The sequence below is a fragment of the Camellia sinensis genome, unplaced genomic scaffold, assembly GCF_055761805.1.
Source record: "Camellia sinensis isolate YWXY unplaced genomic scaffold, ASM5576180v1 Unanchor11, whole genome shotgun sequence".
NCBI lineage: Eukaryota > Viridiplantae > Streptophyta > Magnoliopsida > Ericales > Theaceae > Camellia > Camellia sinensis.
This window is the reverse complement of record NW_028128989.1, coordinates 6,725,276-6,797,364: the sequence shown is the minus strand read 5'-3', so window position 1 is coordinate 6,797,364 and position 72,089 is coordinate 6,725,276. Positions and strand designations below refer to the sequence as shown.

The 72,089-nt window shown below is 39.1% G+C and overlaps 3 protein-coding genes and 1 pseudogene across 7 annotated transcripts in view; 2 read left to right on the top strand and 2 right to left on the bottom strand.

Annotated features, from left to right (window-relative positions):
* LOC114284466 (8-hydroxygeraniol oxidoreductase) overlaps positions 1-1,475 on the top strand; it is a 17,315-nt gene extending 15,840 nt beyond the window's left edge. For both annotated transcript variants that reach the window (XM_028227360.2, XM_082911374.1), the window contains exon 7: positions 1,126-1,475. In XM_028227360.2, the coding sequence (XP_028083161.2) occupies positions 1,126-1,236 (111 nt within the window). In that variant the 3' untranslated portion in view covers positions 1,237-1,475. The remainder of the gene's footprint in view (positions 1-1,125) is intronic.
* An 8,004-nt stretch (positions 1,476-9,479) lies between these two features.
* On the top strand, positions 9,480-14,675 carry LOC114284467 (CYP enzymes assisting alcohol dehydrogenase). Its single transcript, XM_082911373.1, is given in 4 exon segments — positions 9,480-9,913; positions 9,988-10,227; positions 10,448-10,606; positions 14,392-14,675. Coding segments are annotated over 4 exon segments (876 nt in total). The 5' UTR covers positions 9,480-9,550; the 3' UTR covers positions 14,506-14,675.
* A 3,732-nt stretch (positions 14,676-18,407) lies between these two features.
* LOC145814516 (ankyrin repeat domain-containing protein 2A pseudogene) lies at positions 18,408-20,323 on the bottom strand (annotated as a pseudogene). The gene has a single exon (XR_014357861.1). The product of XR_014357861.1 is annotated as an ankyrin repeat domain-containing protein 2A pseudogene (transcript).
* A 790-nt stretch (positions 20,324-21,113) lies between these two features.
* LOC114284470 (uncharacterized) lies at positions 21,114-53,764 on the bottom strand. 3 transcript variants are annotated; one of them, XM_028227364.2, is made up of 5 exons: positions 53,239-53,764; positions 52,041-52,176; positions 35,887-35,977; positions 21,720-21,800; positions 21,114-21,631 (listed from the first exon to the last, which is right to left on the bottom strand). In XM_028227364.2, exons 1-5 carry the CDS (start codon positions 53,369-53,371, stop codon positions 21,497-21,499), a joined length of 576 nt encoding a protein of 191 aa, XP_028083165.2. In that variant the 5' UTR covers positions 53,372-53,764; the 3' UTR covers positions 21,114-21,496. The 3 variants fall into 3 exon arrangements, with proteins under 3 accessions (XP_028083165.2, XP_082767497.1, XP_082767496.1); XM_082911371.1 differs by lacking the exon at positions 21,720-21,800 and having other exon boundaries at positions 53,239-53,393; XM_082911370.1 differs by lacking the exons at positions 21,114-21,631; positions 21,720-21,800 and adding an exon at positions 21,987-25,037 and having other exon boundaries at positions 53,239-53,393.
* Between the last annotated feature and the right edge of the window lie 18,325 nt (positions 53,765-72,089).

Below are 72,089 nucleotides of genomic sequence, written 5' to 3'. Positions count from 1 at the left end.
AGGATTCAACAATCACCCCAAACAGATGCAGCACCGCGTACAGTTTGTACAGCAAACCAAGCTGTGTTATCAATGTTTCAGTATATAGACACAAAATGCAAGATGAAGACTGTATGAAGCAGCAATTGGAGAAGACTGAAAAGGAAACGGAAAAACTATCTTTTGTTTTGGAATGGGGGTTTGATATATATAGGCAGAGAAGTGCCTTTTCTGGAACAGAAGACCGTTGTGAAGAACAGTCACCAGATCGGAGACGCGACTAGTCGGAGAATGAGAAGAGTTGCAACCGAAAAAATTTAAATTTCAGATTTTGAATTTTCCCGCAGAAAATTATTCAAAATAATTTTGGAGCAAAAAACAAGGACAGGTTTGACCCATACCCACACCCGTGCCTGCCCCGACCGGACGGCGGCGGCGCCGTGCGTGTGTGGTGATGGTTTTGGGTTTATCCATAACTCCTCCTCCTACAAAACTTGGGTACCCCTTGGGGCCCAACCCAAGGTCTCCAACTTAGAGCTTATATACTCATAGAAACTCTTCCATGTTTCCTATGTGGGACAAGGTTTTAGATACCAACTCATGGGAACCACGCCAAACATTTTTATGTTCATAAGGCTCACTTTGGTATCAATTTCTCATTCACTCGAAAATGGTTTTGACCACCCAAGTGTCTATTCTTGTTCACCACATGGCAAGGAACATGTTGCCACTCGGACCCACCAAAACCGAGGTGTGGGTCCTACATTAATGATAGCTCAAAACTACCAAAAATTAATGGTGATAAACCATTTTTCTCTAACAACAATACCTACCTTACTCTCCAAACTGCATATGGGATAACTACCTTATATGCTCCTTTGCTCAAGTTATCAACGAGCCTTAGAGTGAAAAATAATAATACTAATAATTAAGCTCAAAATATTTAAAATTTAATTATTTTTCCATTGAGAATTCTCAGCGAAACAAACTACTTGAATAACATTGACACAAGAATTTTATTACTAGTAATGAGATTCTCATTTCTTTCAATATTCCTGTCATTCAAGCATAGCCTAAAATAAAATTTATTGATGATTGGTACAAGCCACAAGGAAAGACCTAACAAAGTGTTGCAAATTTCTACAGGAACTCAAGCTGGATGAGCTTTTGACTCACCAAATTTCACTTGATGAAATAAACAAAGCATTTCACCTAATGAAGCAGCCAGACTGTGTAAAGGTTCTCATCAAGTTTTGAGCTCTCTCCCATAAATGTTACACCGTATGTGTATTAATAAGAATATGTTTATTAGGTTTTCTTTTCTTACTTTCTTTCTTTTATTTTTTTCCTTTTGTGTATTGTATTAATAATCAGACTATAACAAGCATGTTTGGGTCGGGTTTTTATTTATTTTTTTATTATTGTTCTTTTTTGTATCATAGAGAAAACATTTCTAGAATGATATATATTATATAATACGGCCTCGTTTGGGAACATACTATTTTAGTAACTTTTTAGCTTTTTGGCTAAAATATAAGTTTAAAAAACTATATGTTTAGGGTGATTTTTTGGCTTTTTACGAAAAGATGTGTAAAAAATAGAGAGAAAAGAGAATCTTTGATTTTTTGGTATAGATTATAAGCTTTTTGACTTTTTTAGTAGCTTTTTGCTAAAATGTTAACTTGCGAAATGAGTCCTTAAATAAATAAAAAAAACACTCATTAAAGAACTCATTAAAGTGAAGGTCCACATTATTGCTTTTTTTTATATATATATTTATATTTTTTTAAGTGAAGGTCTACATTAAGACACAAGATTCTATATTAAATTCTTTTATGAATTTTATATTTGTTTATCATTATTTTTTTTGAAATTATGAAAATAATAATGGGTGCTTATTTGGGGAAGCATTTTTGTGCTTGTATTTGTATTGTAAGAACTAGAAAGTAAAATTGTCCATTTTATTTGTCTAATTGGATAATTGAGATCCGTGCGTAGCTTGAATAAAAAACTAGATGGCTGAGATCCGTGTGTAGGGGTGTAATTTTGACCCGTGGCCTGCAGGCTGCCCGAAGCCCACCGGCGGCCTGAGGTGGGCCCGGCCCGTTTAGGCCCAAGCCCAGACCAAGGCCTTGGGCCAGGGCCTGGACCTGGACCATCGTTTTGAAGCCAAGCCAAGCCCGGCCGTTGGGTCTGCTCAAGGCTCGCCCAAAAACGCAACCCGAGGCCTGGCTCGCCCATCCCACCCGATGCCCAGTATTATTTTTAATGAAAAATAATAAAATTTTGGTGAAAAAAAAAAAAATTTGTTTAGGCCCGCCTAAGCCGCCCAAAGCTCGAGTCCAAGCCCAAGTCCAGAGGCCTGGCCCATTGGCCCGCTCAAAGCCCGAATACCCCTGGACATGGACTTGGGCCTAGTTTTCTAGCCCGTGAATCGGGCGGCCCGATCTGATTTTTTGGCAGGAGTCCGCATGGCCCGACATGGGTCGGGCCTAGCCCGAGCCCGACATGGGCCAAGTCGGGCCAAAATTACATCTTTATCCGTGTTTAGCTTGAATAAAAGTACAACATACTTTTTCATCATCTTGGTTATTTATACTAAAATTAATACATACCATATGTCGTCAATAATAATAATAATAAATTTTAATGATCAGGTGTTCGGGTCAGTTTATGCGCATCTTGATTAATTTCGAAACCCATGCAAAACAGAGTCCGCTAGCGTGGCCCTAAGGGGTTGATAACACCTAATGAGAGTTAAATCTAAGATATGGAGAAAGCACACCCTTAAACCTCAAACTACACCCACTAGGCCAACTCCTTAAGGTTGCCAACAATAATAATAATAAGGGAATGACTTGTTTCCAGTTGAAATTTCAACTGAATCAGACAATTGAGATCCCGTAAGAATCATTGAACGAAAGATTCTGACCAATAAAAGTGATTAAACGGAAGATTCTTACCGGTAAGTGTTTTTAAAAAAATTCAATTAGGCCATATTTTCATAGACACTTATTGATAAGAAACTTCAGTTTAATGACTCTTACCGATAAATTTTTTTAACTATTTAGATCAGTTAAAAATTTAACTGAAACAAGTCAAATCTTAATAATAATATGTGGATGCCGTGGTTTTGATTTCATTTTCATCGTCTTCTTGTTTATACCTAGGGGCATAAAAATGGCCTGTGGACGGCCTGAAGCCCGCTTGCGGCCCGGGGTGGACCTGGCCCATTTAGGCCCGGGCCCAAGCCTATCCCGAGGCCTTGGACCTAGACCTAGGCCATCGTTTTGAAGCCCAGCTTGGCCTATTTGGCCCAAGCCATGGCTCGGCTCATTGGCCTGCTCAAGACTCATTCAGAAGCCCGGCCCGCCCAAGGCCTAGTGTTATTTTTAAGGGAAAAAAATAAAATTTTGGTGGAAAAAATAAAAAAAAAATTAAAAATTTGTTGAGGCCCAAGCCCAGCGGCCCGCCCAAAGCCCGAATACCCCTGGGCTTGGGCCTAATTTTCTAGCCCATGGGCTAGCCCGATTTTTGGTAGGAGCCTGCAAGGCCCGACACGGACAGGACTAGGCCGGGCTGGGCGAAAATTACACCCCTCCTAGTCTACTCCCACCTTAATGGACATTATATACAAGGAATCTTCTATGATTCACACCTTTTCTTAGGAATTTATCATACATAAGTTATGATAATTTGTGATGTTAATATCATAAGTATCATAACTAAATTAAACACAAAATAGAGATTATAATCAAATATCATTTGAGGCATAATTAAAAAAAATTGCAATTATATAACTAAAATAATAATCATAATAAGTCATAATTAATACTATAATAAATTATTACCAAGTCATAACAAACAGTTAACTGACTATAACCAACGAACATAAAAGTCATAACAACAAATACGATACACTTTTTTTTTTTAAGTGTGTATTATAAAATTTTTCTATATATATAGGGTAAATTATACTGACACTCCCTGAGGTTTCTATTTAGGTTTATAATCTCATTACAAATTACCTCCTAAATTGCTGATATCATACTCTAAAATTTTCTAAATGATCATTTTGCTCTTTTTCCTACCATTTCTTCTTCTTATCATCATGACTACATTCTATAACTTTTCATCATTAAATTCTACCTAAACATATTCTTATTGAGTGATGATATACAAACATAAATTTTATATAAAATTTTCAAATACAATGATATAACTTAATGGTGACCTTTCACTTTAAAACAAAATATCCATAAACATAATTTATATTTATACTATCACAACATTTTTATGATATTTTTTGTATAAATTTTTATATATGAATAGAATTTTTTTTTTTTTATTTCCACCATCATTTTTCTTTCCCGTGTATTCACCCACATTTATTGCAATATTACCAAACACTGTCATTCACGTTTATTACAGTACTACTGATTTTTTATATTTTTGTATTTTTATATTTTTTTTGTATTTTGTAAATTTAAAAAAAAATTACAAAATATTATACTTCTTAAGTATACTTAGATCAGGTGTATCTAAAAAATAAAAATAAAAAAATTGCTTAAAATATTTTAAAAAAATGAAAAATTAAAAAAAATTAATTTTTTGTGTGAGTTAAACCAAAGAAAATAATTATTATTTCTTTTGAAATGACATAAATAAAATAGCAGTGTTATTTTATTATTTTATATATATAAAGGTTAAGAGCTAAATATGTCATTTTAATCTGACAGGAGAGTAAGTGTAATTTTTTAAATGTGAGAAAAAGATTTATATTAAATAGACCTCAGGGGATATTAGTGTAATTTACCTATATATATATATATATATGTTATACACACATGTTAGGTGCACATTGTACATCATGTACCTAATACAATATAGTGATTGTGGGCTACCATTTCCCTACTCTACTAATTAATTACAAGTTGCCCCTAGCTATTGCCAAGTTATTGTGTCAATTTTGCTCGTGTACAAAGGGAATTTGTCTAACTTATTGATGGGTAATTATTTAGTTGTTCAAAATAATTGTGACATTGTTTACATACGCCATGTTTGGTTTATATTTGTGAAATAATTTTAAAAAATAATTTTTTAGAAAGAGTTTATAAAATTAAAATTTTGTTTGATTGTATGTTTTGAAAATAATTTTAGAATTTGGGATGACTTATTTTTTATTTTTTTTTGTAGTTTAATAAATAAAAAATACTTCATATCACTAATTCAATACCACTAATGACATGCCATCATGTGAACCCCACTATTGATATAATAATTTGGCCTTTGTTTTTTTGTTTTTTTTCTTGCACTTGCCAGCTCATTAGTAGTGCTTTTAGAGCTACTGATTTAGTGCTCTAAATCAAAACTGTTAATAAATAGGTGTAAAAGAAAAAGTAATTGATTGATGAGTAAGATGTGAGAGAAGAACAAAGGAAAGGGAAAAAACAATTGATTGATATGTGTAGTAGAGAGAAAAGTGATTTAAAAAAAAAATTAAAAAAAATTTCAACCAAACAAATTTAAAAAAAAAAATTCTGAAAAATTGTCTCTCAAAGACAAACCAAACAAGATAGTGTTTCAAATTAATGACGCAATGAAAAATTTTACCGACTAAATAAATTGGCTCATCTTTGTTAATAGTTGAAAAACAAAATTATTTATGTTTGGTTCACTAGAATAGAGTAGAATGTAATGATTATTTGATCAAAATATTCATTCTCATGTTTGTTTGACTACAAAAAAATAAATTAGAAATGGAATCATTATTCACCATTGTAAGGTAATGATCATTTCATAGAGCAGTTTAAGAAATGATCATTCCGTTCCATTTTATCTCATTCCAGTGAACAAAATAAAACATTAGTTTGTATTGCAATTTTTCATTGTTAAGATTGTCATGCAGACAATGTTATATGGTACTTGAAAATATCTAATAATTTTATCATATAGAGTTATATAAATACAATAATATAAAGATTTTTTCATACCAAAAGGTATTTATCATTCATGGTAAGGGTGGGCGTCATATCCTATTGGGTCGTCTTCGTGCCATGTCATCTCGGGTTCGTGTCAGAATGACTTCAACACTAACCCAACCCATTTATCATTTCGTGCTATCGTACCGTATCATTTTTTATCCATGCCCGGTTCGTATCGTGTTAATGTGCCATGTCAAAAAATTTCACTATTAATGAAAAATATCAAATGTATTAAAAAAAATTAAATTTTTTTTCACAAGTTAAATTTAATAAAACTAATCTCTATTAAATGCAATTATTTATAAAAATATTTGATTTCAACTTAATTTTATTTTCTTAATTTATAAAAATTATATTTTATTATTATATTTTTTTACTAGATTTACTCAAATAATAGACAAAAAATACATTAAGTTCAATTAAAAGCAAAAAAACACATAAATTAAATTTAAAATCATATTTTACATATTTTTAATAAACTGGATATAATTATGTAAGAGATTAAAAAATGTCATGATACTCTTTAGTAAAAATAATATTAAATTATGTAACTAAGTTTTCATTATAGAGTTATCTATGTCAATTTCGTGTTATATAAATTTAACACTAATCTGACATGTTTAATATTCGTATTATCGGATCGTGTCATATATGTATTCCTGTCAAGAAATGATGAATTATAATCCACTAACTTCGTGTACTGTTCGAGTCGTATTATCATGTCGTGTTACAAATTCTATCCTTAATTCATGGTGAGATTCATTAAACTAATACAATTAAATTAATTATTACATTTCTTGTATGTCTAGTTTGATATAACTGTCACAATATTTATAAATTATATACTTATTTATTTTTTTACCTATTTGATGGACTATTATTGTCCGCGAGATTCTTGGGGAAATCTTGGTAGCGTATGCAAAATGATAAAATCATGATCCTTCTGTTTTTTTTTTTTAAATCATTTTATCATTTGTTTTTAAAAACTTACAGTACTCGCATGATTTTCTGCTTTGTTTCGTGTCATTTCAATACCTTTTTCCATACCAATAATTTTTTTTAAAATAATTTATATATAAACAATCCTTCAAGTTACCAAAGTACTTCCAATTATTCTGAAGACGTTCCAAGAAAAATAATAACATAAATTTTGTTTCATTTGGGTGAATAGAGCCTCTAGTTTTTGGATAAATATATAGACTTATTTTAAAATTTTGGTTAAAAATCATTTTTTAATCTATTTTGAGTCACATCACCTTTTTACTTTTTTAAACCTTTTTTTTTAATTTAAAAAAATCAAAAAATCAATTTTTAACTTACTTCTCAAAACAAGCCATAATTTACTAAAAATGTAGGCACACACAAACAAATCATGAGAAATAATTTCACAATTAGATCTAAAAGGGTTATTGTAACAATTAAAATAAAAAAAAATGTTTAAGACACCTAATTTATTATCTCTAAAAATCATTTCTAATGACGTGTCTAACAAGTGTCAAATTTTAATTTATCAAACATTTCATCATGTGAAATTTAGCTTCAATACCACGTCATTAGGCGTCATTTAGAAGTAATAAATTAGAGGGATATAGTATTGTTAATTAAAATAAGGATAATTAAATGAGTAATGTCGGAAAGAAAAAAAAAGTGTGTCATATACTTTATATAATAGTATAGATAGATATACAAAAAAATATTATGCTTACACAAAATTTATACCCAAAAAAAAAAAAAAAATCACAAGAATAATGTAACAATATTATTCTTGTAAATAAAAATGAAACAAATGTTTACATTCAACCACATTATTCTACATAAAAAAATAAAATAAAACAAGTCTAAATTTTAGGTTTATATCATTATATATATATATGCAATACATGCAGAGAACACATAGTTCTCCTCCAGAGCCGAACTCTGAAACCCACAGTGAGGGACAACGAGGACGACCTCCAAGTTTGTCGGTCCTTGACCATTTTCCATTGATGTCGAAAGCCAACTCACAAGAAGTCATAACTTGCAAAGGTAAGCAACCTCCTTCCTTCCTTCGTCTGTATGTCTTTTAACTTGGTTTCTCTCTCAACAACACACATACAAATATCTACCTACTAGCTAAAAGCCTAATTCATAACATTCAGGTTCAAGTCCACCACAATATCTGCGACCTCTCTCTCTCTCTCTCTCTCTCTCTCTCACAAACACAGATTTAATGGATTCTAATCCGTGAACATAATCTTGAAGTTCCATCGCCACAACTTCTCTCTGTATCCGACGGATCATATCTAGTATTTTTAGTATTATATATATATATATATATATGTATATATTATCATATAAATATCATGCAATCTACATATTAATACTTTTTTAACATTTTCTTTTGGTATTGTATATATATATGTGTGTGTGTGTGTGTGAGTGTGTGTGTGTGTGGGGCAGCGGTGGTGTGTTGGGCAGCGGGAGAGGCAGTGAAGGTGGAAGAGATACACGTGGATCCCCCTAAATCATATGAAGTTAGATTTAAAATGAATCCGGATCTTCGGTAGCATTTTCCAGTCGCCATTTCCTGTAGCCCCCCAAAACGACGTCGTTTTGGGGGGTTTTTTTATTTTTTTTTCTTTTCTTTTTCTTCTTTCTCTTCCATCTGTGTTTGGTAGAAACCAGAGGGGGTACAAACCAGAGGGGGAGGGGAGAGGAAGGGAGAAGAGAGAGAGGAAGGGAGAAGAGAGAGAGAGTGAAAGCAGACAGAGAGAGGGACAGAAATGGAAGCTCGAGGGGGAGAAGAGAGAGAGGAAGGGAGAAGAGAGAGAGACTGAAAGCAGAGAGAGAGAGTGACAGAAATGGCGAGAAGCTCCTCGCCGGCCTCGCTGGCCGTGACCCTCCTCTTCGCCGAGAAGCTTCTCGCCGGCCGTGACCCTCCTCATCGCCGAGAAGCTCCTCGCTGGCCGTGACCCCGAGAAGCTCCTTTCCTCTCTCTCTCTCTTCTTCCCCTCCCCTCCCCTCCACTCCCTTCTGGTTTTTACCGGCTGTGACCCCGAGAAGCTTTCCTCTCTCTCTCTCTTCTTCCCCTCCCCTCCCCTCCCCCTCTGGTTTCTACCAAACGCCATGAATGGCTGACGGAAGAGAAAGAAGAAAAAGAAAAGAAAAAAAAAGAAAAAAAACCCCCCAAAACGACGTCGTTTTGGGGGGCTACAGGAAATGGCGACGGGAAAATGCTACCGAGGATCCGGATTCATTTAAAATGCTATGTGCCAGTCTCTGCCACACCGATATCCTATGCTGCAATGGCTTTCCAGTCGTTAGTACACACTACCACTTCCTTCTAATTAATGCTCTGTAAATTTTCCACACATTTCCCCATTATCTTGGCTGATCATCCCATTTTCCCTTTCCTTTTCCAGCCTTTGTTCCCTCGAGTTCTCGGACATGAGGGTGTTGGGTAAACCCTCTCTCTCTCTCTCTCTAAAGAAATTACAACTATTGACATGTAGTAGTAGTAGTAGTGATGGTGGTATGTGAACTATTAAATTTGAATGCACGCATTATAGTAGAGAGCATTGGGGAAGGAGTGAGAGGTAAAAGGAGATATGGTGGTCCCCACATTCGTAGCGGAGTGTGGAAAATGCAAGAATTGTAGGTCGGGAAAGACAAACTTATGCCTGACCTACCCTCTATCAGCGTCTTTCACTGGACTGTTTCCTGATGGCAGCTCAAGGATGTCCACCAATGGAGGTCAACGACTCTACCACTTCCTGAGCTGCTCCACGTGGTCTGAGTACACTGTCATTAATATCCACTACATTGTCAAGATTGGTCCGAGGATAGCTCTGCCACACGCTAGCTTCATTTCCTGCAGCTTTTCAACTGGATTTGGAGCAGCATGGAAAGAAGCCAAGGTTGAAAAGGGTTCTACTGTCGCTGTTTTGGGTCTTGGCGCTGTTGGACTCGGAGTACGCTACCTACCTCTCAACTATATATATATATATATATCTAAATGAGTCTAATTTGGAAAACTGTGAGCCAGGTGATAGCAGGGGCTCAGACGCAAGGAGCGGGCAGAATAATTGGAGTGGACACAAACAAGAAAAAATGCGAAAAGGGAGTGGCCTTTGGAATGACTGATTTCATAAATCCCAGTGAGCATTCAAAAAAATCTATTTCAGAACTGGTTACAGAGTAGACAGGAGGATTGGGTGTGGACTACTGTTTCGAGTGCACTGGAGTTGGAGCCTTGGTCAATGAGACCATCAAATCCATAAAACCAGTATTATTATATAAAATCCCTACACATATTCATATTCGTAAACACAAACACATACTAATATCTATACATATATAACGCACAAATTATCTCAACAATTTTGAGCTTACTAGTTAATGATAAAAGTTTTCAACTGTTTTCAAGCCTTCCTTTCAATGATTGTTCAGCTTAATTCTTTTTTCTTTTTTTGTTTGATGGTGGTGGTGGCTGTGTACGAGATCAGGGGGTGGGGATAGCAATATTACTTGGGGCAGGAACTCATAAAAGTGCAGAAATCAACTTCATGCCCCTCCTTTCGGGCAGGGCAATGAAGTATTCTGTTTTTGGTGGGATAAAAGTTCAGTCCGATCTCCCTGTAATAGTTGACAAATGCATAAACAAGGTATGTACGTATGTAATACATTCCTGTTTAGTGTTTATGTTAAAACCTATCACCTACTTCACCCACTTAAACCTACTCCACTAAACCTAACCCACTACACCACTACCACCTCCACTTCACCTACTCCTTACCTACTACACACTCACCCTCTTCTATATATAGGAATCATGAATCATTGTAATAAATCAATAAACATCAATCAATAATACATAAATTATTATATGGTATCAGAGCAAGGTTAAGACCTTAGTATTTCTCGCTTCACCGGCGGGCGGCAACCTCGCCTTGGCCGCCCGCCGGACCTCAACCTATTCCGCTTATTTTCTACACATACCTTGACTTCTTCAACATTTTCTTACACCCCTCCTCCGCTATGTCGGCGGCGGCACCCGCATCATCGTCTAGCCTCTATCGCCGTTCACCTCGCCTCTCACATATCCGTGGTTGTACTCTTACTCGTCGTCGTCGTTGGCATTTCTGGCGCTGCTTTTCTGCTCGTCACTGCTGTTTTTTTTCCCGATTTGCTCTCTCTCTCTTAGCCATGGATTTGGGTGTGGGGTATAGAGCTGTGGCTCTGTTGTTGGTAGCCATGTTTGCTGGCTTGAAGGTTTCAATGGCAGCAGTGTGCAAGGTTGGGGACTCCGCTGGTTGAACCATCATTGGGAATATTGATTACAAGGCCTGGGCTGCTTCCAAGACGTTTCATGTTGGAGATGTCATCATTTTCGAATACAATTTTCAATGTCACGTGTTGCAAGTGCCCCACAAAGAATACCAAGCCTGCAGAAGTGTAAGACAGTAACATGCATCTTCACATACAGCTTGGGTAATGTGTAACTATCAAAAGCACAAGCTTCTTGGACATCCCTCTCTCTCTCTCTCCATGGACCCAACATCGTCATCATGCACCCACTCTATCTCCCTCTCTCTCATCTTTTCCCACTTTCAAACCCACTTTAATCATATCTCTCCTTTCTCTTAATTTATTTCATCCACGTTCTTTCACCCTTTTCTTTTATTTTAATATATATATATATATATATTTTATTATAATATATTTTCCCTATCCCTTGTTAGTAAGCATCACCCGTTTTCCATTCTCTTATTATTATTTATTTTATATTCCACCAAAAAAAAATAAAAAATCACACTGCTGTTTTTCTTATCACCCATCCACAAATATTTTTCTCTATTTTCTTTATCCATTATTTTATTTTATTTTATTTTTCTTATTAAACAAAACAACACCACAAAATAACACCAACAACATTCCACAACTTTGTCATTTTATTCATATCAGGGGATCAACCCCGATCACACTTTTACATCAACAAAAAAAAAAAAAAAAAAAAAACCCACACAAACAAAAACAAAACTACCACACCCACAGTGGGATTTTTCTTCTCTACTCAGCCGCCGGTCTTTTCTTCTTGCCTCCGTCCTGGGTGGTCCTTGACGGTGTTGCCTCCGTGCTTCCTAGACCACCAAGCAAGTTGCCTCCTCCCTGCTCCTCCACTACAGCATACGGTGGACCTCCAAATCGGAACATCACGGTGGCCTTCCGCTTCAGCTCCTTATTTTCCGCCTTTAGCACACTTAACTCTGCTCGCGCATCCTTATACATGCGTTGGAGCAGAGCCAGTTGGGCGTTTAACTGCTGCACCTCATTTGTCCTACTCTGCAGCCGGTTCGACAAATTTGTAACCGCAGTCATGGTTTCCACACATGACTTCAATGTATACTGATTGGCCTCCACATCCGACTGCACTGCCATTCTTTGCTCCACCGACCGCATCGGAAAGTTCAACGGAGCAAAACCAGAGGTGTTTGGTTGAGGTTCACGGGCCTCCGCACCAGTTATCTCTCTTGTTGACTCGTTGAGATCGGGAAAGAGAGTGAGTAGACCACGGGATGAAGAGGCCATATTCTGGGTAGCTGAACGGGAAGAAGAGGCCATGTTTTTTGGGTTGCTGAGTGTTTCAGCGAAATAGCAATTTCAGACTGATAATGTTCGGAAGGGGAGTGTTTCAAGATTTGCAGCTCTTAGAGGCAATCTCTCAGAAAAACGAATATTTCTCTCAGAAAATGAACAGTTTTTCAGAAGTTTTTTCCCAGGTTTTTTTGTCTTCGCTTCTGCCTCAAGCACAGCCTCCGCATTGGTTTATATCGACACTGACGACGCGGCCGACACGCCACTCTGTCGCTCACGTGCCTCGCCGCGTCTCCGGCTCACCTTTTGATGGCTCGACGTTTTCTGTCGGGCACGACTTTTGATGAAGTGGGCGCGCCTTTTGAGGGCGCAACTTTTGATGGCACGTCTTTTTATGGATTGGGCACGCATTTTGATGGCACGTCTTTTTATGGATTGGGCACGCCTTTTGATGACACGCCTTTTGAAAGATTGGGCACACCTTTTGAGGGTGCGACTTTTTAGGGGTCCGACAAGACTCTGTAAACTGTCCCGACATTGATTCCGGTTAGCTCCTTCATGGGTCCGACAAGACTCTGTAAACTGTCTCGACATTGATTCCGATTAGCTCCTTTATGGGTCCGACAAGACTCTGTAAACTGTCCCGACATTAATTCCGGTTAGCTCCTTTATGGGTCCGACAAGACTCTGTAAACTGTCCCGACATTGATTCCGGTTAGCTCCTTTATGGGTCCGACAAGACTCTGTAAACTGTCCCGACATTGATTCCGGTTAGTTTCTACAAGGGTCCAGCAAAACTCTGTAAACTGTCACAACAACTGTCACAACATTGTCTGCTACAACAGTCCGACATGACCCCATAAACTGTCTTCTACATCGGTCTGACACCACCATACAGTGTCCTCTACAACGTTATGACACCCCCATACAGTGTCCTCTACAACGTTATGACACCCCCATACCGTGTCCTCTACAACGTTATGACACCACCATCCAATGTCTTCACCAATGGTCTGACACGACCATACAGTGTCACATATCCTCTTTTATTTTTATGTATTTTCTTGTTTTGTAACTCTCTCCAAACTCAAGTTGGTTAGTTCCTATCCCCCTTGAGTTTGCGGGGGGCTGTTAAAACCTATCACCTACTTCACCCACTTAAACCTACTCCACTAAACCTAACCCACTACACCACTACCACCTCACCTACTCCACTAAACCTAACCCACTACACCACTACCACCTCCACTTCACCTACTCCTTACCTACTACACACTCACCCTCTTCTATATATAGGAATCATGAATCATTGTAATAAATCAATAAACATCAATCAATAATACATAAATTATTACAGTTTATTACCAGTGTTGTGTCACTTACATATTGAACAAGTCTTTAATTTGCCAAGTAACTCAAATTACTATAATTCACTGGTTGATCCAGATATACAGGTTTGTTGAATCTAACTGAATGCTAACTTTATCAGTTAATGAAAAAAATTGACACTTTGTTTAGATACACAAGAGGACGAGTAAAGGAAAATATAGTAGAATATGAGGGGAAGGAACAGAAGGAGAAGGGAAGAGAGTGAAGATGTCTCTCTTCTTGTTTGGTTAGACAACAACTAACCATGGAAAAGAAAGAGTGATCTTCACTTCCTCTTGATTATTAGAGAAAAAAGGTGCTCACATTGTGAGTCCACTTTCCTCTCACAACCCATATTCCCTTCTTGAAAACAATCCAAACATGCCAGGGTTCAAATTCTATAGCTATCAAAAATAATTTTTCAATGACCTATTGAGAAGAGAAAAAAAAAAACTGAATGTTTTTTCGTTTTGTTTTTTCCTTGCAGGAAATCGATAATATGGATGAGCTCTTGACTCATGAAGTTCAACTGGAAGATATAAGCAGCGTATTTGAGGTGTTGAAGAAACCAGACGGTGTTAAAGTTCTGATCAACTTTTAATTAATCTCAGCCAGAACTCCTAGTATGTGTGTCAGCTACAGTAATAAGCTTGACCACTATATATGTATGTAGTCAGCAGCACCTTTGGATTGACTACTTTTATGCAGCAGCTGCCTAAATTCGAATATGCTAAAGATTCCATATTAAATATATACTATATTGTTTTTTTTCCGCATCATTTATTACAAGTTTTCAAAATAATGGAATTTCAGCATCATGTGATCACTCAATTTTATTGTTCTTTCAACATGCAAAATTTCTAATATTTTCAAAGCACAAGCAATTCAATCTATCCTGTATCCAAAGCTCCAGTTCAACTTTAGTTTTTTCGTCAAGATAAAATAAAATATAATCACTTTAACTTTGCCCAGGTATTTCAATTGCATATTCATTAGATAGACTCACTCGTAGGTCTGTCATCAGGTACTCTCTCATACACAGATTCACTTGTAGGTTTTGTTGTCTTTATCGTTCTAAAAAAAGAGCTAAACAGCAATTTACCAAACAAAAAGCTTTGCTTCCCTCAAAAAGAAATCAGATTTAGTGAAAAACCATCCAAACTTTTTCAGAAGTACATAAAAAAGATAGCGCTGGTGAACAAATTGAAAGGAGAGACGATGATGACCATGACCATGATCATGATGATGGATGGAGGATAAAGATACGGACAATAACTCCCACCACATGACCATCTCGTAGGGAATAGGGATGCAGATACTTCCAAGTTCCAAAAGCGATCACAGAATCACACCATGACACCACCTTTAACGTGGGATTCTTTTCAAATGTCTGAATTTATGATCGCATGTGCATTTTAGAATCACTGGATTCCAAGAAGAAAAAAATCAAAATTTCCAATGCCCATGTTTGCTTGCCTATCAAATCTTGGAGAGAGAACATATTGGCATAAAAGCACTTGGAAGAGTACAAACCAAAACATGTGTCAAATGAAAAGCCAAATAATTCCAATTCAAGACAGGAATGGAGAGTAGAGTTGAGCCCAAGGATAATAATTGGAGTGTTGAGAAAAAAGAAAGGCAAAGATGTAGAGCAGGCTAGCTCTATTGAAGAGAGGAGTGTGATTTTCATCCACAACTTAGTTTAAGGTACTATTCTTGTGTGTGCCAAAGGAAGAAAATGTTTTAAAAGATGATTCAAATAGCAAGATAAGAACAACTTGTCTTCCCAAGAAAACCAAGTGGGAAAGGGGGTGTGTCCTCTTTTCCAAAGGAGCCAAATGAGGTGTGTCCTTTCAAATAAGAATGTGGCCATAGGGCAGTTGGGGAGCACGCCCTCCACTAGAAATTAAAACCAAAACAAGCTCAAGCCGCAACCACAAACTTCCTAGGACAAGGTGATGTGTAGTTTTCCTCTAGTCTAGTGTTGTTTGAGTGGTGGTATTATCTTTGGTTTTGTTGCCTTTAGTGTTTCCTCTTGGTGTGTGAGGATTTTTGTTCTCCTTTGGCCACCCTTAGTTGCACAAAACGGGAGTGAGAGCGAGAGCGAGGAAGCATGAGCCAATAGAAGTTTCTTAGGTTGGGAGCGCCTCGGGGAGCAGGAATATATATATATATATATATTTTAATACATATTAGAAGTTTTTTTATAAATATTTTTATTTTAATACACATTAATTGTTTTATTTATTTATTATATTTTTTAAATGATGTACTATTGTTTATTTTTTTTAATTTTATTTTACGTATGTGTTCGTGTTTTTTTTATTAATACGTATAATATATACTCATATATATATATATATATATATTACTTATATTATATAGATCGTGATAAGGCCAGAGAGAGAGAGAGAGAAGGCAAAGACGAAGGCAATCGCAAGCAGATCGAAGGCGAGAGCGAAGGTCAACGTCAATGTCGAAGGCAAAGGCGAAGGCGAAGGCGAAGGCTAAGGCTAAGGCTAGGGCTAGGGCTAGAGCAAAGGTCGACATCGAAGGCTAGGGCTAGGGCTAGGGCTAGAACGAAGGTCGAAGTCGATGGCGAGACCAGGTTTCTCTCTCTCTTGGACTGAATCACGTTTTCTCGCTCCACAGAAACGCGATTCTTACACGTTTCTTTCTAGGAAACGCGGAATCGCGATTGTAAAATTTGATGTATAGAGAAATAGAGAGAATGAATTATGTATTATTGATTGATGTAATGTTCTATTACAAATGGTTCCTTATATAGATGTAGGTGTAGTGGATGGTGGTAGTGGTGTAGTGGGTTAGGTTTAGTGGAGTAGGTGAGGTGGTAGTGGTGTAGTGGGTTAGGTTTAGTGGAGTAGGTGAGGTGGTAGTGGTGGTAGGTGATGGTAAATTCTAACAGCCCCCCGCAAACTCAAGGAGGATAGAAACTAACCAACTTGAGTTTGGAGAGAGGAACAAAACAAGAAAATACATAAAAATAAAAAAAGATAGGAGACACTGTATGGTCGTGTCAGACCATTGGTGAAGACACTGAAAGGTGGTGTCATAACGTTGTAGAGGACACTGTATGGGGGTGTCATAACGTTGTAGAGGACACTGTATGGTGGTGTCATAACGGTGTAGAAGACACTGGATGGCGGTGTCAGACCGATGTAGAAGACAGTTTATGGGGTCATGTCGGACCGTTGGAGCAGACACTGTTGTGACAGTTGTTGTGACAGTTTACGGAGTCTTGCTGGACCCTTGTAGAAACTAACCGGAATCAATGTCGGGACAGTTTACAGAGTCTTGTCGGACCCTTGTAGAAAACTAACCGGAATCAATGTCGGGACAGTTTACAGAGTCTTGTCGGACCCTTGTAGAAACTAACCGGAATCAATGTCGGGACAGTTTACAGAGTCTTGTCGGACCCTTAAAAAATACACTGTATGATGGTGTATATAGGCTGCCCAAATATATATATATATATATGGATATATATAGGGAGCCCTCAAAAGTCGCGCCCTCAAAAGGCGCGCCCACTTCATCAAAAGGCGTGCCTGACAGAAAGCGTCGAGTCATCAAAAGGTGAGCCGGAGACGCGGCGAGGCACGTGAGCGACAGAGTGGCGTGTCGGCCTCGGCTATTTAACCAAGGTTGAGGCGGAGGCTGTGCAAACCAGTCTGAAACCGCCGAAAATCCTTTGAAAAAACTCTTCCGTTTCTGAGAAAGAGATTCTGGAACACTCTGTTGTCATTCTGTAACAATCTGTAAATACTCTGTATCCAACCCTTCTCGGAAACACTCAGCAACCCAAAAAACATGGCCTCTTCTTCCCGTTCAGCTACCCAGAACATGGCCTCATCTTCCCGTGGTCTGCTCACTCTCTTTCCCGACCTCAACGAGTCAACAAGAGAGATAACTGGTGCGGTGGCACTGGAACCTCAACCAAGCGCCCCGGAGTTTGCTCCGTTAAACTTTCCTATGCGGTCGGTGGAGCAAAGAATGGCAGTGCAGTCGGATGTGGAGGCCAATCAGTATACATTGAAGTCATGTGTGGAAACCATGACTGCGGTTACAAATCTGTCTAACCGGCTGCAGAGTAGGACAAATGAGGTGCAGCAGTTAAACGCCCAACTGGCTCTGCTCCAACGCATGTATAAGGATGCGCGAGCAGAGATAAGTGTGCTAAAGGCGGAAAACAAAGAGCTGAAACGGAAGGCCACCGTGATGTTCCGATTTGGAGGGCCGCCATATGCTGCAGTGGAGGAGCAGGGAGTAGTGATCGTGCCCAGTGGAGTGGGAAACACGGAGGCAACACCGTCAAGGGCCGCCCAGGCCGGAGGCAAGAAGAAAAGACCGGCGGCAGAGTAGAGAAGAAAAATCCCACCTGTGAATGTGGTTTTTTTTTTTTTTTTTTTTTTTTTTGTATGTGGAAACATGGTGATCGGGGTGAGCCCTGACATGAATAAAATGAGTTTGGTGTGCAGATCTTCCTTTGTTTTTTTTTTTTTTTTTTTTTTTTTTTGAAAGTAAAAAAAAAATAAAAAAGAAATGGGAGATTTAAAGTTGTGGGCGGGTGTGTTGGTTGCTTTTCAAAAGATGGAGTAAAAAAGTTGAGTGGGGAACATGAGTGTGTGGAAAGAATGAAAAAAGAAAAAAGGATGGGTTGGATTTGTACAAAATAATAATAAAATAAATGAGTGGAGAAGGTGGGAAAAGGGAAGAGAAAAAGAAAGAAAGCTTGGCAACATCAATGGGAGTTTTTCCATCCATATTCTGAAGAGCGACAGCGGCACCATTTTCCAGTAGAAGTGCTACACACTCCTTCCTGCCATAACCAGCTGCATAGTGCAGGGCAGTGTTTTTATTCTTATCCAACGCATCCACCATTGCTCCAGCCTCAAGAAGGATTTGAGCACACTTCACCTCGCCATATCCACAAGCAAAATGCAATGCTGTCCTTCCCTCTGAATCTTCTTCATCTTTATCAGCACCAGAGGCCAGTGCATTCTTCAAGCCCTCCACATCACCAACACTAGCAGTGTGATGAACAATGGATTCATCCTCAATTCCTGGCTCTTCTATTTCATCTGGCCCAGCATTTTCAGCAGAGGTAGCAGGTTCCCCTGCAACAGCAAGACCCATTGCTTCACCTAGCTTCTGTAGAACATCTTTATCATTCCAGTACCTCATCATTGCAGCTGGACCTTCTGTCTCTATCTCTTCTAAAATAGGCTTCAAAGCAGGATCTTCTTTGATGAGCGCCATTCGTTCATCAAGCTGGTCTTTGTGTGAAGGATTAGCCAGGTTCTCAAACACGGTGGACATGGACGGATCCTGCATCAACGCATTACCAAGGCGCTCAGCCATTGTCATAAATTGGGGGTTTTGCATAACCTGTTGCATTGTGGAGTAGTACTGTTGCGAATCAAATTGAGGGATGCCATCTTCAGCTGGCGCACCATGAAAAGTCTTTTGGAGCTGCTCTGCCATCTGGTTAAATGAAGGGTCTTGTGCTATCTGTTCGGCTAATTCCTTAATGCTTGGGTCATTGAGTAGGCCCGTCATAGCTGAGAAATCGAAAGGACTTGCAGAAAATCCAGCTCCTGTAGGAGTTGGTCCTTGTCCTGATTGTGTGTCCATAGAGGATGATTCAGATTTTGGACTTTTGTTCTCTGCCGTACCAATCTTTTCATCTGCACTGCAAGATGCAGGAGGATCCTTCTGCAGGTCCTTTAACTCCTTATGAATCCTCTTTGAAGCCATAACAAACTCTTTTCACAAGGACAAGACTCTCACTATTGAAGGAAGAGGGTCGCGAGAGAAGGTGTTAAGGCTCCGAGCTATGCGATTCTCAGTATCTGCAAGTCTCGTCGCCGGAGGAGTAGCCGTAGGCGTATCACGCACTGCTGTAGCGCCACTGGAACGATTAAAAATTTTGCTTCAGGTACAAAACCCACATAACATAAAGTACAACAGTGGGGGTAGATGAAGGGACTGCAGCGACGGGTTAAGGTCAACAGTGGGGGTAGATGAAGACGACCGAGACGGTGGTGTATGGGAGGACAACAGTGAGAGGATGGGCAGTGGTGGTGGACTCGAATAAATTTCAAGGTATGTGTAGAAAATTCTAGCGGATTAGGTTGAGGTCCGGCGGACGGCTAAGGTGAGGTTGCCGCCCGCCGGTGAAGCGAAAAATACTAGGTGCTAAACCTGCTCTGATACCATGTAAAATTTGATGTATAGAGAAATAGAGAGAATGAATTATGTATTATTGATTGATGTAATGTTCTATTACAAATGGTTCCTTATATAGATGTAGGTGTAGTGGATGGTGGTAGTGGTGTAGTGGGTTAGGTTTAGTGGAGTAGGTGAGGTGGTAGTGGTGTAGTGGGTTAGGTTTAGTGGAGTAGGTGAGGTGGTAGTGGTGGTAGGTGATGGTAAATTCTAACAGCGATTCATACTCAAAATCGCCACCTGGCTGCACGATTCCTGCAACTAACGGCCTATCCTCTTGGGATTGTGGGTGCCTTTCTTTTTAGGCTCGGTCAATTTTAGTGTTGCCTCTTTGTGAGGTTGTGGCCTTTTGGCCATGTCCTTGTATGTCCTTTTCGGACTTAAGTCCTGAGTTTTGTTGTATATCGTCTCTCTTTTTTGGTAATAAAATGCTTACTCACCACAAAAAAAAAAAAAAAAAAAAAAAAAAAAAAAAGAACCTTCAATTAGCAATCAATGCCACATAGACTTTTAGCTGTACAGACAAATTTCTGGGATAAATAGAGAACTGTGGAGCCAGGGGAGCACAAAAGGTTGTGGTGTCAAGAATGTTGTGGGCAGACAGTTAGCATATAAGAGGATCTAAGGGAGGATGTTCCTATTATGCAATCCTAAATTGTTTGCAAATTCCAACTAAAATTTAATTCCATTTGGAACTCCACACTTCTCTCCATCGCAATCATCTTGACATGTTGCCTAATGTCTCCAATGCCTGTTAGGAAAAGGTTCCCTGCCATCTTCATTGGCCCCTCAACCCACTTTTGGACATGACTAAATGAAATAAGCCCCTTCAAAAAATGTCCATGAAGCAATTACATTTACAACTATGAAAAAGATCAATAAAGCCAATAAACACGGTTTCCAATCTGTGAAAAGCAGCAAGAAGATGCAAAGCTATTTCTCAAAGTTTCTGAAACTAGCCTCTAGAAGAAAATGGTAACCAATCTCCCACTTTGTATTATACCTTAAACAATACTTCGCAGCTTCAAATATGCAGAGTTTCAATATCTTAAAATTTAAGAAGAAACCAACACAACTTAAAGCAAACATATTGTTATTGACCTAGGTCATAAGAATCATACCCAGTGCACACAAGGTTCCTCTTAGAGCAGGGTCTGGGAGAGGTAGTAAGTAGGCAGCCTTGCCTTCATTTGTTTATGAAGAGGCTGATTCCTATGACTTGAACCAGCTCCTCACGTACATATATTTATGAAATTTTCAATGAATTTTGCCTCACCCAAGTACGTATTCAACTAGTTGAAATGAACCTTGGTTTTTTATTATCACGCAACAAACAAAAGCAGATCTTACATGGTAGCTTCTTCTGGGTCACTTGCAATTGGCACAGCAGGCATATTATTGCCACCTCTCAACCGTGAAGACACGTTGTCGATGGCAGAATTGAGTTGGCTAATCTTTGCATTCAAGGTCTGCCTGGTTTTCTGCATTTCAGGAAAAAATAAATTATAGCAATGTAATCCATATTTCAATCAGGAGAACTTTAGTGCACAGCCAATAGCAATTAATCACCTCTAAACCTTCATCATAATATATTGGTCGCCTGGCTCTCCGGAAACCATATTCATCTTCATTTAGCAATGATCTTCTGATCTAAAAATACAGTTTGGGGGGGTGGGGGGGTGTGTTGGAGCAAACCATAAGTCCAATTAAAGCATAAACCACAAATCACAATCCCAAATGAAAATAGAGCATAGACCTAAACACTTTAGATGCAGAACTAGAGAGAGAGATGAAGTTTCACATTTTAGTCCAATAATTATGAAAGGAACTTTAGACAGTATGTAATTCTTCTGTATATTCAACTGTATCGTAATACAAAGGATACATCTGATTATATAGTACTCCTCACCCTAAGATTAAAAAGGAAACGAAAATATTCACCCAATCTCTCACAATCTCTCAGAATATATACAGAATACACTACCACATATACACAATATTCTCACACCTCTGCTCAAACGCAAGGTGTTGTAGCAGAAAACAATGAGAGTTTGCTAAGAAGAAATTGAAACTATGCAGTGGTGTGAGTCTTAGTAAAGAAGTCAGCAAGTTGCAGAGCTAAAAAGAAGAAAGAAAGCGAGATAGACCTAGACTGCAGATGCTAACAGACAAAGTGACAATCAATCTCAATGCAATCTAAATAACACTGTGGTTGTCATAATAGAGGTCAGTCAGAGAAGACAGATGCCTAAGTCAGAAAGAAGACAACGAAGCCAAACAGCTTCAGCAGTAGCATGAGCCATAGCACAGTACTCAGCATCGGCAGTAGACCGAGCAATAGCAGTTTGTTTCTTACTTTTTCAAGAGATCAAGGAATCGCCATGAAACATACAAAAGTCAGAAGTGGACTTACGATCGGTAGCATCACCAGCCCAATTAGCATCAGCATAGGCCACTAACTCCAAGGGAGAAGTAGAAGATAACAGCATGCCTTGAAAGATAGTATCGCGAAGATAGTGAAGAATCCGAATCAAAGCAACCCAATGTGTAGAGCGAGGAGCATAGGCAAGATCAAGGCGTGTAACCATCAAATAGACTACGCAACCCACAATTTCGGGATATGAAGTAAAATCATCCAGAAGGAAGCCATTAGTAGTATTGAGCTTCACATTAAGCTCAATGGGAGAATCAGAAATCTTAGTGTCAGTAAGACCGGCACAATAAATAACCACATTGGCATACTTGGCTTGAGACAGAAAGTAACCCTTGGGAGAAGAAACCACCTCAATATCAAGAAAATACCGCAAGAGTCCTAGATCCTTCATTTCGAAAGTGCGGAAAATATGCTACTTGACCTTAGAGATAGCAGAAGAGTCAAAGTCAGTGATGATCATATAATCCACATACAGTAATAAAGTAACAAAACCAATAGAGGTATAGAGGAGAAACAAGGCAGAGTCGAACCCAAGCTCAATAACAGCTGTCTGAAAGCGATCATACCAAGTACGAGAAGATTGCTTCAAACCATACAAAGCACGCCAAAGACGACAAACCTGTCCAGAAGAATGATGAAGGCCCGGGAGAGGACGCATGTATACCTCCTCAGTGAGATGGCCATTAAGAAAAGCATTCTTAACATCCATCTGATAAAGAGGCCAATGACGAACAGCAGTAACAGAAATCAAAATACGGACAGTAGTCATATTGGCAATAGGTACAAAGGTCTCCTCATAATCAATACCATACTCCTGTGAAAAACCTTTGGCAACTAGGCAAGCTTCGTAGCACTCAAGGGAACCATCAGAATGAGTCTTGACTTTTAAGACCCATTTGCAACCAATCATATTCTTGCCAGCAGACAAAAAAACCAGTTCCCAAGTACTTGTCTTCTGCAAGGCAGACAACTCATCCTCCATAGTTTGAATCCAATTAAGATCCAAACAAGCCTTCTTGTAAGACTGTGGTTCTGAAAAAGAATAAATAATTGACAAAAATGTACAATATGAAGGAGGAAAACATGTGTTAGAAAAACCAAGTTTGACAAACTGTTTACGGATGCGAAGAGGATACTTACGGAGAGCAAGATCAGAGTCGTCAGAAACAGGAAGAGCAACAGTAAAAGGAGAAACAACTGGTAGAGAAAGAGCCTTGTGACAAGAATAGATTAACGGAAAAAAAGAAGGAGCAGACGGGAGAGAAGAGGGAGAGGAAGAAACAGACTCATAGGGTACATTGGAGAGGGACTCAGTACAGGGGTGTTAGGAGGAGAAGAAGGAACAAACTCATGGAAAACAGGAGAGATGTACTCATCAGGAGGGACCTCAGAAGGAAACGGATCAATGTGAACCAAATCCTCTTTAGAAATTGGAGCAGTGAGAGGCAGAAGCTAAAAGTAAGCGATACATTCCAGAAAGGCAACATGACGGGAGACATAAAGGCGACGGGAAACAAAATCGTAACAGCGATAACCTTTCTGAATAAGACTATAACCCAAAAAGACACACAGGACAAACTGGGCACTAAGTTTTGTCCTATCTTTGGGAGGAAGAAAGACAAAACGCGCAGACCCAAAAACACGAAGGAGAGAATAACTAAGAAGATGAGAAAACAAAGCCTCATAAGGAGAACGACTAAATAGTAGAGGGATAGTTATACCACTGAAAAGAAAAGTAGCTATAAGAACGGCCTAAAAAAGAGTTGGAACAGAGGCAGAAAGAAGGAGAGATATAGATGTCTTAAGAAGATGACGGTGTTTAAGCTTCGCACGACTATTTTGGACGGGTGTATCAGCACATGAGGTTTGGTGAATGGTACCCAAATTTGCTAGATACTCACAAAACTCAGTTTTAAAATATTCCCCTACCTAGGTCAAACCGTAATAATTTAATGGTAGACCCAAACTGTGTAGTGATCATAGACTGAAAGGTACAGTATATTTGGTAGAAGTCAGATTTATGAACTATAAGATAAACCCAAGTATAGCGGGTGCAATCATCCACAAAAGACACATAGTATGCAGATTCCTTTTTAGAGAGAATATGAGAGGGTCCCCAAACATCCATATACACGAGAAAAAGGAAAAACAGAAATAGAAATACTTTTATTAAATGGTAAAGTTGACATTTTGGCAAGTTTACACCCTCGACATTCATCAATGATACTAGGAGAAACTTTACAAAATAATCCTGACTGAGTCAAAGACCGTAAGCAGTCAACAGAAAAATGACCTAGGCGAGAATGCCATAAATAAAATTGACTTGACTGAGAATCTAACTGAAATGAGGAAAGTACAACTGGAGCGGTGGATAAAAGAAGATGCAAGCTTTCTGCCACATAGAGATTTCCAACTCTACGGTCGGTCCCAATCTGCTTCTTGGACAACCGATCCTACACATAACAAACAAAAGAGGAAAAGACAACATCAAAACCAGAAACATCAAGTTGGTTTATAGATAATAAGCTGACAGATAGCTAAGGAACATAAAAAACAGAGAGAATAATAACAGCAGACATGGTAGAAGGTAAGACAGACCCAATAAACACAGCAGACATACTAGACCCATTAGCAGTATTAATAATAATAGGAACAGGAGGAAGACTACAGTTTTGAAGTAAAGAAATGTGAGGAGTCATATGATAAGAGACACCAGAATCAAAAAGCCAAATGGAATAAGGGATATCGGAGGAAGACCCAAGCAAACCTGAATGAAGAGGGGTAAAAGCGGAGGCAAATGGTGATGGTTAAAAGGTGGACAGGATCTGCTGAAGTTAAGCAATCTAAGCACTCAAGAAAGCCAAGTCAGGATCGGGAGGAGCAGATGTTGTATAAGCAGTAAGAGGGTAGAAAGTACTCGGAGCAGGACGGCGAAACTTTGTCTGAGGTGGTTGATAAGACGAAGCAGGCTGACGTCCTTTCTTGGGACAATTATGCTTCCAATGGCCCCTCTAATGGCAGAAAGCACACTCATTTGAAACTAGGAGCCCTTTCTTGGGCTTTGCAGTGGCCTGAACCAGATAAGAAGGTGGGGTCGATAATAATGGAGGTTGAGCAAGAGCTAGGAAGATAGATGGAGACGGAGTCTGACTGGCCATCTTGAGACGGGTTTCCTCGGAGAGAAACTCACGAACAATGGCATCCACACAGGAAAGAGGAGACCGGTGAAGGATGCCACCATGGATAAACTCATGCTGGGAGAAGAGAGCCATTAAGAACTACACTAAACGACCCTACTCCCAAAACTCAATATAAGCATCTAGAATCTTGAGGCTGGAAAGTTCCATAAGAGTCAACTGATCCCAAAACCTGTCATCTCAATATAGAAATCCTGAATAGAAAGATCCCGCTATCCAACTTATACCGCTTGGCAAAGTTGGATAACTGATAAACACTCTGTAAGTAATCCCACACTTCTTTGGCAGTGCTGTATTTAGAGAACATCACCCCGATACGGTCATCAACGGAGTTATGGAACCAAGTCAAAATTTGGGCATTATTACAATCCCAAGTGTCACAGGAAGTCAGATATCCTTCTTGTTTTGGATCCGATGGACGAGGAAAAGAACCAGAAACATATCCCTATTTTTTCGATTGAGAAGAAAATTTTTCATAACACTAGACCAATAAGCATAGTTGTTACCTGTAAGTTTGCATTTAATAACCTGAATTTTATCTTCTGACATTGTAATGAACTAAAAAGAAAAGAGAAAGGAACTGATGGGCAAAGTGTAATAACCCAATAAATCTAAGGGGTCAAGCTATAATAACCCAAAGCTACCACAGATGGGTCAAATACTGGTGGACTGAGATCAGATACAACATGAAGAGAGAGAGTGCTTCGTGATCAGAGAATAGAGACAAAAGACGAAGGGATTCGATCGATACAGCTAGAAAGAGAACCAAAAGTCGAGCAAGGATCCAAAGCAAGGCAGAGGTCGCGAGAGAGACGAAAGACGAAGAGATTCGATCGACACAGCTAGAAAGAGAACCAAAAGTCGAGCAAGGATCCAAAGCAAGGCAGAGGTCGCGAGAGAGAGAGAGAGAGATCCCTCAAACCAAGACTAGAGTCCTGACTTCAGACCAGGCACTAGAAGTCTATCGTGACTTCAGAGAAGACCAAAGAAGTCTGTCGCAACTTCGGAGAAGAACAGAGAAGGCTGTCACGACTTCGGAGAAGCCCAGAGAGGCCTTCGTGACTTCAGACAAGGCTAGAGAAGACTTCAAACAACAAGCGTGAACGAAAGAAAAAAACTTCGAATGATCAAGGCCAGACCTAGGGTTTCGAACGTGGCTCTGATACCATGTAAGTTTTCTATATATTCAATTGTATCGTAATGCAAATGATACATCTGATTATATAGTACTCCTAACTATAAGACTAAAAAAGAAACAAAAATATTCACTCAATCTCTCACAATCTATTAGAATATATACACAATACACTACCACATATACATATATACACAATATTCTCACACAGCAATGATGAAAAATATTCAAAGAAAATAGTCATTTGGAAACTAGGGGATACAAATATTGTAAAATGGATTTTGAAGTACAATAGTCAAAATCAAAGAAGCACGGACATGGATGAGGAAACACGGACATGGGACACTGTAATTTCAAAAAAAAATGACACACAGTGGAGTCACGACAATAAAATATATGTTCATATATTGTTATTTGCTATGTAGATTAATATTACACATAAACAATCAAAATTAACAAAAACTAACACTAATTCAATATTTTAAAAAAATGACTTTTAAATTAACACTTATATCTTTTTAATGGATGATTTATGGATTATTTACACAGAGACCCCTAAACTATTGAGAAGTATCATTCTAACCACTAAACTATTGGCGCGTTTCACTTTGACCTCTTCTCTTCCATTGTTGCACCGTGAGTTAAACCAAACTTTTGATATTTTTAGATGCAAATACCCTTTAGCACTATATATATTTATAATTCCATTATTATTGTTTTTTAAATATAAGCATTCATCTATTATTATTGTTTTTTAAATATTCTTTGTAAACATATTTTTGTAGAAAGAATATTTTTTAAAAAAAAATAATAAAACAAAAAAAACTCATATTATATATACGTATTAGTTAGTTTAATGAATGCTTACTTTGAAGTTCATGCATCCCAAAAATCTCCTAAGAATATTCTCTATGAATATAGTTCTCAAAGGAGCTCTCATGCCACAGCAGCAGTACACATCACCAAAATTTTGTGGTTGTTGGCTATTGAATGTGATTTCCTTCTTGTTTGAGCTTGTGTTACTACTGGATGTCATTTTTATAGTGTTTGGTGAATTATGGAGAGGAAGAGGTTTAGGGAGAGGGACTAGAGTAAAATTAAGAGTAAGTGTTGTTAGGTGTGTTAACTGCGACAAGGTTGCTTAACAACTCCACCAATTCCAAGCCCGAGGTTGTTAGGTAGCCGACAGTCAACACGTAAAAAAGCCACTCGGATTCCTTATGAAAATGAATCCTACTTTGAATCGATTAAATGCTAGATCGTTCCCCTTAAGTGACGCATTGCACTTGCCTCCGAGTGTTTCGAAAAGTGAGCAAAGGGCGCCGCATCAACGCCTGAATGCAGTAAAAAATGGACAAAGATTTCTGCATTTTTCTGGACGAGCGAGGATAAAGAAACTAGTCAAAGACTATATATTTAAGATAGCCACATGGAATGTAGGAACTTTAACTGGAAAGGCTATGGAATTGGTAGATGTCGTGATTAATAGGAGAGTTAGTATAACTTGCATACAAGAAACTAAGTGGACGGGTGAGAAAACTAGGGAAATAGAAAATAACGGTTTTAAACTATATTATAATGGCAAGGATAGACACAGGAATGCGGTAGGAATAATAGTTGTCAAGGATCTTGTAGAATATGTAGTTGCGGTCATTAGAAAAGATGATAGGATTACGTTAGTTAAACTAGTTATTGGAGAGAATAGAGTGAACATAATTAGTGCATACGCCCCCCAAGTAGGATTAGATGATCAGACTAACAGTGATTTTTGGGACCAAATGGATGAGGCATTACAGGAGATACCCGTTTGAGAGAAGAGAACCTAGTTATAGGTGATGATTTCAACGACTATGTAGAAATAGATAAACTAGGTTATGAGAGATTGCATGGTGGGTATGGTTTTAGTGATAGAAATGAGACTGGAGAGAGTATTTTAGATTTTGCGTTGGCTTCTGACCTAGTGGCAGCCAATACTATGTATAAGAAGAAAGAAGAGTATTTGATAACCTTTAAGAGCGGGTCAATTAGAAGCCAAATAGATTACTTTTTAATAAGAAAAGTGAATCGTCTAAAATGCAGCGACTATAAGGTAATTCATGGAGAGAACCTGAGACTCAATATAGGATTTTGGTACTAGATTTATGCTTTAAAGGGCAATACCAAGCTAAGAAGGATAGTGGACGTTCTAGGACGAGATGGTGTGACCTAAAAGGAGATAAACTAAAAATATTTAATAATAGAATGGATAAAGAAGATACTTGGGATTTGGAAGATGGTACTAACACTATGTGAAACTCGATGGCCAATTGTATAAGGAAAATCTCAAGGGAAGTTCTTGGAGAGTCGAAAAGAAATAGACCCAACACTTGAGAAATTTAGTGGTGGAGAGAGGAGGTCCAAGCGGTAGTAAAGATGAAAAAAACAATGCTTTAAAAAATAGCAGAATGATAAAACTGAGGAAAAAATTAAGACATATAGATTGGCTAATAAGGAGATCAAAAAGTAGTGAGAGACTAAATTGAAAGTCTATGATGACCTATACACTAGACTAGATAGTTAGCAGAGAAAGAAGGAGATATACAAACTCGCTAAGATAAGAGAGAGGAAAACAAGGGATTTTAATCAGGTTAAGTGCATCAAGAATGAAGACTCTAAAGTGTTAGTGAAGAATAAAGAGATTAAGGAAAGATGGAAGAACTATTTTGTGAAGTTGTTAAATGAGGAACATAGAGATAGGTCAAAAGGGGAGGAAGTAGGCAGTAATAAGAAAAAATCAGGACTACAGGTTCTATCATAGGATTAGGAACTTTGAAGTGGAGATTGCATTTAAGAAGATAAAATCAAATAAGACTTTAGGACCCAATGATATTCCCGTTAAAACTTGGAAATGTTTAGGTAACAAAGGGGTTGCTCAGTTGACTAGGCTATTTAGCAAGATTTTGTTGACTACGAAAATGCCAGAGGAGTGGAGGAAGAGTATTTTAGTGCCAATCGATAAGAATAAAGGAGATGTCTAGAATCGCAACAACTATAGAGGAATCAAGCTAATGCGTTATATAATAAAAGTGTGGGAGAGAGTGATAAAACGTCAATTGCGAGATATAACAGAGGTGTTAAGAGAATCAATTTGGGTTTATGCCTGATAGGTCAACAATGGAAGCGATCTATTTTTTAGGAGAGTAATAGAAAAGTATAGAGAAAAAAAAAAAAAAAAAGACATTCATATGATTTTTATCAATCTTAAGAAAACATATGATAGAGTGTCTTAAGAAAACATAGATATAATCTGATAGATGTTAAAAAAGAAAGAGGTGACAAAAGGTTACGTCGATATAATTAGGGATATGTATGAAGGTGTGGTGACCATTATTAGATCACCTACTGGAGGGACAGGTGAATTTTCAATTACTGTAGGGTTACACCAAGGATCAACCTTAAGTCCTTAACTTTTTTACTTTAGTTAAGGATGAATTGACAAGAAATATTCAAGATGATGTGCCATGGTATATGTTTCTTACAGATGATATTGTGTTAGTGAATGAGACTAGAGAAAACACTTGGAGAGAAGCATTTGAATCTAAAGAATTTAGGATAAGCAGAACTAAGACAGAGTACATGGAGTTAGTAACAGTAACAATGGAAGCAGAGAAGAAGTAAAAATTGAGAACCAAGAACTACCGAAGAGTGAACATTTCGTTATTTAGGATTGATTATCACAATGGCTAGAGAGATTGGAGTGGATGTGGTCCATAAAATTAAAGGAAGATGGCTTAAGTGGAGGAGTACGTCTGGGGTACTATGCGATAAACGAGTACCCACGAGACTAAAAAGGAAGTTCTATAGAACAGCAATTAGGCCAAGGATATTGTATGAGACGGAATGTTGGGCAACAAAGATAGGATGAGTGTTGCTGAGATGAAGATGTTAAAGTTGATGTGTAACAAGACTAGAAAAGACAAAATTAGGAATAAGTATATTCGAGAATGGGTAAGAGTAGTACCGGTAGAAGATAAGTTGACAAAGAATAGATTGAGATGGTTTGGTCATATACAACGGAGACTAACAGAGACAGTAGTGAAAAGATGCAATACAGTGACACTAGATGGAAATGTTAGAGGAAGGGACAGACCTAGATTGACGTGGCTAGTGTAGTTAATAGAGATATGAATCTCCTTAATTTGACTAACGAAATGGTCTTGGATAGAGTCGAGCCGACCCCATTTGATGGGACTTAAGACTTAGTTTGGTTTGATTTGGTTTTGTTGTTGGGTGTGTTATATAGAGTGTTAAAGGGTATTTTCATCTCAAAAATGTAAAAGCTTGGTTTAACTCACAGTACAGTAACAGAAAGGGTCAAAGTGAAACACGCCAATAGTTTAGAGAATCTATTTGTATGCTTTTATAGTTTAGGGGGTCAAAGTAATACTTCTCAATAGTTTAGAGGGTCCATTTGTACATTTTCATAGTTTAGGAAGTCAAAATGACATTTCTCAATAGTTTAAATGGTCTACGTGTAAGTAACCCATCATCTATTAAGTATTTAAATTTAAGCAAAAAGTAATAAACATTCAACATCCAACATCCATCAAAAACATCCATCAAAAGCACTAAAGAAAATTGGGGAAAAAATAGTTGGTGTGTCCCCAGAAAATAAATTAATTAAATAAAGGGACACGCCACGTGGCACATCCCATATGTGTCCCAGCATCCGATATCAATACAGCACTTGTTTTGAAGTGTTGTGCTTCATAGGTCAAAATGCTTCAAGGCGCAAATAAAAAATTAATCATCACCAACATGATTTCAAAGCAATTGAGTATTATATGTGAGAAGTGTTGGAAAATGGCTACCCAACAATCACTCAAACAATTTTGGAAGACAATTGGAGAAGGAAATTATAAAAATTGATGTATTATTGATTGATTGTTGATTGATATATTGATACATATTCTGTCTATTACAAATGGTTCCTTATATAGATGTAGGTGAAGTGGATGGTGTGTAGTGGATGGTGATAGTGGTGTAGTGGGTTAGGTTTAGTGGAGTAGGTGAGGTGGTAGTGGTGTAGTGGGTTAGGTTTAGTGGAGTAGGTGAGGTGATAGTGGTGGTAGGTGATGGTAAATTCTAACAGCCCCCCGCAAACTCAAGGAGGATAGAAACTAACCAACTTGAGTTTGAAAATACATAAAAATAAAAAAGGATAGGAGACACTGTATGGTCGTGTCAGACCGTTGGTGAAGACACTGAAAGGTGGTGTCATAACGTTGTAGAGGACACTGTATGGGGGTATCATAACTTTGTAGAGGACACTGTATGGGGGTGTCATAACGTTGTAGAGGACACTGTATGGTGGTGTCAGACCGATGTAGAAGACAGTTTATGGGGTCATGTCGGACCGGTGTAGAAGACAGTTTACGGGGTCATGTCGGACCGTTGTAGCAGACAGTTTACGGGGTCATGTCGGACCGTTGTAGCAGACACTATTGTGACAGTTGTGGTGACAGTTTACGGAGTCTTGCTGGACCCTTGTAGAAACTAACCGGAATCAATGTCGGGACAGTTTACAGAGTCTTGTCGAACCCATGAAGGAGCTAACCGGAATCAATGTCGGGACAGTTTACAGAGTCTTGTCGGACCCTTGTAGAAACTAACCGGAATCTATGTCGGGACAGTTTACAGAGTCTTGTCGGACCTTTGTAGAAACTAACCGGAATCTATGTCGGGACAGTTTATAGGGTCATGTCGGACCGTTGTAGCAGTTGCACCCTCAAAAGGTGTGCCCAATTTTTCAAAAGGCGTGCCATCAAAAGGCGTGCCCACTTTATCAAACGATGTGCCATGAAAAGGCGTGCCAGTTTGTCGGGCGTCAAGAGGCGCGCGATGCGCGTGGCTGCCTCGACTATAAGACAGAGGCTGAGGCTGAGGCAAAAACACCTGTGAGAGATATTCTGAGAGAGATTTCTGAGAGAGATTCTGTATAACACTCTGTTGCCCAAAAAATGGCTTCATCGTCTTCCCGCGGGCTGCTCACCCTCTTTCCCGACCTCAACGAGTCAACGAGAGAGAGAACTGGTGCGGTGGCACTGGAAACTCAACCAAGCGCCCCGGAGTTTGCTCCGTTGAACTTTCCGATGCGGTCGGTGGAGCAAAGAATGGCAGGGCAGTCGGATGTGGAGGCCAATCAGTATACTTTGAAGGCATGTGTGGAAAGCATGACGGCGGTCACAAACTTGTCGAACCGGCTGCAGAGTAGGACAAATGAGGTGCAGCATTTAAACTCCCAGCTGGCTCTGCTCCAACGCATGTATAAGGATGCGCGAGCAGAGATAAGCGTGCTAAGGGCAGAAAACAAGGAGCTGAAGCGGAAGGCCACCGTGATGTTCCGATTTGGAGGGCCGCCATATGCTGCAGTGGAGGAGTATGGGGGAGTGAATGTGCTCGGCGGTGTGGAAAACACGGAGGCAGCACCGTCAAGGGCCGCCCAGGACGGAGGCAAGAAGAAAAGACCGGCGGCAGAGTAGAGAAGGGATGTCGGTGTGTGGCCGTCTGCAGAAAAGAAAACAAAGCCGTTGATGTGTATTTTTATTTTTATTTGTTTGGGTTTTTTTTTTTTTTTTTTTTTTTTTTTTTGGTGTAAAATTGTGATCGGGGTGGATCCCTGAGATGAATAAAAATGGGTGGTTGTGCAAAGTGGTAAATTGTTTGTTTTTTTTTTTTGTTTTGTTTTTTTTTTTTTTTTTGTTTTGTGAAAAGAAGGGAATCGAAAAAAAAAATAATAAATAAATAAAGAAATAAATAAGGGGATGATGAATATATAATGATGAATAAAAATAAAAAAATGTGGGAGTGGGAACAGACTGTGAATGGGTTCTGAATCAGGGGGATGAAAAAGCAAAAAAAAAATATATATATATATATATAATAATAATAATAATAATAATAATAATAATAATAAAAAGAATAATTCACGTGGCTTGCTTGGTGTGGGGTTTTGGCGTGTTTTTACAAAAAAAGGAGATCATGTGGGTGATGATGGATACGGGTAGAGATGTAATATGAAAAGAAAGAAATATAGTAAAATAAAAGAAAGTGGAAAATAAAGAAAAGAAAAGAAAGGAGAGCATGTGGGTGATGACTAGTGTCTGTGGAGAGAGAAGGTCAGTGGGAAAGTAAAAGAATTAGGGAGATAATGAAAAGGGGTCTAGGGGATAGACCACGGAGTTGGATGGAGAAACTGTGTGTGAGTCTGTGAAACTGTGTGTGAGTATGGCAATGGGGTGTGTGTGTGGAGAACCAACCCGAGAGAGAGAAAAAGGTTTTGGAAGAAGACATTGAGGTACTGTTGCTGGGATTTGAAGAGGCTGAGGAGGTCGTTTGGGTCGAAGAGGGTTTCTGTGGAAGAGGGGAGTGAGCTCCCTCGGCTGTACGAGGTCGTCGGTCTCCGACACCGTCTTCAGCAGCGGCGGCGTGGGATTCAAGCGGCGGCGAAGGAGTCGCCGGGGTTCCAGGGCAGCCCAGGAAAACCCACTGGACCGCGGGAAGGTGAAGGAGTCTCCGGGGCTCCGGATCTGAATTTGCCGGAAATGGAGTTCATCAAATGGAGGTCTGTGGGTAGTGGTTGTCGCCGGATTTGGAGAGCTTCCATCAACATGGAGAGAGAGCAGGTTGAGAGAGCTAAACCTCCCACCACAAATGATCAAGGTATGTGTTTGTGATATGTGTTGAAAAACTCCCGCGGGCAGCGAAGGCAAGGTTGCCGGCCGGCTGCCCGCCGGAACGAAAGGAGGATAGGCCTAAATCTTATAACTCTGATACCATATAAAAATTGATGTATTATTGATTGATTGTTGATTGATATATTGATACATATTCTGTCTATTACAAATGGTTCCTTATATAGATGTAGGTGTAGTGGATGGTGTGTAGTGGATGGTGATAGTGGTGTAGTGGGTTAGGTTTAGTGGAGTAGGTGAGGTGGTAGTGGTGTAGTGGGTTAGGTTTAGTGGAGTAGGTGAGGTGGTAGTGGTGGTAGGTAATGGTAAATTCTAACAGAAATCTTTTAATTCATATTACACACATACTTCAAATAACTAGATTACAAATATATATATATATATATATGAAGTTCTAAAACAACTCTTTAGATTCTAACATTAACACTATTCAACACAATATTAAGAGTCATTTCCTCCACCAGACTATGTAACCACAAAAACATGAACATATCACAAAATACCACTAAAGTTTCTTGACACACAACTACATGCATGAACTTATATAGTAACTCCAAAATTACTAAAAACAAGTTTTTTTCCTACAAGAAGACATTGATCACTGGAAGAGATGCAAAGAATAGAGGAATGATCTAGATTCATTTATCTGATTTTCTTGACAAGGAAATTGAAGCCAGGATACAAATGTGAAAACTAATCACTCCTAAATCCTCATCCAATATGCAAAACCAGGCGAGTCTACTTTTAAGAGATCATAAAGTACAGAATTGCAACAATTATTCCCCTGATCTCTCAACAGATGTGTCTTGGAATAAAAACACAAAAACCCCTCATACTTTGATTTCTATATGCAAAAATCCTAGTACTACAGGGTGGGTCTGAGACAACAAAGAGAAAGGGGGGTTGTTCACTATCCAAAACTGAACCTAATACTCCCAAACATATAATAGTACATGTAGGTGTGTATACTGTCAACTCAAGTTACCTGTATTCAGAATAAAGGCATGTGGCAACTAATTCTCAACATGAACAATCTTTCACTTTCTTTTTTTTTTTTTCGGAATAAATAGAACATTCTTTCACATAATTGACAAGGGAAAAAACGGTGTCGTTCTTGTAGAGTCACAAATTGAACTCTCACACCTGTAGACTATTACTTTATTACATAGGAATAGCTGGGTGCTAATTGGTGGAGATAACAGATTAAAGCTTAATGGAAGCTAAGCTATATAATCACCTGGGGAGCAAAAATATATGCTAGAGTTCCAAACAATGCACTTCCCACAAGGAAACCTGCAACAAAGTCACCTCCTCCACCTCTACGATCACTGCATACAACAAAAGAAATGATAGCCAAAAAATAAAAATAAAAATAAAAAAAGTTGTACTTTGAGTAGACATAGAGCAGTATAATTATCACAAATAAAATTCTTAACGTGAGACGCTAATCAAGAAATAAGGAAACAGTAATATAAATTTGCAAAATGAAAACACCACCTTCTACCTAGAAGGCTAGAAGACAAGGCCCACCAGTATATATCTCATCTCATCTAAGCAGCAGGAATACAGACACAAGACATATACAAAAAGCAAATTAATCAAGCTATGCAAAAGAGAAGAGAGCAAAAGAAGTTGTTTCTATCATTCTAGATAAGAAGTTTTGAATGATTGCTTAATCATTGTTAAGATTGTTGAGCCACTCATGCAATTCTTGCATATTGTTGATGGAGATGAAAGCCTTCTATGAGATATGCTTATGAGGTCATGCGGGGCACACATAGCTATTAAGAATGTTTTCAAGAAGAAAAAAAGAGATTATATAAGCCTTATACAACTACCATTAAAGAGCATTGGGATAAGCAATTACACAGAAACATCCATGCTGCACGCAGCTTATTGGTTGAATCTGCCTTTTGAAATAATTAAAACTACATTAGTAAAGTGGAATTAGTGGATAAGCAACAACCGTAGTCAACATATAGAATCCCAAGGAATATCAATATTGCAACTCATATTTGACTACCAAATACAGCAAGCTGCAAATATGAGGGTCTCTATCTGCCCGTGGTTAGAATAAGGAAATTATATTCAAATATTTTATTCTGATTTGTTTTTATTCCTTGATTGATGTAATGGGCTGTCATGAGCTGGCCCGTAATTCATGCCTTATGGCACTCTTGTAATTATGTTTTATTCTCAATATAAAAGGGATGAGATCTCACTCATTCCCTATCTCTTTCTCTTCTCTAAACTTACACTTTCTTTTCTCTAAACTTACGTGGTATCAGAGCCACAATAGGAGGAACCTAACACCAATCACAGCCACTTTACTTCCACCGAAGGACTGCCTAGGCCACCCAAACCCTCGCATGGGACAGCCGACCCCTACCCAAGCCAACTGAAGAAAGCTCTTGGTCATTCAGCCCTAACCCAGTTAAGCCGAAGGTCAGTCGGCTCTCTACCATGGCAGCTGAAGCCTTCTCTGTCCTCCTCTAGGCCTGTTGGCAGCCCTAGCCTGTCCTTTATAGGTCTGTCGACAATCCTGGAGGCTCCGTAGACCACTTCCAATCAACTCCTAGTTCAGTCCATTGGCTTCTTTGTCTCCTGGTTGGTTGACTGGTGTCTAACAAATGGGTTACGCTCTTGTCGTGGCATATACATCTATAAAACCTTCTTCTCTCTTTTCTTTAAAAAAAAAAAAAAAAAAATTCTATGAGTTCTCAATTTGTTATGCTTTCATAGTGGTAGTTGTGTCTTTCCTTCCAGTATTATCTTCCAGGTTTGTGATTGCCACTGTGTTTGAGAGTTACATAGGAGAGTATCCATGGCAGATTTCCTTAGTGAGTCCACTACTTCTCAGCCACCTAAGAGCGAAAGTTCCAATATACCTCCTACTATGACTGATAACCTCAACCCTGGCCTAAAAATCACCACCTTTTTATTCGATGGTCAGAATTATCTAGCCTGGTCGCAGAGTTTGACTATTTTTTTGAAGAGCAAAGGAAAGATGGACTATGTTGATGGAAGGATACAGGCACCCAGTACCACGGATCCTAGTTATGATCAGTGAGAGATCACCAACTCTCTGATCATGGGATGGTTGATACATTCTATGGTACCACAGACTGGAGAGGGCTATTTGTCTATGGACACTGCTCAGGATATTTGGGAGGCTGCAGCTACTACTTACTCCAAGAAAGGAAACTTCTCACAGGTTTTCGAGTTACGTTGCTACATTAAAAAGTCGGTACAAGGTGAGATGACTATCCTCCAATATTTTACCTTCTTTAGCAATAAGTGAAAGCGACTTGATCACCTTCAGGATTACAAGCCTATCTGTCCCACTGATTCTGCCGGTTACCCGAAATTTGTGGCACAAGAGTGGATCTTCAAGTTCTTAGAAGGCTTCAATGTGGAGTATGATTCAGTTCGAAGCAGAGTACTTGACATGGACGTGCTTCTTTCTCTCCAGGAAGCCTATGTTTTTGTGCAGAATGAGGAGTCACTGCTATGCGATGCTTCCTTCTGCCACTACTGATCGCTCGGCCTTGGTTTTTGCACCCCCTCGTGATGGAGAGCGTGTGACTCGTGGCTCTCGACCTTTCTCTGAGACAGATAATCTTTTCTGTGACTACTACCGTAGACCTCGACACACATGAGAGACTTGTTAGAAGCTCCGTGGGACTCCTTTTGGTGGCTAAGGAGACCATCCTGGTACTCGAGGGGGTAGGTATGGTCAGTCTAGAGGCCGTGGGGCCAATGCTCGGGCACATCTTTCAAACACGGTTGAGCCACCATCTTCATCTCTAGTTGTCTCACCTACTGCTAATATTTCGGGGTTATCTGCCTCAGATTTTGAGATAGCTTGCTAGGCCGTCAAGCCTCCACTTCCACCACAGTTGTATCCTCTTCTTCCTTTACCAATTCAGGTAAGTTGGCTTCCTCATGTGCATTGCTATCTCATACGACTGTGCCATGGATTATTAATTTTGGTGCTTCCGACTATATGTCTAGTTCATCTCATTTGTTCTCAGAGTATAACCCCTCCTTAGGTTAGAAAAAAATGCATATTGCTGATGGTACCATTTCGTCTATGTCAAGAAAAGGTTTAATTCATGCCACCTCATCCCTTCTTTTATTCTCTGTCCTCCATGTTCCCAATTTTAGTGTTAATCTTTTATCTTTGAGTCGTATTACTCGTAATCCGAATTGTAGTGTAACGTTTTTTTCCTGATTATTGTCCTTTTTAGGACCTTATCACGAGGAAGAAGATTTGCAGTGGCAGAGCGAAACATGGTTTCTACATTCTGGATCAGACAAATAAGTTGGCTCATTCACCTATTCAGTTACCATCCACCAAGGAAGACCTTTAGCTGTGGCACCGTCGTTTAGGACATCCTTCCTTTTTACTACTTAAGCATTTATTTTCTTTTGTTTTTGAGAAAAATAATTTGCCTGGTTTTCAGTGCGACTCTTGTCAATTTGGAAAACAACACAGAGCTTCTTTTGCTCTTTCTATTAATAAAAGTTCAATTCCATTTGCTTTGATTCATTCTAATGTATAGGGTCCTTTACGTTTTGTGTCTTTAAAAGGTTAAAAATGGCTTGCTACTTTCATAGATGATTGTTCTAGAGCCACTTGGGTATATCTAATGAAAGATAAAAGTGAGATGTTTTCTACATTTCAAAACTTTCATAAAATGGTGCGCACTCAGTTTGGAGCGGTTGTCAAAATTTTGCATTCTGATAATGGAGGAAAATATATTGACTTTGGTCTTGCCAGTTATTTCACCACTCATGGTATTATTCATCAAACTTCATGCACTAATACCCCTCAATAAAATGGTGTTGCCGAACGAAAAAATCACCATCTTCTTGATGTGGCCCGTTATCTATCTTTTGAAATGCGTGTTCCTCGATCTTATTGGGGGGAAGCGGTCTCATTGCGGCTTATTTGATTAATCGTCTTCCTGTCCAAGTCCTTCAAATACAAACCCCTCTTCAAGTTTTGTTCTGGTCCACCTCTTCTGGGTTCTCCATTCCACCTAAGACCTTTGGCTGTGTTTGTTTTGCCCATAATCATTCACCCCACCGTGGTAAATTGGATCCTCAGTCTCTTAAGTGTGTTTTTCTGGATTATTCTGCCACTCAAAAGGGTTACAAGTGTTATTATCCTCCTACTCGCAAATGGTTCGTCTCCGTAGATGTCACCTTCTTTGAGTCTCAGTCTTACTTTCTAACCTCCCTAGTGTCACAATCATCCCTTTAAGGGGAGCTTTGGTGTGAAGAGATTCCTGTTTCACTACCGCCAGTGGTTGAATAGATAAAGGATGATGAGCCTGCAGTTGTTGTGGAAAAGGAAGCAAACTAAGTTTATGTCAAGGGCAAGAATAGAAAGAAAGTCACCTAGATGCAAGAGACTACTTCCTCACCCTTCTCTCCTAAGAGTCTAGGTAATTCTAATGCTTCTATTCCTGAGTTTTTAGATCTTGATATTCTCATTGCTAATAGGACGGGGGTTAGGTCATGTACTCAACATCCTATTACTAATCATGTCTCTTATTCTAATCTGTCTCCCTCATTTAAAGCCTTTCTATCAAAGATTTCTTCTGTTAGTCTGCCTAACAACTTGGCATGGAGGAGATGAGAGCTCTCAGTAAGAATGGCACTTGGAAGTTAGTGAAGTTACTTAAAGGAAAAAATCCAATTGGGTGTAAGTAGGTGCACACTGTAAAACACTAAGCAGACGGTTTCATAGAATGGTACAAAGCAAAACTGATTGCTAAGAGCTTCACTCTGACTTATGAGGTAGATTACCAAGAGACATTTGCACCGGTTGCTAAGATAAACTCTATGAGAATGCTACTCTCTCTTACAGCAAATTTGGATTGACCACTTCATCAGTTTGATGTGAAAAATGCCTTCCTTCATAGAGACCTAGAAGAAGAGGTATATATGGATATTCCTCCTGGTTTTGAGGATGCTAAGTCCAAAGGTAAAGTGTGCAAGCTCCGGAAATCACTTTATGGGCTAAAGCAATCTCTTAGGGCTTGGTTTTAAAGGTTTGCTCAAGCTATGCAGAGATATGGGTTCAAGCAAAGTCAAGCTGATCATATCTTATTTGTGAAACACTCCCCTTGTGGTAAGACCACAACTCTTATTGTTTATATTGATAATATTGTTCTGACATGGGATGATGTTGAAGAGATCCCTCAGTTGAAGGAATACTTAGCCAAGGAGTTTGAAATCAAAGATTTGGGTAATTTGAAGTATTTCTTGGGCATTGAAGTAACTCGGTCCAAGGTTGGCATCTTCATATGCCAAAGGAAGTATGTACTTAACTTGCTAAAAGAAACTGTGATGTTTGGAGGTAGACCATGTAATACACCTTTAGAACCGGGCCAAAAACTGAGGATCAAGAGGGAGAGCCAGTGGAGATACCAGAGGCTAGTGGGCAAACTCATATACTTATCTCACTTGCGTCTAGACATTGCCATTGTAGTAAGCATGGTTAGCCAGTTTATGCATGCTCCTAGAACTTCCAACTTAGAGACAGTTATGAGAATTCTGAGGTACCTAAAGACTTCTGCTGCAAAGGGTCTCTATTTCTCGAAACATGGATATCTCGGTATGAAGGCATTTACTAATGCGGATTGGACTGGATCAGTTACTGACAGACGATCAACCTCTGGATATTGCACATTTGTTGGAAGCAACCTCATCACATGGCAAAGTAAGAAACAGAATGTGGTTGCTAGATCTAGTGCTAAGGCAGAATTCAGAGCTATGACACAGGGTGTATGTGAGTTGCTATGGATTAGACTATTGTTGGAAGACTTAGCAATCCATCAGACTGATTCCATGAGATTGTACTGTGATAACAAAGTAGTGTAGACGTCCCCGAACGTCTCGGGAAAATCCCATTTTGTTCATTGGGCTCATTACAGTTCGGACTCGATGTCACGGTTATGAATCTAATCTCGCAAAATGCAACGCAAGATCGATAAATCACCAAAGAGTCCAAATCCGGCAAATCATTTTGAAAAACTGATTTTAGAAAGAAGTGCCAAACATGGACTACTTTGCCGGATACTGAGTCGCCACCTAAATATTTTATTTTGGGAATATTTAAAAAACTCTGACTCGTGCCTAAGGCCACATGTCCGTCATCACCAAAGTTGTCTCGGCTCGGGAACTTGGGTACGATTGGGGAAGGTCATTTTATGAGCACCCCCGCTCGCCCGATCAAAGATCGGCCACTACTAAGCATGATGTCTTGTTTTTGAAAACACATGTGCTCTTATTTCGGTTATTAACCTAGAATTACTATGTGATGCGCACAGCATACAAGTATAGACTAGATTGCCTAAGTTGAAACAAAGCATCGCATATCCGTTTGTTTTGAAAATGGATTAACTTAGAAAATATGAGGAAGAAGGAATATATTTCTGTTATATTCAAAACTTCTTATCTTACAAGACCAAATGACACTCCTTATATAGGAGATATTACAAACATCATCATAACCCATTATATGCCACTTACATATTATATATTACCACTATCTACCACTATCATATTATATACATGCCACTATCTACCACCAACACCACTATCATATTCTATACATTAACACAATTTCCAGCACTCCCCCTCAAGCTGGTTTGAAGATATCTTCCATAGCCAGCTTGCTAGTCAGCTTATCAAATTGCTTCTTGTGTAGTCCCTTCGTTAGCACATCAGCTAATTGTTCACCTGTTGGAAGGTAGGTCATACAGATTATGCCAGCAATGATTTTCTCTTTGATGAAATGTTTATCCACTTCTATATGTTTTGTGCGATCATGTAGAACTGGATTATGAGCTATAGATATAGCTGCTTTGTTGTCACAATAGACCTTCATAGGTGTCGGGTGAGAAAGCTTTAATTCTTCAAGAATTCTTTTAATCCACATTACTTCACAGATTCCATGGGCAACAGCTCTGAACTCTGCTTCTGCACTACTTCTAGCTACCACATTCTGTTTTTTACTCCGCCATGTAACTAGGTTCCCACCTACAAAGGAGCAGTATCCGGATGTTGATCTCCTGTCTGTAACACTTCCTGCCCAGTCTGCATCTGTGTATACTTCAACTTGAAGATGTCCATGTTTCTTGAACAGTAAGCCTCTCCCTGGAGTTCCTTTCAAATATCTTAAGATCTTATAAACGGCCTCAAAGTGCTCTGCCCCTGGTGAGTGCATGAACTGACTTACCATGCTGACTGCAAAGGCAATATCAGGCCGCGTATGAGACAAGTAAATCAATTTCCCTACAAGTCGCTGATATTGTTCCCTCTCTTTGACTTCTTCAGCCTTAGCAGCTTGTAACTTCAAGTTAGGCTCGATCGGAGTCTCCACCATCTTACAACCAAGCATACCTGTTTCTCCAAGGAGATCAAGAACATATTTTCTCTGATTAACGAATATACCTTCCTTGGATCTTGCAAATTCCATTCCGAGGAAATACTTGAGGGCTCCCAGATCCTTAATGTGAAATTCTTTTGCGAGTTTCTCTTTGAGGGCTGCTAACTCTGCTTCATCATTACCAGTTAAAATGATGTCATCAACATAAACAATCAAAATTGCAATTTTACTGTTTTTTGAATGTTTATAAAATATTGTGTGATCTGCTTGACTCTGCGAGAAACCACAACTGATAACTGCCTTCCCAAAGCGTTCAAACCACGCTCTTGGTGATTGTTTGAGTCCGTATATTGACTTGTTCAATCTGCATACTCTGTCGTTTCCAAGTCTCTGCTCAAATCCCGGTGGTAGGCTCATGAACACCTCCTCCTCAAGATCACCATTGAGAAATGCATTTTTAATGTCAAGTTGATGTAGAGGCCAATCTGAATTTACTGCAAGAGATAACAGTACTTTGATGGAATTTATTTTAGCAACAGGAGCAAACGTCTCCTGATAGTCGATTCCATAAGTTTGAGTGAAGCCTTTAGCCACCAGTCTCGCCTTGTATCTCTCAACGCTTCCATCTGCGTTACATTTTATCGTAAACACCCATTTACACCCAACTGTTTTCTTGTCTTTGGGTAGATCAACTATCTCCCAAGTACCACTTCTCCTTAAAGCATTCATCTCCTCCATGACTGCTAATTTCCAATTCGGATCATCCAATGCTTCCTGTATATTCCTTGGAACAAACAAGTGTGAAATCCTAGATGTGAAAGCTCTATGGTTTTTAGACAGTCTTTGATAGGAGAGGTAATTTGCAATAGGATGTTTAATGCAATTTCGGACACCTTTCCTAATTGCTATAGGAACATCAAGGTCGGAAATAGAAGGAATAGGATTACCTAAAATTTCGATGCCAGAACTCGGGTGGACATTCGGGTCATTAGGATGGACATTCGGGTCATTATTCCTCAGATGAAATCGTTTCCTAGTATAAACCTGAAGCTCAGGATTTAGATCATTTTGTAGTACTTCTCCCCCTAAACAAGAATCTTCTTGACTAGGCACCATAGAACTTGGTTCTCCTAAGTGATCATTATCAGACAGATGTGGTTTTTGTGTAGGATAAATGACATTGGGGAGCGGGATAGAAATATCCCAAAAACGGTCTTCTACTCCACTTGTCTCCCCCTGAAGAGAAGTGTTGGGGAAATAGGATTTTGTTTCCACAAATGACACATCCATACTCACATGAAATTTCTTGTTTTGAGGATCGAAACACTTATACCCCTTTTTGTTTGAGGAATAACCCAAAAAAACACATTTTATAGCACGGGGGTCAAGTTTTGAACGAAATTGACTGGGAACATGAACATAGGCAGTACATCCAAAAACTTTGGCGGGTAAATCAGAAAACAACCTCGTGTCAGGAAAAAAAGTTTTGAGACAATCAAAAGGTGTTTTGTATGTTAACACCTTTGTAGGCATCCTGTTTATCAAATAAGAGGCTGTTAAAATTGCTTCACCCCATAAATATTTAGGAACATGCATGTAAAACATTATAGCACGTGCTACTTCAAGTAGATGTTTATTTTTTCGTTCTGCAATGCCATTTTGTTGAGGGGTATCCCGACATGTAGATTGATGAAAAATTCCTTTTTTTTCCAAAAACTCACCCAACTGCTCATTGAAATATTCTGTTCCATTATCAGAATGTAAAATACCGATTTTGGTTTGAAATTGGTTTTCAATCATATTGTAAAAATTTGTGAATAAATTTTTCACGTCAGATTTTTTATTCATCAAATAAATCCAACATAAGCGGGTATGGTCATCAATAAATGTAACAAACCATCTTTTACCAGAAAGAGTAGTGATTTTAGAAGGGCCCCAAACATCTCTATGAATCAAATAAAAAGGTTTTGAAGCTTGGTAAGGTTTTGGCAAATAAGTAGAGCGATGAAATTTTGCAAAAATGCAACTTTCACAATGAAAAGAAGAACAATCAATCCCTTTAAATAATTCTGGAAATAAATGTTTCAGATAAAGAAAACTAGGATGTCCTAGCCTATAGTGCCATAGCATTATTTTTTCTCGAACAGAGATTGAACTAGTACTATTAAAGCTCTGAGCTTTTTTATTACTAACAGGTACTTCATCAAAGTAGTAAAGACCTTCAAGCATCCTAGCACGCCCAATCATCATCCCCGAGTTCTGGTCCTGAAATTCACAATGGGATTCAAAAAATGTAACACGACAATTAGAATCCTTAGATAGTTTACTGACAGACAAAAGGTTACAGGCTAAGTTGGGGACGTGAAGAACAGCATTGAGATTAATTTTCTCAGTTAGTTTAATAAATCCTTTTCCTGCAATAGGTGAAAAACTACCATCGGCTATTCTGATTTTGTCATGACCAGAACAAGGGAAATAGGTACTAAATAAATGGGAAAAACTAGTCATGTGATCGGAAGCACCGGAATCTATGATCCACGGAGAGAAGTTTAGGCAAGAGAAGGCTTTAGGATTTCTACCTGTTTGTGCCAACAAAACACTAGGAGTACCGGATGAGGAGTTGGATTTTATCAGCTTTAAGAGTTGATCAATCTGCTCTTTGTTGAAGGGACCTGAATCGGCTTCATTAGCGGTAGGAAAGCCACGATTCTTCTCTCCTTGTTTGCTGCTTTTCCAGTTGACAGGTTTGCCATGGATCTTCCAACACGTTTCGCGTGTATGGCGAGGCTTGTTGCAAAAATCACACCAGACCCGTGGCTTATCATCAAACCTGCGCTGGTAATTTGCAGCCTTGTTGGCCGCAACATCGCTAATTAAAGCAGAAATTTCAATTGATTCACCAGTACCTTTTTTCTTAAGCATGACGCTCCTTCGGCTCTCTTCCCTTCTGACTTCGGCAAATACTTCGCCAATGGATGGGAGAGGAGGTCTGCCAATAATTCTTCCTCGCACTTCATCGAACTCAATGTTGAGGCCGGCAAGAAACTTGTAAATACGGCTGTCTTCCACAGTTTTCTTGTGGTGGTTGCAGTCGTCAACCGATTTCCATTCGTATGTGTTGAAGATGTCAAGATCCTGCCACAACCTTTTCAACGAATTGAAATATTTGGTGACGGAATCATCTCCTTGACAAATCTCTCCCAACTTCAAAGTTAATTCGAAAACTTGAGATTGATTTCCTAGGTCAGAATACATCTGACTAACATTATCCCACAATTCTTGTGCAGTAGTATAGCACATGTAATTAGAGCTTATATCCTCCTCCATGGAATTGACCAACCATGTCATAACCATGGAGTTTTCAGCGTCCCAACTGTCGAACAGCGGATCATTAACAGCAGGAGCCTTCTTGTCACCAGTGATGTAACCGATCTTTCCTTGCCCACGGATATACATCCGGACAGATTGTGACCAGCGGAGAAAATTATCACCATTTAGGCGGATGGTGGTGATTTGGACAGAGTGAGAGTTGAACGTTTTCACCGGAATGGCAGCGGCAGGGGTTGAAGTGGTTTGGGACGTGACTTCCGACATGGCTATGACGGTTTTCGGGCTGCTGTGTTTTTTGTTGCTCTGATACCAACTTAGAAAATATGCGGAAGAAGGAATATATTTCTGTTATATTCAAAACTTCTTATCTTACAAGACCAAATGACACTCCTTATATAGGAGATATTACAAACATCATCATAACCCATTATATGCCACTTACATATTATATATTACCACTATCTACCACTATCATATTATATACATGCCACTATCTACCACCAACACCACTATCATATTCTATACATGCCACTATCTACCACCAACACCACTATCATATTCTATACATTAACACAATTTCCAGCAACTTTGCTACTCGCAAGTAGGCTAAAACACGAGTTTCGATGAATTATTCCAATTCAAGGAACCCAACCTTCACCCACAGGCATTCAGGCAGTTATATCACATAAGCACATAACCTCATGGTAAGCATACTATCATGGCAGTCACTCACACGCATGCAAGGATGCTAAAGCATAAACACTTACCGAGTACTTCAAGCCAAAGAAAGAAGCTAATTAGAAAACATGCGTGAATCCTAACTATGCTGAGATGCCTAATGCAACACATGCAAGAATGTAACTAAGATAGGCTCGGCTATTCTAAGATGGCATATGAGATGCTACAGGTAACATGTATTCAACTTGGAATGAAAATACGATGCAGTTAGTATGATGCGCCGAGCCCGGTGCATGCAAAACAGATGAATGGATGCAAACATACGAACATAAGGATGCTAATTGAAACGTGCCCTAAAACTAACCATCATAAGCTAGTAAATGAAAGGGAAAAAGACGTGGGGTTGGAAGACACATCACACACACGCACACTTATTACAACATTGCCCTCCTCGGAGGGTTCGAATGAATAATACACAACCAACACTAGCTAATCTGAGCTAATTAAACTAATTATTACACAACCCAAATGAATAACGAATTACAGCTAATTATTACACAATACTAGCTAATTAACAAATTTAACTAAGGAAGCAAATAAACTAGCATGCAAGCTACATGAAATGGATGGCCTCAGCTCTACCTTGAATGATAAAGGATGCATGCATGCCCGAGTCGCCTTGTCGAGAAATCCATCGCGATGCCTCGACTCGCCTTTGTTTGCAATTGATTTCAAAAAGTTGCACGAGGCTCCAGAGAGATGAAACTCCACCCAGGGAAGCTCTGGGAAGGCTGCCGACCAGCTATGGGCAAGGGAGACCACCTGCCGACCACCCTTGGTGGTGAAGACCAGAAAAGGTGGTCGGCCTGCCAGAAAACCTAGTCGGCCAACCAATTCATTCTCCTGGTTTTTGCTTTTTCTGCAACAAAGGCAAGAGAGAGAGAAGGCAAGGTATTTTCAACATGTGTGCCCGACCATTCTCCCCATCATTGCATAAGCTCTAGGGAGTGTAGTCCTCGATCCTCGGGCCACCAATCACGCATCCCGATGCATGATGGCCGAGGAGTTAAATTGCACGACTCAATGGGATATGAATGCACATATAAGCAATTAAAACCAACAACTCCATCATGGATGGTCAAGAGTGTCGGCGACCGGAAATCGAGGCACGTTTCATCGCTTAGAGTATGAAACGTTTCTCGTTTCCCGTGTTTGGACTAACTCCTATTCCAAACACAATGCAACAAGTAGAATGGCATGGCATATACAAATGCAACTCTAGTATGCAATCCTAAATGTAATGCGACTAAGTGATGCAAACATGCAAAGGATGACATGCAAGCATGCAACTAGCATACACAATGTTATGGACTAATCAAGGGCATGCTCAATGCACGTGGATTATATGGCATGCATACACAATGCGCTAACATACGCAATGTTATGAACGAGACATACGCAATGCAATGATCGAACATGCTATAACATGGACTATATGGCATACACAATGCAAGATGGACTTAAACCAAGATGGATGGACCTCAGCCGCACCCAAATCAATGGCCATACATGATGAAAATGAGGCAACAAAACACATGCAAACATGCAAGATGCAAGGGCCCAAAGCCTAGGGCACAAGATACAACTGTATGAAAGCATGGAAAGGATGAAATATGGCATACAACAACACATGTTCCAGCTCTGAAATGACATACAAAATGGTCTCGTATCACGCAAACAACTCACACAATGCATATTGGGAGGCCCAAATACCGAAACTAGTGAAACACATTACACTAGAGGTATGCAAAGCAATGCTCAAATGACTAAACCAACCCCAAACAGTCCCTATACAGGCCCAAAACAGTAGCAAAATGGACTAAGATGATGGTTTGAAAGGTACAAAAATGAAGCTCATGCAATGGTCCATAAATGAGGCATACAAGCACAACTCTCAAACGCATTTAAAGAGTGATAAACATGGGAATATGGCAACCTTATACGCTATGAAATAACATGCTCAATGATGCTAAGACATGGAAACACCTCAAGATAAGCAGGCAAGGGCCTCCAAAACTCAAGGCTAGACAAGGATATTACACTACAAGTATGCATGGCAAGCATCATTCGACCAAGAGGCCTCAAAACAGAGCTAAGGCAACCCAAAAGATGAACAAAATTAGTTTGAAGTATGGCCAAAATATGCTAGAATCGATGGCCAAAACAACATGCAATGTAAGCTAGTGAGCATGGTTTACACTACAAGCATGTAAAGCATTCAAGAGGCCAATAAACCAGCCAAAGACAGAGGTATGACATGCCAAATAATGACCAAAAACCCACTGAAACATGACCAATGCATGCAAGAATGACATGCTCCTTTGATAAGCTGTGAAGAGGGTTATTCCACAGATGCAAGAGGCGAACCCTAGAGGACAACACCAACTCTGGACAAAGCCTAGGCAGGCCCTAAAAGTCACCAAAAGGGGCCTGAACCAAGGCTTGGAAGTGTGAAAACAAAGGCTCCTTTGTAAGGCCAAAAATGCTAGTAGACAAAACAAGGAGAGAGAGGGTCACCCCTCTCTGATTTTGGCCCTCAAAACCACATACCAACCACTGAAAATCCGCTGGATTTCAATGGCTAAAGGGCCAAGCAAAGGTCAACACAAAGGCCCTAAGGCATGACTCAAAACAAGGCAAAATAGAGCATGCAAGGGGGGGTAGATGACCCCCAACAACAAAATGGCCTTAAACAAACATGAAAAACACTTAAAAATGAAGCTTTTCTCAGTTGACAACGAAGCCTAAATATGCATGCAAATAAGGCTAAGAGAATGATCAAAATAGAGCTTAAAAAGGAAGAAAATCAGTTACCCTTGAAGCTCAACAAAAACCAGCAACTTCTGGACCCAAAACACAGCTCCTTAACCTCTGAAAATGGCCTCCAAGAACCTTAGGTTGATGGTGGAAGTGTTAGGCTATGAGGTGGTGTGCAAAGGGCCAAGAATCACACACTTTGGAGCTCAAAATAGTGAGATATAGAGAGGGATATATTCTTGCCTTAAACAAATTTTTTTGGAACCTAGTATAAGAAGAGAGAGGCCCTCTCTTACAGAGAAGCAAAGGTTCAAGCTTCCTCAAGAAGCTAGAGCAAAGGTTCAAACTTTCTCAAGAAACTAGAACAAGTGTTCAAGCTTCCTCAAGAAGCTAAAGCAAGGGTGCAAATCCTCCATACACATGTATGGAGGATCCAATCTGTGCCTTCCAGCTGGCACCCACTCAAACAGACAAAATAGGAGGAAAGGGGCCGACCAGGGCAAGTGGTCTCCCACACAAAAACTGGTCGGTGGCTCCATTTGGTGGTCTCCACTTTGAAAGCAAGCTAGTGGTGTGGTGGGAAACCAGCAAATGTGGCCCTAAAACTAAGAAAACCAACTTCCCGACAAGAAAACCGGCTGGCGGGGAGAAAGTGGTCTCCAAGAAGAAAAGGTGGTCTCCCACCCTTGTACCACCTCCCAAACAAGAAAAATAAGGTTCATGCCAAAAATGAACCAACACGGATGCAAAACGAGAGTTCGAGGGGCAAAACGCGCGGCCGGGTGCCCCGAAAACTGGCTATTGAGCACCAAAAGTGGCATACGGCCACAGAAGTGGTCTCCCGGACCACAGTGTCCCTCTAGAGGGAGGAAACAAGGTGTGTCCCAAAAACCGTGCCAAACGAAGAATGTTAAGCGGTCTCGAGCAGAGGCGCACGGCCTCAAAAATCAAAAACTAATCTCCAAACGGGAACAGTAGCCTACGACCACGAAAAGTAGTCTACGACTACTAAGAGATGGTCTACAAGACCTCTCCCTCCCTTCGGGAAGAGAAAACAAGACCTGGTCCGCAAACCGAGTCAAAGCACAAAAAACAGTTTCGAGACCCGGAGGCAAGGCTCTTAGCCGAGAACTCTGAAACTTCAGAACGAACACAACATGCGCAATCACCAAGCGCTCAATCGATGACGTCTGAGTCTTACGGTCAGTCAAAAATGGGGTATTTACAAGTAGCGATCAACATAACTCATAACCCAACATGACAGAACCAAGCATGTGGAGGTTGATAGGCGCTTCATAAAGGAAAAACTCACTAGTGGCACCATATGTACTCTATTTGCGAAGACTGAAGATCAACTAGCAGATGTTCTTACCAAATGAATAGGGAGCAAACCATTTCATGACATTCTCAACAAGCTGGGCATGAGAGATGTCTTCGTACCAGCTTGAGAGGGAGTGTTAGAATAAGAAAATTATATTCACATATTTTATTCTGATTTGTTTTTATTCCTTGACTGATGTAATGGGCTATAATGAGCTGGCCAATAATTAGTGCCTTATAGCACTCCTGTAATTATGCTTTATTCTTAATATAAAAGGGAATGAGGTCTCACTCATTCCCTATCTCTTTCTCTTCTCTAAGCTTACACTTACTCTTCTCTAAACTTACAAGGCAGTCCAACTAAACCACTACTGGAATAGACAATTCAATAGGGCGGATAAACAAAGCAAGTAGGGTGTGGGGAGCACAAAGCATAACCTAATGAATGCTACAATGGCATATGATGTAAGTACCATGCCTCGCATAAGAAAATGTAACTAATAGTTAATTTAGCAATGTACAACACAGCTTCTTTTTTTTTTTTGCGTGTGTGTGTGTGTGTCTTTTTTGTGATGTGTAATATAATGCACACAATCCTTATAAGCACAATACTCATAAACATATTTCCATGAACATACCTACTCCCCATAAACTAATGAAAATTCCACAATAAAATGAGGGTACAACAATCTTACAACACTAAATACCAATGCATGACGAGATAAGTTTTTACATAATCTATAAGTCTCCATTAGAAAGGTAAACATCATCATCAAAATAGTCTTCCAACTCATACTAAAGTTAAAAGGACTTGCACATAAATTGAAGACAAAATTTCATACTTGTACTCCGCACGGACAGACAGGTTGTGGTTGGTTTGTAGTTGGTTGGATTTCCTTTTATATGTCAATCTTGATGTATTACCAAGTGAATTGCACTTTGTGGACCAAAGTTCATGTGATTTGAGATGGGATCCACCTACACCAGAATCAGAACAATTAACCATTATAAACACTCATCTACACCTCAAATGAAAGAAAACATAAAAAATGTCTCGTAAGAAAATTTTCTTAAAGTATCGAGAATAATCTAGTTCACAAGTAGACTACTTATGTATAAGTTTTGGGGCTTAGCATATGAGAGGTTTAACTTTCCTTTGCCCTAGAATTGTTCTCAATGTAGACAATGTTACTCTTCATTACTAGTGAAAGCTATTGGTATTCCTCGTACATGAACAAACCATCTCAGTCCATTTTCTTCTCATTCTATGCATATGCCGCTACCAATTTTTTTTTTTTTTTAAAAATGCTTGGACCCTTTTTTTGAGACCCACAATGTGTGGGATCCACTCATGTATGTGTAGGCCCACACCATCAATGATTGTGGGAGTCCCCAAAAAAAAGGTCTCAATCATTGTTGGTTTTTTTTTTTTAGTACAATACATATGCTACACTTGTACCATCTCACGAAATCATTCGCTCCTAATTTACTTTCTTCATTTTACCACGCATCCATCCTGCCATGTTGAATAATAAACAGCAATGCTACGGACCAAGAAATTTTGTTAGCGAAAATTATCTTGAAGCCTTTTCCAGTCGACCGACCGATCAATCCTACGCTTTTCTGGTCGTCCGGCGACAGCTTCGAGATATTTCGTGATACACTTATTTAGGGAATAACAAGAAAAGACAAAAACAAAAAATAGAGAGAATCAATGCAACGATTTTACATGTATGATCAACTCTCCACAGATGAAGAATAGAGAGTCTCCAAGGAATCGATCTCTAGAAATCGCTGTTTGAAACATAGAGAAAACACTAAAGCAATCACATAGGATGATTACTAGGTGTTATAAGTATGATATAATGCCTTCGTTAAAAGAGAAAAAAAGAAGAACATGGTTCATTTTGGAATTACTATTATTATTATTATTATTATTATTATTATTATTATACTAATAAATACATGAAGAACATAGAAATCAACAAAGACGCTGCAGCACTGTCGAAAAATTTCCCAATCAAGATTTGAAGAAATTACCTGGGATCGAAACAGAAGCGATGCTGATTGTCGCCATGGGTATGAGAAGCAAATCCAATACCAGCCTGGGAGAGAGGGAGAGAGGGAGAGAGGGAGTGGTAAATGAGATTTTTGGGTGATGGCAAATAATCATATCAGTCTATTGAAACTCTGTTTATATATTGTTTTATTTATTTATTTATTTGTTTTAAGAAATTACGTTAAATTGTTTTAATACAATCTGAATTTATAATTTTTAAGGTGCAAATAATTAAAATAAAAGTAATTATTTGAAAATTGAAAAAATAATATTTTAAAATTTTAATTTTAACTATTACTTTCTTTTTTAAAAAAAAAAAATAGAATACTTGGGTCAAAAGTCTAAAATTAAATTTTTTTTTTTTTCAAAGATCCATGCATTAAACAACAATGTTTATACGAATAAGCTCTGTAAATTGACCAAACTACCCCTCCATATCTTTTGTTCCTCCCACGCGTTGATTTTATCTCACTCTCATATCTCATATTTCTATCTCTATCTTTTTTCATCAAATCTCTCTCTCTTTCTCTCTCCTCTATTGCGTCTTCATCTTCGATGCCAAGCCACTGCTCATCTGCCGCATCCAGACCTTCATCCGCACTGGCGACCTCCGCCATACCTCCGTCGTCGCCCAGAATTCCATCTTTTTCAACATCCGCACCACTGTCTTTACTGTCTTCTTTAGATCGTCGTTCAAGTCGCCGTGTAACAACCACCTTCTTGATTAATTAAGCTAATTAATAATTGGTCTTGATTATGTGCTTATATGTTAAGTATATGCCATGTGTTATTTGAATTGTGTCATGATGAACAAATGTGTATAGAATTTGAATTTGAATCTGTCTAAATTAGTAAACCATAAGGTTAGACTTAAATATTTGGAATGAGTGATTAGAGCCTGATTCAATGTGGTATGATTAAATTTAGTCTAACTTAAGCTAGAGTATAAGATAAATTATGAGAATTGAGTTAATTAAGTGAAACTAAATTTACTTAAAGTCAATATAATTAATTAGGCTAAACTTACATCAAACTAGAATTTAGAAAGAATTAGTAAATTAATTACTCTTTGAACCTACTCAATAATTAAATCTAAAAAAAAAAAAAAAAAAGATTAAGTGGGTTTGTTGGAGATAGATACTTGTGAGAGAGAACAAGAGAGAGTTAGTGCTTTGTGTAGAGAATTCTAGAGCTTCAAAGAGGGAAATAAGAGAAGCTCAAGGGAAACATTGAAGTTAGGCTTGATCTTCACAAATTATTAACTTAAGGTAAGCTTTTCACTCAAATTTGTTGAAATTGAAACTTCTGCACTCATCATCTTCTAAGATCTAAGTTTACTTATGATGAATTCATGGTTAATTAGGAGCATTGGTGATGTATTGGAAAGTTTAGAACTTACATGTCTTGATATGGAAGACTCGAAGAAATTAACTCAAGATTGAGACTTGTGTGGCATTATTCATGTTCAAACACTTGTTTCTTGCTTGCTTTGTGGGACTTGAGGAGGAAACCTTCATGGATTTTGAGAAAAAGAACTCCAGTATGCATGAATGATGATTTTATATATCAATTCTTGAGTTTGATATTTTAAATGAAAAATTGGGTTTTGTTTTGAAGTCATGGTTTTAGTTTGAAGTTAGAAATTGTTCATTCAATATGAGTTTTGGGCTTTGAATTGCATAAAATTGAAGTTGAGAGTGCAAAGGTTGAGCTTCAAATTCAGATTTTCGGACTGTACTCAACCCAGACTGCACATGCAGTCTGAGGCCCCACACGTGCAGCCAGCCTTCCCTTGCCTCACTTTGCATTGTGCTTTGGCTCCGTACGAGCGACTAGATCCACCGTATGAGCGACCAGGGCTACAGCACGTGCAATCTATAGGGCAATCTCGATTTTGTTTTCTCTCCGTTTTATTTCTGACTTCCGAGCCTCCATTTGCATGGTTTTCATATGTATTTCAAGTTCATCTGCATATCATGAACATGAAAGAAATTAAAGAACGGATAGGAATAACTGAACAATTAGGTAACGAAAGAACTGATTGAATGAGTGAAATATGTTTAAAGACGTTGTGCTTGAATGTGGTGTGTAGGACATTTGCACGAGGAGTATCGTCCGACTAAGCACAGTGAGTAACGTCTTTTTAAAGATATTTTTGTAGAAATCATTTTGAAATGGCTATGCTATACGATGTTTTATGAAATCTATGTTTTGTTTACGAAATGTCCAATGTGATAAGTATTTTCTGCAACATTAAGTTATGCTATGGAATTTCGAAATAATTATGATATGATAGGTTTTTGAAAACTTCAGTTTGATAAGAATGAATGAGATCCTTTTTTGATCATCAAATGGGACATCCATTAATACATGCTTTGATTCACGGAACTCTCTGTTATGTTTAAGTTGATCCATTGTGGTCGTTATGTATACGTTGACCCGTTGTGGTTGTTATGTCTAAGTCGATCAATTACGGTCATTATGTCTTCGTCGATCCATTACGATCGTTATGTATACATCGATCCGTAGTGGTCGTTATGCTTATGTCCTCGGTCCTTTGTAGTCGTTTTGCTAATATTTTGTTTAGTATTATTGTACCCCAGAATGTAAGTAACTCAGAACGGTTGATGAACTTTATGAATTCTAAATGTGTATACATGATAAATGCTTCATTTCGACACAAATGTTCTGTATAGAATTTTGTCAAAGGTTTAATAAAGCTTTTGGAAATGTACCACTCTATGTCTTAAACTATGAAAGGGTTAAAGGTTTGAGGAACTTTATTTCTAATTACAAGTATCCAGAAAATACTTTGATCATGTTAAAAACATTGTTTTGATTTTATAAGTTATGGATCTCATTCATTTAATCGCTTTACACTGACATTATTCACTAGGCTCTACCTCATTGTTTCATGTATGTAGGTGATCAAGTGCAAGAGCGGACTTAGTGGCGTCAACCTAAACTCTGTTTTGTCAAGCCAAATACCGTGCCTCGCCGTGAGGTTCCAAACTGTCAAGTGTCAAGACTTTTTGGGTGGTTCAGAGTTCACCCTTTTGAAATTGTAATCAAGTGTAAAGTTTAGTCATAAGACTTTTGTTATGACTGGTTTTATTTTGTTAATGGGATTTGATCCTAAGCTTTACATGGACTTATGTATATATATTTATATACTGGTTTGTTTTATTCCATTTAAGTCTGCACAGCTTATTGGACCTTATATTTTATTAATTATTGGCTTCTGCAACCCTTATTATTGTATTCCTGTTAAACAGGTCTTTGGTAATCCCAAATTACTGATTGGTCATGATGCTAAATCTATAGGGGCGGGTTTGGGTCGTGACACGCCAGCTTTCGTCGTCCTCTCGATCTCAGATGCTTCAATCGACAATGAATCTTCTACCCTTCCATGAAGGCTCCATCTCCACCAATCTACCTCATCCACTTGCTTTAGCCCCCAGTGTTGTCCTCTCCTTCCTCTGCCACCGCTGCCACCTCTCTCTCTCTCTCCTCTTTTGTTTTTCACCACTTCTCTCTAAACCTCAGAGACCTTCACCGAAAAACCAATAAAATGACGGGGACGTACTCGAAGAGAGAGTAGGTTTTAGTAAGGGAATGGGATGGTGATGTATCTGTATGTTTGGTTCAAGAAAAAAGAGATGAGAGAGTTTTTTTTCTTTCTTTTTTTTCCTCAAATCCAAATAAAGAAGAAAGGGATGGAGAGAAAGCGATAAAGAGATATCGACCAAAGTAGAAAGCATAACCATTGAGGGACATGAGATGCTTGTTGGCCATGATGATTCCAACAAATTTCTCTCAACAGATTACTCTTTTTTTTTTCTTTCTTGTTGCTTGATCCAAATCTCCTCTCAACATATTACCTTTTGTTTTTTTTTGTGCTAGTTGTTGTTGTTGATGATGATGATGATGAAACAAATTGAAGATAGCACACATATGTTCAAAATTTGAACAAATAGAGGTTTAGTGTATTTCAATCACAAAGATTTAAATTTCAACAAATAAAAAAATATCAAATGACTTTTCACAGATAAAAAAATAAATAGATAGAAACAAATTAGCTTACGAAATTCAACAAATAAGGAAAAATAAGTTTGAATTTCAATAGATAAAAAAATTAGAACAAAATTTTAACAAATAGGAAAAGATAGGACAGGAATTTTACACATATAGAAATTTCAATGGATAGGAAAAAATAGGACAAGAATTTGAACAGATAGACAAAAAAAATTGAACAAATAGAAAAAATTTGAATGGATAATTTATTTATTTTTTTGAACATATAAATATAAATTTGAACAAATAGTCAACTAAAAGTCAATAAAAAAAATTAAGAGTTAAAATTGAAAACAAAATGTCCTCCAAAAGCAACGAAAGATTCTCACCAAACTATTCTCTCACCAACAAAACAATATTCACTGAATCTAATGTCTTATAGCTTCCTTAGATTAAATTTATTACCAATTTTCTCAAAAAAAATACACCAAACACTGCTAATAATGCTGCTCAAGTACAACTGTGAAGTTGGCCATCTCTCTCTCTCTCTCTCTCTCTCTCTCATTTGTTTTTGTTTTAGATGGCTTGGATGGTCCGTCTTACTCTGCCAACTGCCAAAGATTGGCTCCAATTCTCTTGGAAAAAGAAAAAAAAAATCATAACATGAACATCGACAATAAATAAACCACAATGCCGAATCTTTTTTAGGGGGGGCAAAATTTGTGGCTTTGGTTTTGTTGTTATTCTTATCCTTACAATTATTTGTTTTTAGACAATAATGGTGTCAGTGTTCTTATTCTTTTTCTGTTATTTATTTATTTATGCCCACAACAAAGATTTCCAATCTCAAACATTAAGGTCAATAGTGCAAAAAAGTATCACCTACATTACAAGATCAATAACATATGAGAAAATTAACCCTTTGAACTTTCAGTTACAATCATCCAAGTTGTCTAAAATTATATTCGACAAAACAATCAGACATTTGAATCTGATGATTAATAAGTACTTTATTACTTTGAACTTTCTATTAAGGGTTCTGTTTAAGTGTGCAACCCCCTTAAGGTTGCACACCATATGCAACCCAATTGTTAGCCGTTAGATTACAATAATTGATCAAGACCATTGAATTGTTTAATTGTGAAAAAGTTGAAACTGGGGCAACCGGTTAATGCTTGTATTTGCATGATTGCATCCCACTCACTCTCTGTATTTCGTCCCCATCTCTCTCTGTTCTCCTCTCTGTGTAAGGTTGGGTCAGTGTAACTGTTGATTTCCATTAACAGCGAGAAGCCCCTGCCGGGTTCGTTCCATTGACGAAGCTCTGTAGGGAACAGTATAACGGGCGATTTCCAACAACAACATAACTACAAGCCTGTGTTGGTTCCATTGCTGAAGTACAGCCCTTCTCTCCAACTAGATATGAGGTATGGAGTTGTTTCCCTCTCTCTATCTCCCTCTCTGTCTCTCTGGCCTCTTCACTTCAGCTATTTTCCGTCAACTAAACCCCCATCCTAACTTCAACCGCTCTACGCTTCGCTCAAACGGAAACCCCTCCATTGGCAACTAACCTTTCTCTTTCTCAAGCGAGTGTTTGTGTTTGCACAAACAACTAAGCCGTATGAAAATGTCATGTTTGTGTTTGTGTTAACATTTTTCGGTTATCAAGTAATTGTTTGTACTAATGTCATGTGCAGTATGGCCCGAGCGGAAGTTAAAAGGGAAGGTAATGATTATGACATTCCAAATGAAGCAGATAACATTCGTTTGATGAATGAAAGTCGGGTGGAACCTTATCATGGTTGCGAAGCTGGTCCGAGCAATGAAGAAGCAACCAATATGAACGTTGAAGATGGCGGAGCTGATGTGAAAAAAGAAATGGTCGACGATGCTCATGGCAATGACATGGTTGGTGATGTTAAACGTGTTATTCTGGAACAGAAATTTGATTCGGTCGAAGATGGAGAAACTTTCTACAATGCGTATGCTAAAGCCAAGGGATTTAGTATATGAAAATCCAGATTTAACACAAATAAAGAGGGAAAGGTCGTTAGTAGGCTGTAGTTGTGTTCAAGGGAAGGTCAGAGATTACCAATATACTTGGATCGTGTTGCTGAGAAGAGTAGAGCTCCCAAGGCACTAACAAGAGTAGGTTGCAAAGCCCAATTTCGCATACGGTACGATGCAAATGTTGGTGAAGAGGGAAAGTATGTTGTGACTCACTTCGTCGCAGACCACAACCATGAATTGGCGAAACAACACTGTGTGCTGTATCTGAGGTCACATCGCAGTTTAAACAGCGCTTACAAAGCTCAAGCAATGGCTATGCGCAATGTCGGTGTGAAGACTAGCCAAATCATGGACTGTATGGTAAATCAATCCGGGCCTTATGAGAATGTTGGTTTCGTCCGTACGGATCTGCACAACCATATTCAAGCCGAACGTAGAGCAGAAGTTGAGGATGGTGATGCACAGGGTGCGTTGGTTTACCTATGTGCAAAACTTGATGTTGATGCACGTTTTTTTTACAAGTATGATGTGTGTAACGATAACAAGTTACAAAATCTGTTCTGGGCAGATTCGAAATCGCGAGCCGACTACGCAAAGTTTGGTGATGTGTTGATATTTGACTCAACTTACAGAACCAATGCATACAAGAAGCCTTTTGTTATGTTGGCTGGTATGACTAGCCACTTTAGGACCACGATACTTGCATGTGTTTTGCTAGCTAATGAGACAATTGAGACATACACATGGGTTTTGGAAACATTTATGGAGGCAATGGGCAATAAAGCACTTGTGTCCGTACTGACAGATGGGGATAAGGCGATGCGAGAGGCAATCAGAAGAGTATTTCCAGACGCAAGACATCGATTATGTAATTGGCATCTTGGAAAAAATGCTGTTTCAAATGTTCACATAAGTGGCTTTGCACATGCTTTCAAGCAGTACATGGACATGGAAACAGATGAGACAAAGTTTGAGCATGGCTGGATGACAATGGTCGAAAAATTTGGACTTCAAACCAACAGTTGGGTGTTGGAGACATATGAGAAGCGTCATATGTGGGCTGAGGCATATATGCGTGGACATTTCTTTGCTGGGATGAAGAGCACTCAGCGCTCGGAGTGTATGAATACTTATTTCAATCCCTTCCTCCAACACAAATTAAAGCTATATGAATTTGTTAGGCACTATGATCGAGCTCTTGCAAGGATAAGGTATAACGAGGCTGGAGGTGATGCTGAAACAAATAACATTTTTCCGGTATTGATTACTCCATTGCGAGATATAGAGAGACATGGACCTGAGCTATTCACCCGAAATATATTTAGAATGTTTCGTGATGAAATCTTAGAAGATGGGAAGTTGAATGTCAAGGACGTGTTCCCTTTGCCGGATGGTCAGAAATGCTACTATATTCATAAGTACAAAGTGAAAGACAGATCATGGATAGTAACACACAGTCCAGTGGATGCTGCAATGAGATGTTCTTGCATGAAGTTTGAGTCGTTGGGGTACCTTGCTGTCACATGATATGTGTTATGAAAGCCGAAAATTTAACGCAAATTTCCCCAACTTGTGTGCTGCATAGATGGACAAGGGCTGCAAGCAAGGATGGCCAGCAATGGCCTCAACCCTCAATTGATAGCACTACAACACAGACGGCCCGGTATGGGATATTGAGTTCTTCCTACAACGAAATGTGTTTCTATGCCTCGCAATCAATGAAAGGTTTCAAAGAGGCTAGGGATGCATGTCTTCCGATGACGAGACGGATGAAGGAGTTATATGAGAGGAATCTGAACGATGGGAATGGAGACAAAGGGAAACATTCATTCCCTCGACAATTTGGAGTAGAAGATCTGATGTTGTGAAGACAAAAGGGAACCCGGGACGGGCCTCGTCCAACTGTCGAAGACCAAGAAAATGTGAGAATTGCAAATGCATTAGGCACACAAAGCGAACGTGTCCTAAGGTTCGGTTTAGCCAAACAGTGGGTACTAACTCAGATACAGATACACCCCACATAACTGACCGTGAGTACAATGCGGAGTCATTGCCCGTTCGCTGCAAAACTGGGTTGGTGGATCCAAGTACACCGCACATTAAGCAACGGCGACAATTTTTCGATGCTTCTCCTAATTCCAAGTAGCCTGCAAGCCAATACGGTAGTGTTGAAGCAGCAGTGTGCAAAAATGATTCGACCACAATTGATGAGGTGAATCAGGTAATTGTATAATTTGTATGATTTACTTATTCCCTTAATTTATTAGGTAGACAGTACTAGCTATTGAAAACACATGGAAATAATGTATGTAGTTTTCATTTTGCACGGATTGCTGTACGTAACGTGTAAATCATTGGTTACGTACAATGCCAGGAAATGGTACAACGTTACCTATGTACAAGGCCACGAGTTGTAAATTTCCCATATTATTTGGAGTGATGTTGTCATTTGTGTTTGCAGTGACTTGTCATTTTGAAAACTAATTGAATGTGAGATATATATGGGTTGTTTGTATTGTTTTGGGTGGGAAATTGGCTTATGTCTGTATTCCAAGATTCCTATTGCGGGTTGCTTATTTGTGTTCCATATTTGGTTGGATCTAACTGAAGGGTTTTTTGCGGTGTGGTTTATCAACTAACGATGTGTTTGGCTTCGTATTGATTTGGTATGATTTGTTTCGGTAACTTAGTATTATATTTCGAGAAAAATACGAATTTTGTCCATGTGGGTTTGCAAAATTACATACCAGCACATGCATTTTGTATATAATCCAAGTGGCAGTTAATTTTGGGTGTTACTTGGAGAAAGTAACCCAACGAACTCGTTACTTTATCTCCATGCCGATTGCTATATGAATTACGAGTTACGAACAAGAGTTGTGAAATTATTTCATGTTAACTATGAAAGTATGGGTTTATTGTTAGTAAAATTATGGTGGGCCTATATCGATAGCAACGATGTAGTAATTTAAAGTTGACAAGTTGAAGAAGAAAATCAAGCAATTGTGGTATTGGTTCGAATGCCTGAAAAGGATGAAGACTTCTTTCGATGAACTGATGGTAACAAAATAGAAAGTAACAAAGTAGAAAGTACAAAGTAAGTTGTTGTGTTGTTGTGTTGTTTGTAACAAAGTAGAAAGTAGGAAAAAACTACTCAGAAGTTGCAATGTAGAAAGTAAGTTGTGTTGTTGTTCATGTCCTCTCTCTCTGCAAACATTCTGCCCTTTATAGCTATTATTTCCCACGACCCCATGATCTGCCGATTCTGCAACTGCTTCTGTGCAACTTCTGTAACTGCATGGTCATTTCCGTGTCTTCAAACCACATAAAACCTTCACTTGTACCTATCGAAGTGCATATAATTGAAGTTACCACATGTGCCCAAGTCCTTTTAGCCTTTCCTCGACAGATACAAACTCCCAATTCGTTCATGTTTCCTCTTGGAGGCTGGCCACTAAATCCATGAGCACTGCCAGTAACTGCTCCAGCGTGTAAGTCAGGTGGCATGCAAGATTCAATGTTAGTTGAATGGAGCAGCTATTGGGAGGATGTGGGAAAAATAGGTGCAAAGAGGAATTTTTAATCTAATATCCAATAATAATTTAGCTAAAAATATGAGTGAAATTTTTTTTTTAAAAAAGTAGTTTCGGTTTTTTTGATTACAAACCCGAGATGTATATTTTGTTTTTTATGTAAATAAGTTGTGTATTTTCGTTACGTAAAATGTAGGACAACAATTGTGTTTAAGTCATTACAATACAGAAAAAGGTTATTTCAAACATAATTTCAAGTTTACCGACATTGAATATATTTTGATTAAATTACAGGGGAAATTAATATTTGGCAGAGTTTGATGATTCAAAGTCAGGGTAGTAACAGTGAGTGGCCAAGTGTTGTGGTTCAGTGGCCGAGTTTGCAAGGATTGTGGTTGTGTTTAGTGGATAATATTCTGTCGATTTTTGTCTCATAATGATGAGGGATATGCCCCACAATGGTGAAAAGGAAGGTCGACGGGAAAGAGTCAATATTTGGCAGAGAGGACTTGAAGATTTGAAGTCAGGGGCAGTTACAGTGGCAGTTATGGTGTAGACGTGTGGGATCATGCAATGATGGGCCACAAAAACAGTATACGAATATCGAAACCAACGATCTCTCTTCTAAGCTTTCCAAGTATACTAAACCTCCACTTCTATCTGTCGATCTTCCTTTTCTTGTGTTTATTTCATGGCCAGAAGCTGTTTTAAACTTCTGTCGATAGAGCAAGGCTCCTGCTTTGTCTCATGCTTCCTCCTGAAAGTGTGTCCACTAACTCCATGACTGGTGCTAAAAACTTCCCCCATCACTTCTAGGTGACCCACATGCAGAGAGCCCACTTTGAAGTGGTGGACATTCCTTCAGACTTGGCCACATGTCCTCGATTAAGTGGACCATCTGTCGATAGAGACTGGCAAAACTTGGTGCAAAGAATGGCCCCCTTGTTCAAGTTAAATATCATATGAATTAACCTTGCGGAAGTGATTGGGACCCCCTCCAATCACCACCTGTACCCCCCCTCCCCACACACATACACGTGGGGGCTGGTGATTGGAGGAGAAAGAAAAAAAAAAAAAAATTTTTTTTAAAAAATTGGTCAATCAAAGAGAGGGGGGTCATGGGGGTGCCCCCTTGTGGGGGTCCAAGTCATATGATATTTAACTTCAACAAGGGGGCCATTATTTGGGCCTAATAGCAAATTTATTAGTATGGGCCCCATCATAAGCTATAAAAGACCCACCCTTTCAACTTCAAACCACTTCATTTCCCTCTGATTTGAACTCCCCAGACTGTACTCCTTCTTCTCAAGCATTGCCGTTCAAAACCCGAGCACCACAAAACCCTAAGCCATGGCGCCGAAAAAATCTCAACCATCACCATCTGAGGAGAACAATGAAGACCTACTCTGCTTCCCAGACCCTATCAGAGCACGTATGGGTCCTCCAAAATTTGGTGCAACCCTATTGCCCAGCACAAGTTTTGTCGCTAAGGCTACTCTAGGCCCTACCTTCGCGTCTTATTTCCCAGACAAGCTAGCTCCATACTATCCCCTCGGTAATGGTGAGAACCTTCTTCTCAACCAACCTGGACTTAAGTGGACTAACTGGAATGTTAGCAAAAACCCACTAAGATCGTGGGGGTCACCAGACTCTGTTTGGCGAAGCTGGGCCAGGAGAATTGAAGGTCACGGCGGTGAAGTATGGAAGCACCAGGGCATTAGTGAAGCAATTAGACTGTCGACTAAAAATTATGACATGGACAAAGGGCTTATTGTTGCTGCTGCATGCTTTTGGTCGCAATCTTGTAACTCCCTACTCCTCAATTTTGGTATGATTTCCCCTACCATCTTAGATGTAGCTCACTTGACTGGTCTCCCAATCTTGGGCAATCCAATTCATGCTCTCCTTGAGCCTCCAAAAGTGAGCTTTACTTTAAACACTGACATGTGCTATACAGATTTCGTCCAAAAATACAAAGGCAAGCCTAGTTCCCCTGTCCACGACAAAGAAAGAACTGCTTTTTACTTACTTTGGCTTTGTGAGTTTCTTTTTTGTGTCCCTGGGTACAAGATCACGAAAGAGTACCTCCCCCTTGCCGTGTGTATGCAAGATGGCCAACTTATGGCTTTAGCCCCTTATCTTCTTGCCACCCTTTACAAGGCCCTATTTTCCTTTGTCCACAAGAAGATTTTTGGCAACTGTGGTGGCCCCTTCCGGCTCTTCCAGGCCTGGTTGTATGCCTATTACCCTGAGGCATGACCCCCACCAGCTAACACCTTGAAACTTGTTTTCTACTCCTATGCTGAGCAACTGCTCACTTATAACAGCCAACCCATCCTCACTTTCAGAAATCAGCTTACCATGTTTTACAACCTTCCTTCGAAGAGACCTTCCAACCTGTACATGCCATTTCAAAACTTTGAATTCTCCTCCAGCAGACTTCGCTTCCTCTTCGTAGGCCCTTCTGATTTACACAATGAGCAAGTCCAAGAACAAAATGAGACTTGGAGACACATTCTCACCTCTAGACATGTGTTGGTTGGTTGTTCCATATCCTCCGCCAAGATGTCCAACTGCAGTTTTGAGACATACTGTCCCAATCAATGGTCCAGGCAATTAAGTCTTTCCCAAGGTATCCCTTATCCTTATTTCCACCCAACCATCCATGAGGAGATTGGCTCCAGAATCTTCTTCAAAGATCCTACGCAAGCAGAATCCATTTTGACAGAGAACACCAAACTTTTCCAAGATTTTGGCCCCTTCTTCTTCAAACCTGCTGCGGACTGCTCGATTACTTTTGACCATTTGTAGGGACTTATGTCTGCCATTATTTTCTGCAAGCCACTTAAAACCTGCCTTCACGACACTTGTATTCATAATCAGGGCCCCATATCCTCGCCTTCCAAGCTTAAGGCTGCAGGTATTCTTCCTTTATATACTTCATATCCCTGATTGTGTCATGCAAATTTTGTTTTTTTTCTCTACAACACTAACTTGTTTAACCTTTGACAGCCAAAATTGGGCCTGCTGCTGAACCATTGGTTAGGGACCAACATAAAGGCAAGGCTCCAATGGATGTAACTACTCAGACAAACACCCCCCAGTTCCGAAATTAATGGCAGATTTTTTCGCAGCCGCGCAGACACAAGCACAGAGAGGAACTACCACCCGTACCCCTGCCGAGACAGAGGTCACGGCGAAGAAGAGAGAAGAGCCTTCCACTACTCCTGCTCTAAGTACAGACCTAAGTGATTGAGATATCCCTCTCAGCCAAATGGTTGGCCAAACAACATCAAATCCTTCAGGGCAGCTCTACCAAGTATGCCTTCACTTTACATATTTACATCATCTCAATTTCCATTCACGCCTGATTGATCACTTACTTTTGTGCAGAGAAAAAGAAAGAGATTACTCCTTACTGCTGCTGATGATGAGGATCCTTCCACTTCTCCTCAACACATTCATCCAATTCCCAGTCCCATCAGCAATATACCCAGAGAACCCACTGTACAACCAACTCCACCACCACCTGAAGCATCGCAACAAACTTCCTTATAACCTGCTTCACAGTCTTCGCCACAACAATCTACACAATCTGCATCACAACGTCCTTCCACTTCTCCTCAACACATTGTCCCTTCTGTCTTTAGCCCTCAACCATCACCATCCAACCCCTCAAATTCCCAAACTTCAAATGAAGAATCAGAGAGGATTGAATTTGACATTTCAATCAACAGCCAATCCTCTCCAATAGATGACAATACAAAATCCCCTGAACCAGAAGTTCACAACAACCAAGGTAAATAGAAATACAAATGTGACTGTTCGTTTCAAAAAACAAAAAATTCTCTTTAAGTAACTGGTATTGTTCTCCAATTACAGGGATGGACATAATACACGACTCATCTCCACATTCAATGTCTGAGACAGAACTTGAAGGTCCTCATCACTTTCCCTTGTTAGCAGAACCAGAAAAAGAGCTTGAAGGTGCTGATGCTGCCATTTCATCAATACCAGAAACAACCCCTCCTGTTGCCACAACCACAGCCGAACAAGGCCAACCATCTACGCGCACGTTATCAGGACATGTACTACCATTTCCAACCTCATCCTATTTACTCTTTATTACTTGCAAGCATATATTCTCACCAAACTATTTATGTTCACAGGCCATCGGTTCATGTCAGGATATTTAGGCCGAACTTTCTATTCTTCAACAACATCTAAACGAAATATCCTCATTGCCTCAAAGGCTACATCTCTTTCATGCTGAAACTCAACAAACCTTAACCACCTTCATGAACCTCATTAACACCCCTATTGAAAAAATCATTCTCCACAAACCTGATGAAACCTTGGCATGTCTTACTGCTGTTCTAAACCTCACCCCTAATCCTTTCAACCCCATTCAACTGAAGCAATTGGCCAAGATCATCACGGAATGGCCAACCCTTTCAGAGATGGTTCGGACTTGCTCGAAGGATATTCAAACCAAAAAAGATTTCCTAAACGAAGCCCACACCATATCTACTTCACTGAAACTCAACCAGCAAACCTCTGCAGCCATTATTGAGCAACACTCAGCACTTGAACTTGAGGAAACCAAACTCATGGCAGAACTTGCCTCTGTCCGGCAAAGAAAGGCTAATCTGCAGTAGCAACATGACCAGCTTAATCAAGAAACAAGGATGATGCTCTCCCAAATTACACATCGTTCTGCATCAATTTAGACAACTAAAGCTGAGTTGGACCAAGCCCAAGCCATGCTGGCAGATGCTCAATCAAAATGGGGTGTTCTAGCCATTCTGTTCCCCAAATCCTAGGCTACTTTATATATGTATTCTTTTGTATTGCACAGCTAGGAATGATTTGGAAAGCTAGGAATGATTGCCTTTTTAATGAGAAGATTGTTGATGGCCTTGAATTGGCTGAGATGGTGAAAGTGAGGGTTGCACTTTGGTGTGAGCAAAGTTATAGAGGCCTACAGTATTCAGTGGAGGACATTGTCAATAATCTGGATGGGATCAAAGTCTGATTGAGGGGGTGGTGTTTGGTGTTTTTTGCAAATAGGGTGCAAGATTTTGGTCAATCTGTGCTATGCTGATGGAAGCAAGGGGAAGTGGGTGTATGCCTGGTATTAGCAGATTTTCTTGGTGGCTAATTTTGCTCTGTTGTGCTTCAATTTTGCTATGCTTTGCCTTATTTTTGGGTTGTTTCTCTACCTTAGTTTATGGGGTCAAGCATGTTCATTTCTGGTTGCTACTCTGCTGTGCTTCAACTCTGCTCTTCTATATATGTACTCTGTTGCTGTTATATGGGATCAAGGAATAGGCTTAAGTCTGCTGTTGCATATTGGCCTTTTTGCAATTGTTAGAATGATGTTTTGGTGTGCTGTATTGGAAGTCTGCTGCTGGATTGGGGAAAGTTATTGGAGGTCTGCTACTTGCCTTCTTCTAATTGTTGGTCTGTTGCTATAGCTATTTTTTAGTTTTGGAGGTTGAAGGATCAGGCTCAAGTCTCAATGGTGGCTGCTGCTGTGAGGTTTGGATCAAGTCTAATGGATCAGGCTTGTAGCTAGTGTCTGCTATGATCTGTGTGAATTCAGACTGAAATGGGGTCATACTTGGTAGTGTGATGCAGCAGTATGTCTTTAGGTGATTTCTTGGTTTGGTTATATCCATTCAGCGCAGAAGTGCAGGATCTGGGTTGTGTAACTTGAGTTGTAGGGCTGCAATGCATGTCATGGTTCTTCTCTGCTGCAGCTCTGGTGTTGGTGGGCTACTGTCTGGAGGTCAAACAGCAGTTCACTGATCTGGAGCTGCTGTCAATGGTTCAAACTGCTGCTGTAAACTGCAGATTTGTGATGTTAACTGCAAATTTAAATCCAAACTGCTGTTGTATGTCTTTTGGTGGTTGCTGCTAAGTAGCATATTTGGTCTGTTGTTTCACCTCTGTGTGCTTGTTTCGGTTGTATGGCTGTTGGTATCTTGTTCATGGTCTGAAGTTGGCCATGGTGTTTGTGGCTGCATTGTGCTCTTCGTTTGAAGCCTGGCTGTATGGTCTCAAGTTTGTTCATGCTGCTTTGGAGTTTTATCTGGTTGTCCTGTTATGCGTTTTTGTGAGGATGGGCTTCGAGTTACATTCTTATTGTTTTCCTTCTGGTTTTGTTTCTCTTCGTTGGTCTCTCACCAACTAGGAGGTTGGAGCTTTTTTAGCTCCAAGCTCCTCTTTATTGATGTATCATTCACACCTTGTATGTGCTTTTTCATCAATAAAGGTTTTCCTTTTGCAGATAAAATAAAAAAATGAATGTCATTACTCTGTTTTTTAATGGTATGTTGTATGGTTTTTTTATTTTTTGTGCAATTTTTCTCCGTTTGTGCATTGTTATGAAGTAATCAACTCCCCTTCAAAGTTTCCCACATGGTTGGATAATTCTTCTTCACATATCTTCTATTTATATATCTCCTATGTGGTTGGTTGCCCTTCCAAGGATTCGTTTATGTAAAGGATGTCATACTTCTTCACACCAGTATATCTGTCATGTACAGATGTTTAGTAGTTTTTATTTAGTATCAAACTCTGCATGTTTAGTGTGTAAAGTCAGTCAGCCAAATATTTCTGAAAATATGTCATCTACAATACACAACTGTCATAAAACACTTATTTACCGACCGATACACTGGAAACAACCAGGCAGTATGCAACATGACATTGATTGCAGTTTAAAATTTGTGGCACGTTTGCTGTTTAACATTTGTACTTGCTTGTGCTTGTTCACACGTGGATCAACCACAACATGACATGTGTGAAAGTCAGCATCAGAGTCCATCAGTTACACATATGAAAGGGGTTTAGTTTAACTGCACGTGAGGGCCCACATGGTGCAGCAATTAGGAGGATATTGCATGGACTAACTGGGTGGATTGCAGAAACGGTCATTGGCAGACTACAGTGGTTGACCTGAAGACAGGTGGACCCCTGTGGACAGGTGGACCCCTGTTGGTGCATTATAGTCACTGCTATTTGTTTGTTCCGTGGGATTTTTTTTGCTTTGTTTTGGACAAAATCATGGCATTCAAAAAAATCGAGCAAACATAATTCATGTGGTAAAAGCGAACAAACATTAGTACTTTCAACTTGCATTGTTTGCTGGACAAATATCACATTGCATTGGACAAACATTACTATATTCATTTGGGCAAATATCACATTGCATTGTTTGTTCTGTACCCATAACATTGGAATTATGTGTATCACATTTCGTACAGGCTACGATAAAAGTAAACAAACATTACTACTTTCCCTCGTTTGTTCCAGTCCCAAACATTGGAATTATGTGTACAATCAATACGCGTGGGAAATTAGTATTATCACAGCTGCGACCTAAAAAGTTGTCACAACAAGCTGATGCAGTAATCCAGTTGTGGTTGGGCATCGAAATTACTCTCGTACTGGCAGGCCATGATAAAATCACTGCCATATTTGTTGTAATTGCAATCAATCACATGCACGAAGGATACTCGCCGATCTTTGTATTGTTCACATCCATAACGAAGTCAAGCACCAACTTCCGACGCACAGAAGGATGAAACTATGTACAGAAAGCGAATAATACAAATCAGGTATAGTTATAGCGGTAGGAAATAAACGGATTTATTTCGCAATTGGAAATTAAGCCGTAGAATGTACCTTGTGTGGACCGCTGGGTATATCAGGCCGCTGCATGTACTTGATCACAAACATCCCATAGTCGAAAGTGCTACAAATGAAATATAACATTTAGTTTCTCGTAAAATATTAGCAGGTTCATTAAATGAGTGATTCAGGAGTCAAGTCAATGTGACGCAGGGTTTGTGGATTACTCGTCTAGCTGTTGTAATGGCCTTTGTACTAACATGCGGACGTCAAAGGTACGCACGTGTACAGCATATTCATTTCCAAACTGTAGTTACAGTAAGTCATGCATTGTTTGAACCTGTTGCAGAATGAGACGGTTAGTTTATGTGCATGATATGACAGTGTGGAAGTAGATTTGTGAAATTCAGCACGACATACCAACATTTTTGCCGCGTTCAGCTTGTCGGTGTCCAGTGTGGCGGATGCCAATGAGTCAAATAGGTACGCCACACGGTCTACCATATCTATTTTTAGGCATAACCAATGTACTCCTCTATAATTGAAAGGCATGTAAATCTACACACAGACACAAGTGAAGATATTGTTTAGAGGGCATGCAAACATGTATGCACTTTCATATTTACATTGACATTCATGTAAATGGGATCGACATTCATGTTACTGACGTTCATATTAAATCTACTCGCTTCAATGGGATGGACATTCATATTACCTTCTGACATGCATCAAGCACCCCAGTATATCTGTCATGTCCAAAATATGATTTGACGATATTTTCATGGTTTAGAGGTTGAGTTTTTTTATTTAGTATCAAAGTCTGCATGTTTGGTGTGTAAAGTTTAGTCAGCCAAAGTTTTCTGAAAATATGTCTTCTACAATACACAATCAACCTAAAACACCTACTTATCGACAGATATACTGGAAAGAACCACGCAGTATGCCTCCCGTCTTTGTGTACTTGCCGTTGTCCGTTAGTCAATTGAACTGCGACCAAGTTGATTGGCTGGAACATTGTAACACAGAAGGCAACTTGCGAAATAAGGTTTGCAATTTGTTTAAATGTAATACGAAATAACAATGTCCGTACATGGAAATGTCCATCATGCAAATATAGTGAAAATAACATTGTCAGATGCCAAGACTTACCGTGTTGGATAGCCATGCCCCTGGTTCAAGCGTGCGCATGTCACATCGCGTAGCACATTCGCAAGGCATTTCATGAAGATTCATAGACACGACAATGTCCCTACATTAAACGTATACATGAACCAGTAAAAAGCAACCTACAGCCTAGTACAATTTAAACGTATCTAGCTTAACTCTACAACATAAGATTAGTTTTTTCTATTGTACAACTATGCCAGATATTCCTGATTGTACTAGGCTCCAATCCAATTAAGATTAGTTTTAAGTTTTGAAAAAACAAAAGTAAAAGGAAAAAGTTTTACATATTACAACTTATGACATGTCCAATAGTATTTGCTAAAATAATATGTGAAAATTGAAATGCTCATTTACAGGTGAGCAAGTTAAAAAAAAAAAATACATGTTTTTTACAAACTGGAGCCAACAATATCCCAAAATGATCAAAATAGAAAATGTAAGCAGACTAGAAGAAAATAGCTATGGAAAAT

Coding starts and splice junctions, on each gene's coding strand:
- LOC114284470 (XM_082911370.1), bottom strand. CDS start 53,371: ATGATTATTTGCCATCACCCAAAAATCTCATTTACCACTCCCTCTCTC. Junction 52,177..53,238: donor CGCTTCTGTTTCGATCCCAG/GTAATTTCTTCA, acceptor ATTCTGGTGTAG/GTGGATCCCATCTCAAATCA. Junction 25,038..35,886: donor CATATATTTTTGCTCCCCAG/GTGATTATATAG, acceptor TGTTATGTGTAG/GATCGGTTGTCCAAGAAGCA.